The sequence below is a fragment of the Vigna radiata genome, unplaced genomic scaffold, assembly GCF_000741045.1.
Source record: "Vigna radiata var. radiata cultivar VC1973A unplaced genomic scaffold, Vradiata_ver6 scaffold_425, whole genome shotgun sequence".
NCBI lineage: Eukaryota > Viridiplantae > Streptophyta > Magnoliopsida > Fabales > Fabaceae > Vigna > Vigna radiata.
Genome location: NW_014542173.1, coordinates 31,478 through 103,419, shown reverse-complemented (window position 1 = coordinate 103,419; position 71,942 = coordinate 31,478). Strand labels below are relative to the sequence as shown.

General features: G+C 31.4%; 7 protein-coding genes and 1 pseudogene across 9 annotated transcripts; all 8 read right to left on the bottom strand.

Moving 5' to 3' along the window:
* Positions 1-17,031: 17,031 nt before the first annotated feature.
* Positions 17,032-18,659, bottom strand: LOC106779117 (annotated as a pseudogene).
* A 2,583-nt stretch (positions 18,660-21,242) lies between these two features.
* LOC106779116 (NAC domain-containing protein 40) lies at positions 21,243-28,733 on the bottom strand. Its single transcript, XM_022776443.1, has 6 exons — positions 28,114-28,733; positions 26,718-26,971; positions 26,244-26,546; positions 25,820-26,161; positions 24,330-24,497; positions 21,243-21,648 (listed from the first exon to the last, which is right to left on the bottom strand). Exons 1-6 carry the CDS (start codon positions 28,301-28,303, stop codon positions 21,481-21,483), a joined length of 1,425 nt encoding a protein of 474 aa, XP_022632164.1. The 5' UTR covers positions 28,304-28,733; the 3' UTR covers positions 21,243-21,480.
* A 7,004-nt stretch (positions 28,734-35,737) lies between these two features.
* LOC106779121 (F-box protein At2g27310) lies at positions 35,738-37,197 on the bottom strand. The gene has a single exon (XM_014667176.2). It carries the CDS (start codon positions 36,985-36,987, stop codon positions 36,001-36,003), a length of 987 nt encoding a protein of 328 aa, XP_014522662.1. The 5' UTR covers positions 36,988-37,197; the 3' UTR covers positions 35,738-36,000.
* Positions 37,198-43,989: 6,792 nt separating this feature from the next.
* On the bottom strand, positions 43,990-48,109 carry LOC106779122 (dynein regulatory complex subunit 3). Its single transcript, XM_014667177.2, has 10 exons — positions 47,919-48,109; positions 47,758-47,829; positions 47,556-47,648; positions 46,718-46,799; positions 46,529-46,585; positions 45,664-45,728; positions 45,481-45,576; positions 45,288-45,374; positions 45,105-45,185; positions 43,990-45,026 (listed from the first exon to the last, which is right to left on the bottom strand). The coding sequence occupies exons 1-10, from the start codon at positions 48,015-48,017 to the stop codon at positions 44,286-44,288; spliced, it is 1,473 nt and encodes a 490-aa protein (XP_014522663.1). The 5' UTR covers positions 48,018-48,109; the 3' UTR covers positions 43,990-44,285.
* A 3,891-nt stretch (positions 48,110-52,000) lies between these two features.
* Positions 52,001-57,156, bottom strand: LOC106779128 (mRNA-decapping enzyme-like protein). The gene is made up of 8 exons (XM_014667185.2): positions 56,814-57,156; positions 56,695-56,735; positions 56,530-56,579; positions 55,896-56,040; positions 54,710-54,766; positions 53,839-53,965; positions 52,721-53,176; positions 52,001-52,561 (listed from the first exon to the last, which is right to left on the bottom strand). Exons 1-8 carry the CDS (start codon positions 56,970-56,972, stop codon positions 52,505-52,507), a joined length of 1,092 nt encoding a protein of 363 aa, XP_014522671.1. The 5' UTR covers positions 56,973-57,156; the 3' UTR covers positions 52,001-52,504.
* A 2,452-nt stretch (positions 57,157-59,608) lies between these two features.
* On the bottom strand, positions 59,609-61,535 carry LOC106779126 (casparian strip membrane protein 3). 3 transcript variants are annotated; one of them, XM_022776440.1, is made up of 5 exons: positions 61,502-61,535; positions 60,922-60,969; positions 60,428-60,779; positions 60,101-60,224; positions 59,609-60,012 (listed from the first exon to the last, which is right to left on the bottom strand). In XM_022776440.1, exons 3-5 carry the CDS (start codon positions 60,739-60,741, stop codon positions 59,797-59,799), a joined length of 654 nt encoding a protein of 217 aa, XP_022632161.1. In that variant the 5' UTR covers positions 60,742-60,779; positions 60,922-60,969; positions 61,502-61,535; the 3' UTR covers positions 59,609-59,796. The 3 variants fall into 3 exon arrangements, with proteins under 3 accessions (XP_022632161.1, XP_022632162.1, XP_014522669.2); XM_022776441.1 differs by having other exon boundaries at positions 60,428-60,773; XM_014667183.2 differs by lacking the exons at positions 60,922-60,969; positions 61,502-61,535 and having other exon boundaries at positions 60,428-60,840.
* Positions 61,484-66,185, bottom strand: LOC106779120 (mitochondrial fission protein ELM1). The gene is made up of 10 exons (XM_014667175.2): positions 65,820-66,185; positions 65,534-65,745; positions 65,356-65,452; positions 63,619-63,768; positions 63,365-63,491; positions 62,624-62,736; positions 62,471-62,534; positions 62,281-62,374; positions 61,971-62,079; positions 61,484-61,862 (listed from the first exon to the last, which is right to left on the bottom strand). The coding sequence occupies exons 1-10, from the start codon at positions 66,006-66,008 to the stop codon at positions 61,761-61,763; spliced, it is 1,257 nt and encodes a 418-aa protein (XP_014522661.1). The 5' UTR covers positions 66,009-66,185; the 3' UTR covers positions 61,484-61,760.
* Positions 66,186-67,128: 943 nt separating this feature from the next.
* Positions 67,129-68,872, bottom strand: LOC106779115 (capsanthin/capsorubin synthase, chromoplastic-like). Its single transcript, XM_014667170.2, has one exon. The coding sequence runs from the start codon at positions 68,746-68,748 to the stop codon at positions 67,261-67,263; it is 1,488 nt and encodes a 495-aa protein (XP_014522656.1). The 5' UTR covers positions 68,749-68,872; the 3' UTR covers positions 67,129-67,260.
* Positions 68,873-71,942: the final 3,070 nt, after the last annotated feature.

Genomic DNA, 71,942 nt, shown 5'->3' with positions numbered 1-71,942 from the left:
AAACTACAGTGCTACTCTGTGAGAAGAGACAAGATTGTGATTCTCATTCACTTACGATTTTGTTTGTTATAAATAAATTGGACGAAAATAAATTAATAAAATACATATATGTAGAAAATAAAGTAGTAATTGAAATTTTTTATTAAAACACACGATGAAAAATAAAAGAATACAAATATGTAAAAATAAATAACAGATTTTAACATTTTTTTTCATTTCCCCGGTATATTACATTACAGGAAGGAAATAAATTTATAAGATTAATAAATGATTTTTTTTGTGTGTGTACAAACTTTCTTTTTAATTTATATTTTCAGTTTTTTTATTCAAATAATTACTCATATTTTTCAATTCAAAATAAAATCTTTGTCTATAATGAAATAATAGAAAAGACATTTACACAACAATATAATTATTTATGGTACTTTTTAAAAGTTATTTATTTTTATAACTACTTTTTTTCGAAAAAAAATTTATAATTTAATAAAAAAATTATATAATAAAAAAGTAAATAGATGTATTTCCATTAATATAAAGAATGAAAATAAGCAGAAGAAAAGAAATAACAATAAATTATTAATTAAATGAAGAAAAGAATATAAAGCCAAAATTAACTTTTAAGATTATTTTATTTTGAAACTAAATATAATTTTCATTACCTACATTAATTATTATTTTTTTTCTAAGATATTTTTATTATCTATTATTAGCATATGTTTTCTTATTAGTATTATATATTATTGGGTTAAATATGTTTTTGATCCCTTAACTTTTAGCGAAAATTAGAATTAGTCCCTCTTCGAAACTTTAGACTAATTTAGTCTCTTATCTTTAGAACTATATGGATTTAGTCTCTTTAACCAAATTTTGTTAAGTTTATTTGAGGTTTCAAATGCATTTCTCAATTAACATTGAAGAAAAAATGTGTCAAAGAGTGTAAGCAATTCAAATGCTATCATGAAATACGTTTGAAATGTTAAATAAACTTGGCAAAAGTTGGTTAAAAGGACTAAATACAAATATTTCTAAAGTTGAGAGACTAAATTGGACCAAAATTTCAAAGAGGGACTTATTCTGATTTTCACTGAAAATTAAGAGACTAAAAACATATTTAACCCTATATTATCTTAAGAAAGAATACACAAGTATAACGTGGATAGTCAATGTGAGAGAAGGAGTTTAATACAAACAGAAGAGAAAATGAAGCTATCTAATTTATTGAGCTTCATTCATATTCATTGATGGCAGATACAACTTTCATGCTTAACTTAGTGGAAGTTCTTCCCTCTTTTAAATTTTAAAATATTTTTTGTTTATTTCTATAATAATACCTCTCTCTTTTCTTTTTCTCTATTTATTCTCTATCAAATAAATAATAAATATGTGTTTGCATGATAGTAAAAATGAATATATAAAATTACATTTACTTTTATACTTTAGTCTAAGTATCAATAAATGAATTAGAATAAAGTTTTGAACGAGGTTAAAGACTGAAAAATGAAAGCATATATATATATATATATATATATATATATATATATATATATATATATATATATATATATATATATAATTCAATTATACTTTTAATCAACATTAATTGTTTGACTCATTATTATTATTAATTAAGTATTATCATAACTTTTATTTTAAAATCGATCTTAACTAAGATTAGTCAATTGTTAATTCCTCAGTTAACTTGTTTGACTTATTGACTAAAATAATATCTAAAATTCAATTTTTTTTTAACAGAAACAAATTAATGTTTTTTATTGTATCTGTTACACGGAGTCATCGAAGTGTTGTAAAAACTTCCCTTATAAATATCTGTTACAGTATAGGATGAAAGTACGAAATTATAACCTTAACAAAAGAAGAAAAAAAAAAGCATGGCGTAAAAGAAAATACAGTATTCAAATGTATGTTCACGCCGGTAATGATCGCAGCACTGCCTTTGTTTTTTTCAGCTGGCCAATCATCTATCTCTCATATATTTCTTGGATTAAGTGTTTTTTAGGTTTTAAAAACAAAATCAGAAAATTTTAACATATTTTAATATTTAAAATTAAAAATAATATATATATATATATATATATTAATTGAATAATATTTTTTTTACATATTAAATGATATTTTAAATTAATATTTAATTTGAAATGTATTAAATGATACAAACATTTCAAATAATAATCTACAATCCTGTAAAAAATATTATAGACAATTAAATTAAAAATATATATTTTATTATTAAAAATATATTCTTATTATTTAAAAAAAATATTTGAAACTTATAAACTATTTTGCATTATCAAAAAATTCTTAAAATAGAGTTGTTTTCCTTTAACTTTTTCGTCTCTGTATATGTTCTGTTGCGTGCCATCTGAGCAGTGGCTGTAAGGTGCTTTGGATTCAGGGCTTGCTGCTGCTTGTCCATCACCGTCACTTCAACTTAATTACGTCATTAATATCACACGACGACTTCGTACACCCATGTCAAATAAATTACTCAAATACTGTTTGTTAGTTATTGATACATACATAAATTTTAAATAATAATTAAACAACTACCTCCTCGATTTGAAGTACCACGTGCAATTCAAAACATTCACGTAAAAGATTTAAGTTTTGGAAAATAATATTTTGACACCAATTTTTGACACTATTTTGACACTGTACACGTGTCAAAACGTGGTTGGACGATTTCAAATTAAAAAAACTGAGACAAGAACATATTTAGAAGAAAAAAACCAATTTTTTTTTTAATTTGAAATCGTCCAACTACATTTTGACACGTGTGCAGTATCAAAATGGTATCAAAAAATTGGTATCAAAATATCATTTTCCTTAAGTTTTATCGTGGAGAAAGTATGCCTATTTTCTTGTGTCGGTGTACAGCGATACTTGTTCTCTTTGTGAATGTAAAATGAATTATGCATAAACGTAAAAATGAAAGAATAGTAAAGATGATAACACCGAAATTTTTACTAGAAATCATTTTGAGTTAGTGTCTGCAAGTTTTATGCAATATTGTGAAAAAGCAAGAGATAAGGAAATTTCTAACTGTTCGATATTTACTACAACAAAATGGCGTGACAAAAAAAATGAATAAGGTTGTTCTTTATATGATATGATAAATTGTTAAAAGAAAGAGTATGTTAAAGGAGTTATGGCTACAGGCTATGTAATGTGTTGTATATGTATAAAACAGGTGTCCATATTTAAATTTGGACGGAATTACATTATAAAAAGCCTGGAGTGGAAGAAATTCGAGTGTCAAACTTTTCAAAGACTTCGGTAGCATAACATAATGACATGTCCCATAACAACTTAAAATGAAGCTTGATGATAAAAGCAAGAAATATGTTTTTATTGGCTATGATAAACAAGCAAAACCCCAAGTTGCACAAACCAGATTCAAGTAAGACTCTAGTAAGCCATGATGTCAAGGTAGATGAAGATAATGAGTGGAACTGGACTAATTCAAGGAGAAGCCTTTTGAAAACATGATTTATCGTGTAAAAGACTCGACAACTGTTAACAGGAGCTCGAATGACACTACCAGATGCCCAAATATCAAATATGAGCAAGGTAAAAAAGAATATGAACCTATGCTATCCAGATCTCGGAGTCTAATTAACATTTATAACTCCACTAATGAGTACATGCAGTATGTCTATTTCAGGTGTAGAAGATGTAAATCTTGAAGAAGTCGTGCATGATGGAAAATGGAAGAAAGCTATGGATGAGGTGATAAGCTCATTTGAAAAAAGTGCAACTTGGGAGCTGACAGATTTACGCGCAGGAACTCAGCAAATTGGTGTAAAGTTTGTGTACAAAAAGAAGATCAGTGCAGAAGGAGAGGTGGAGCGCTACAAAGCCTAACTAGTGGTGAAGGGCTACAAATAGTGATGAGGTATTTGCTCGAGTAAAAAGGATGAAAACAATTCAATTATTATTTTTATTAGTAGCACAATAAGATTGGAAGATAGAACAAATGGATGTAAAGTCTACATTTCTAAATGAAGTTCTGGAAGAAGAAGTTTATGTAGAACAACCTTTAGGTTACACGAGAAGAGGCGAAGAAAAGAAGGTGCTAAGGTTGAAAAACGCGTTGTATGGTTTCAAACAAGCTCCACAAGCTTAGAATGAAAGAATTGACACTTATTTCGAGAAAAGTAGTTATAAGTAATGTTTTTGTGAACATGCTCTATATCTAAAGAAGAATAGTTATTTGTTGCCATGTATGTAGATTATTTGATTTAAACAGGAAGTAAAGTCGATATAGTTAAAGAATCCAAAAAGGTAATGATGAAGAAGTTCAAAATGATCGATCTGGACATTACGAGATACTTTTTAGGATTGGAGGTGGACCAAAGTTTGACAGGGATATTTGTGTCTCAAAGGATGTATATTAAGGATATATCAAGAAAGATAAAGATGATGAAGTGGAATCCAGTTTTCACTCCAATGGAATCTAAAACAAAACTATCAAAAAATGGAGAAGCGATCGTGTTGATGCAAGTAGAAGCTATCTGAAAATGGAGGTGTTAAAACTGAACGATCATAAGATCACGACTAGTTATGTTTTCTTTATAGGAGATACAATATTTACTTACCTCTCAAAAAAACAACCTAGATTAACATTATCTACATGTGAAGTATGTTGTGGTATTCTAAAATATTCGACATACATTAGTATAAAAATATTGTATAACGTTGGTGTTTTTCCACCTTTCACTTCGAATTCGAAGCCGATGTCATATCGGGAGACATTAAATTGACGTTGAATTTAAAAAAATTGACGGTAAATTAACGTCGAATTTTATCAATATATGACATTAATCAATTTTTTTTGTTTTTTTAATTAACTGTGATCCTTTTTTACAACTCTATGAGACCTCAAAAGCATAAAAATAACAAATTTTAGTTTTTGGTATTTTATAAAGCATGAACTATGAACGTGTAGTGTAGTATCAACAACAAACAACCATAATCAATAACAAACAAGTTCATTCAAACAATAACAACAACAAACAAGTTTAACCAAATAACAACGACAACAAATAAGTTTAAAATAAAACAACAAACAAGTTTAACAAATTAGTTCTTAAAAACGAAAACTAAATTTCAAAAGATGGGTTCGTCGGAACACAAAAATAATCGGTCAAAACAAACGAACATCATACATAAAGTAGTTAATTAACATGCATTTGTATCAAATGAATGAAAGATTACATGTGATGACCATCAAATTTTGTTCGAGAAAAGTTTGAGCAGGGTCTCGTGCGCTAAGATAAAGTGAATGAATTTTCAATTTTCTGCTCAAATTCTTATTGAATTCACTAACCTTTTGATGTCTAATGCTGGAGCATTAGACGTTTTATGTCCTTTTAGGTTGAATTGCAATTCTAAACGTTGTCTAATAATTATATTTATTTACAAAAATTTCACCAATCATTTTTAACTTGATTATTCAGTAATTGAATATTAAACGCGTGACATTATATACTGTTTTTACACTAATGATATAATTTGATTAAGAAACCTATTGAAAAAAATTAAAAGTAATGCAAAAAGAGAGGATAGTAAACCGTGTAAGTAATAGATCGATAATCAAACTAGAAAAAAAGAATCCTAATCAACTACAAGAGAAAAGAAGCATATTGACGTTAAGCGAAGGGCGAAGGGCGAGTGATATAGGGAAAAGTTGTTTAAGTGAATATAATTTGAAGCATGCAAATACAAGTGGCATAAATAGGGAAGGGAAGAAAAACAGAGACATGCAGCAGAGTGGTGGTGATGGTCTGATTCCACTGTTTTGAAAGTTGTTGTTGGTTCGAATACGACAAAGACGGCTTAGTTGACTTGAAATGGGCGGTGATTATGGCAAGGCATTTGGTCCGTGGTGGTCCCTGATGCTGTGTTGGCAGAGGTCATGTGAGCTTGGTGGGGCGGTGGTAATTGAGTGCCACAGTGGTTTGGTTGGATATCTCATTCAGGAATTGAAAAGACTCAGTAGCGTGGGTCACTAGGGTTCTTAGCTCAGACTCACAATGCCTCAGGGCATGGTTTTCCAGACCATAGCAATGAAGCTCCAAAACCTGCTGTTTCTCTTCATCTTTTTATCATCCCACAAGAGAAGCGTCACCAAAACTCAAAAACCACTGAAATGCTGTACGATACCTCTTGCGAAATTGCAAAAGACACTTCAGTAAGCACCAGAAAATTTTAGCAGTAAACACAGACCTCAGAGTTGGACGATTTCGTTTTCAAAACATGTCTATCCTCCAAAAAAGGTTTACTTTTTCTTTTGTTTCTATCACAGCATTTATATATATTACGACAAAACTAGTTTTTCGAAATGTAATTTTTTTTATGAAAGCTCCAGTTAATTTTTTAAATATCAAGCCATTTTAATGAATTAATTATCTGTTCATGTTTAGACATATTTATGTACTTTGCTTATGAATTATCAAATAAATTAAACAAAAGTGTGTAAGGTAATAACAATTGTTGAAGCTTTGAAAGAGTTTTTTTTTTTCTTTTAAATCTATTATTTTTGGTATAGTCAAAACTGAGAGTACATAAAGAGATATTAATTATATCAATGTTCGACAATTCGTATCTTATGATAATTTATGCAATATTATAAAGAAAATTCATTTTTTAATTAATAACAAACATTTCTAATTAATTATATCCATTTCAACCGACATTGAAGTACCCTTTGGTAGATTTTTCTACTAAACCCTTCTGAGAAAAAAAAAAAAAAAAAAAAAAACTTCATTTCACAGTACATTCGTACAAATCAACACAGTTGCCGTTAACAAACAAAATTGTCAAAAAACAGTCAATTTTATGCGTTTCCCAAAAAAAAGGAAAAAAACAAGCAAAGGGAAAGCACTAACAGAGGAGTAACAAGAATGGTTAGTAGAATGAAATGAAATGAGTGACATTAGACATCGTTTTCAATATAACTTCAAGTAAACACAATAACCTGGAAACCTCGATCAAGAATTTCCTTGTCACGAATGCAGCTGGAGAAACAGTTTGGTTTTGGTAAGGGATACCTTTGGCTTCCACTGTCTGCTAAGGTTTCGTAAGTCCTTGGAAAGATTTCTGGTTAGATCTTGCATATGACTGGTGCTTTGATTCTGAGATTTACTTCATGGGGGCGATGAAAAGGTGATGTGATGAACAACCTAAGAGGAACATATATGGACCATGAACTGACAACAATTAATGTATTAACATGTTTAAATATAAATATATATATATATATATATATATATAAATTAATTATAGTATAGCTTCTTTAAATCTATATGCATTTATAAATAAAAGTTTGACATCCGAAAAGATTCGTGACTATTTCAAGTTATAAATTTCAAGGACTTATATTTTAAGAAAGAAATAAAAATGGCAATTCTCTCAAATATTTAAAAGTTTAAAACCGTTTATAAATTAAAGTAATTTTAAAATTCAAACAATTTTTATTTGTTCATGATGTGTGCTATTTTCTTGCATGAAAAATACTTATTTCATTTATTGCGCATGAAATCTCAAAATCCATTTTTGATTTTACTACAAATATATCAATAGCTAAGCAGTGCAGAAAAAAGCCAAGTAGAGTATATTGCTTATCATCTTCAACTATAGGAATGATATTCATTGCAAATGTTTTTATATATAAGAAGTCACACAAACCATATCTGATCCAATGTGTTATTATTATCGGATCGTTTTATTTATATATTAAAAAATTTAATACCGAATCATAGAAAAATAAATGAAGATATGAATTGAAATTTGATGTTGTCAGTATCGAAAAGTGGCCGTGCCTGAAAATTTTTTGTGCAGCTTTTGCGAGCTTAATTATTTGGTCGGTTTTTAGATTTACTGTTCCTCATTTTGTATTTTGTAATGAAAGATAAACACGGTTTCATAGCATTTATGTGTATCAGTTTGATGGGGTCCTTGCTTTGTCTTTGATATCAGTTGTCCACATTGTATACTGCAATTCATGTCCTTTGGTGTCTTTTCGTTTCTGTATTTAATTCATGGAATGAGAGCTTTGTGTTTTCGGCAATGTTCCTCTCACAATTCTACAGGTTTTATGGAACAAGAAGAAATTAAATCATATATTATAAAAAAAAAAGAATTTTACTTTTCTAATTAATTAATTTATTTTATATAATTTTTTATTTTTTTTATATTTTATGATGGTATGAGCCGACACTAGGATGAAACAAAATGTGATATTATTATGATCATTTTTGAGATTTTGTTGAATGTATATTGTCCCTTTGATAATAATTTTTGTATGTACTAAATTGAAATTTTGATGATTGAAAATCATAAAATTAGTTTACTAACATACAATTGAAGTTTATTACATTTTTTTAGAAATTACAGGAAACATAAAAATTCATTGATTAATATATACAAGAGTCTCTATAAGGGAGAAGTATTTAAACCATCACAAATATTCACAAAGTATTCAAAATGAACTATGATTTTTATATTCTTATAAACATTGTTTCACTCGCAAGTCAATTCTTGTTTCACTGAAATTTCATCCTCTACTTACACCAATTAGATAATCATTGTAAAAGAGAAAACACAAATTAACATACAAACAAAATACAAGGATAAGTTAACTTTTACAAAGAAACTATCACAATTTAATTCAACCATACATAACAATTTCATTCTCAATTAAAATCAAAACTAAAACATATTCATAACATTCAGATTTGACCATTCAAATATATATATTGAAGTTAGACTATGACAAGTTTTGAACATGTATTTGTGGAACAATTGGTCTTCCCCAAGTTACCATACAAGGTTAATTTGTCTACAACCTATGGTCAAATAATCAAACCATAGACTAATACATCCTCGTACTCCTTACCACATAACCTCCCTTCTTTACTTGAGATAGACTAATTATTAGAGTGTCGGGATAACTTCTAAAACCAAGTCCCTATCTCAAGAAAACACACTATTGAATACCACCGTAGAGTCTCACCACGAGATCCATGGAATTATGCCAAACATTAACACTATACCAACAACCAGAATTCACTATCACTCTGATATATCATATTTGAAATAACATCATACACACCACCATATTCATCAATCATCAACATATACAATATTCACACCCATTTGATTAATATGTATAAGATATTCTAAACAAATCAACTTTTGCAATTAGATAAAACTTAAAGGAAAACCCGAAACAAATGTCTCATACTAAACGGGCGCCAAGCGAGCAAGTCACTAGCCCAGCGAATTAAAAGAAATAAAAGCCCAGACATGTTGTAGAGAAGTGGCGCTCAACGCCACTTCTTACCGCTCAGCGCCCGCCAAACAGAGAGCACAACGCTCAGCGGCCCAGAGTGTCCCCTCAATGTCCATAACAAAGAGAGCTCATTGTCTTTGCAACGCTCAATGCCCTGGAGTCTAATAGCTCTCTAACTTTGTGACACTGAGCGATACTCCATGCCCCTCAATGCCATACCAAAACCATCAACTCTGATTCATGATGTGTATCAAGCCATTTCCAAATGAACAAATTGACATCCTAATACTTGTAATTGTTTGAAAACATGTTTAAACCTTAGTTTGGATATCAATTTGTTGAAATAGTTAATTACTCAGTCCATTAGATCAAGCTCACACTCACCACAGTTCACCTACCAACTTAACATACTTACACATAAGATTTTAACGAGATAAGAGACTAACTAAGTCCTAAATGACACAAACTTCAATTCCTAACTCCAATCTAACTCTAGAACACAATAAAAATGATATGAAAGTCAATTGGTGAGTTTGATAACTTCGATATTCAATATATTTTTTAAAAAAATCAATAGAAATTACTTATCATTTTTAAAGTATTGTCATTTCATGTTAATTATAAAATTTTACATGTCTTACGTAAAATAATTAAACAAGATAATAAGATAAAATAATAATTATATTAACTATTTAATTTGAAAATTAAAAGATAAAGACTCGAAAAATATAAAAATTCTAATCACTTATTAAAACAAACAAAAAATAATAGAAATTTAGTTAAAAATATTCAAATTTATAAATAACTTAAAGCTTAATTAAATCTAATTAAATATTAAAACTTTAGCCGGTATGAAAGGAAATGCAACGATAGACTGAAATTTTAGTAACCCAACAATATTTTTATCTAGGTTTTTCTGTCATTAATTGAAATATGAATAGAGAATTAATGAACCTTAAGAATTTAACTTATTTACTTTACAAGGTGATTATTTTATCTCTACTTTATATGAAATCAGAGACAGAAAATTCATTTGTTGATAGCTTTGAAAATATAGTTGAATATTTAGAGAACACTTACAATTTCCATTTGAAATTTAAAATGATAGTAACAAATGGCTCTTAAATTTCATTTAGACATCTATACAAAACTCTGAAACTTATTTATTACGCTACCCTACAAAGAAAATTACATGGAACCATATAAAGATGAAATTATTGAAATCCTAAAGATATACGTAAGGAATTTTATGTTAATACATATAACTTTCTTCTGTAAAAGAAGGCAGAACAAACAAATCTTATATGTAAAAAGTACTATTGTATGTATTTAACCATCCCTCGTAATGCAAAACAGTGTAACTCTACGAGATTTGCATCCACTAGCTAGAACTTGGTTCATTGGTTGGTGTTTTGGCTGTTATTAAGGAAATGAATGAACACAGTACTCTTGCACCTGGGGCATTTGGGGTTGGGATCATCCTTTGAAAACAAAACATACATGAGACATCGAAGACAACCTACGAGGAGCATGGATCTTATCTCTTCATTGGTCTCGGAAGACACGCATGACTCAGGATCCGATGAATACAAACACAATGATGATGATGATGTCGGGTTGGCTAATGATGAGTTTGCAGTTGTTGGTGGGGACAAGCTCAGCTCAAATTCCACCTTACCACTCCTTCCTCTTTCATTACTCATCTGTGTTTTCTTAAGAAAGAAATTTCCAAATATAGATATGATGTTATAACAACGAAGAAGTGTAAGAGATAAAAGTTTTATACATATATATGAAACAAGTACAATTATGAAGTTCTCGATTCACTTACAATAAGATAATTAAAATAAATTGGGAGATGATGATGATGAGTCTGAAATAATGATTGAAAAGAACCACAGGACAAGCCCAGAAGAATCAGACAGCTAGGTTTACTGTGTTTGATATAACATGGCCAAAACAGACATGCACATATATATATAGCAGCAGCAAAAGGGTTATTTAGTTTTTCTTTTTCTAAGTGAAAGTGATCATTATATAGAGAATTTAAAGAGCAAGGAAGCAGCGAGGAAAAGAAGATGATGTGTTTGACCTTAAATGTCAAATTTAATTATTGTGGTTAGTGAAGGAGCCAACCATAAGATAGAAAATTACAACAAGGACTATTGCAGGAAGATGAACAGGATTTAAAGAAGATCTGATATATCATGTGAATTCAATGGAATTTGTCTGCAAAAGATACTATTCCATTGATGCGAAAGCTGCATGTTTATCCAGTTACTATTCCTCCTTATTTGTTATCATTTAACACACGAGAAAAAGGGATTTCTTACACGCGTGTTTGAGTATACATTGAAAAGTCTCCAATCCGTATTTATTCATTTCATTGAATATCGATCAGTTTGGGCACATTGAATCAGAAAAGCTGTCTGGTCCATACAATTAGGATATTTTCGTTTGGTGAAGCCAATTGGATTCATAAATTGCCAAATTTGACTATTCCATGCGTATAGTTGAACAGTTGAACAAACTATAAATTATCTTCAAATCAAATTTCAATGCTAAATGTCAATTCAATCATGATCTTCTCTCTTAGATTGTATTTTTTTTTTCTCGAAAAGACTTACATAGGAAGCAGTTTTATTCGAGTCCACTGTTATAAATCATTCAAACCTGAAAATACAAATAACTTTGTATCATTGATCCATGAGTTCATTCTAGATAATTTTTCAAGTAAATAATAGAGAGAAAAAAATAAGAAAAAATAGAAAAATTTCTTTACAAACTAGAATTATCCTCAGTGCAAGATAAGTTTAAGTTTGATTTTATTTTTCCCAATGGGAATGACAACAGTACAGGTCTAGTTTTAAGCCTAATAATTAATAAACTTTGTCAAAATTAGGGCACAAAAAGCTTTGATTTGGTTGAATAGTTACAATTCTGATATAGAAATGTTTGTCCACTGTGTCTGGTTCAACGATGGGGTATTGATGGAATAAATGCTGCTGTATTGTGCTGTGCAGGCTGCAGGTGATGCATGTGTGGGAGCTGTCAGGTTACAAACAGTTACAGTAACGTATAGGTCTCATTTGCAGTTCATATTCCCTATTGAGTTTTTAGTCTATAATGCTATTATTTATTGGTTGAACAATGATTTGACACACCTCATTTTTCAAACTATCACCTTATAATTATTATCATATCTTTCTGACTTTTAAGTCTCAAAGAAGTACTCTGTGTCCTATATATACTTACCGTTCAAATTTCTAAGTATTCTTACTTTTCAAAAAACATGTATTAACTTTGCAGATAACGTTGTGAAAAATCTATGCTTAGCATGTAGCAGTGATTGAGACAGAGGTTAACTTTTTCTTTTATCTGTTGTTTCCATATGAATCTTTTAATGATCAACTACTGCTACGTACCCAACATAAATATTGCTGTCAGTTTTCGACTACTCCATCTGTCCGAATTGTAGACCGTTTACAGATTGGTTGGTGTGGCACTTGATGCCCTCTTATTTTGGTCTTCGTCTTTCTCTTACTTTGTTAGGGTTTTCCCTTTGCTTTGCAGATTAATTACCTTGGTGTGATTAAGCGTTTCCCTAATTTTTAATCAGTAAAATGAAACCATAGTTAATTTTCGTGGGAAAACTCATACCATTAAAAACTGTTTGATAACAAAAATATAAAGAATCATTAAAAATCTCAAAGCAAATTATAGTTTGAAACTTGAAGTGGTCGTTATAATAGCTTGGAACAAGTACAACATTAAGAAAAAAAAAAAGACAAGCCAAGAAAAGTCGAAAGCATAAAGTCTTAAGAAACTATACTCAGTTGTTATAAATAATATGTCAGATGCATCTCTTTGTCAAACTAAATAGAAATCGTTGAGTTTTATTTACTTTGTCTGTTCACACTGTTCTCTGTATTTCAACTAACCTTTGTAAGATTAAAACTTGTACAAAGGTAGTTGAATGTTGACTTTCTAAAATGTAATAAAAAAATAACAATTCACATATATTTACATTTATTTGATATATATTATAAAAATAAAATACCAATACAAAAAGTAAAATTTTATACTTTTCTTAAAAGAAAAAAAAAATATTTAATAAATAAAAAAAAATTATGTATGTCAAAATATAATTTTTTTAATAAAAAACAACTTTGTTATGGTTTTTATTAAATTGGTATGCATTGCAATTTCTCACTGTTAATATGTAAATACGTTATCTTACCATTACATTACCATTTCCTTAAAACTTCCATCTATGTTATCTTAATAATACATTATCTCACTGTTCAATGCAGTCACTGTCATCATTATCATATGTTCTGTTTTGTACAATCTTTTGCTTGAGGATGCCCTATTGGGTTTGCCTGGCCCAACCTAGCCCGTTTAGAAGTAACAGTAAAACATTGGGCCAAATAGATCTGATTATTTTTGGGCCTACATTTTCTGGAATTAACCTAACCCATCATGGTACACTAATTAATTGATGTTTGTCTTTCAACAAGTAGACATAAACATAATGTTAAGAACCATAAATGAGATGAAATATTTTTTCTTTCAAAAAAATTAAACATCTACCCACTTGTATCACTCCAAATTTTCAAGAAGTAAGGTGCTTCTTATAAGCATTTCTCCTTGTGTGTTTTTAATTTTAATTTTAATATAATCAACACAAATATTAATTAGATCAATGAAATTTAGATTTAAAAGAATTTTATTCTTTATTAATATTTCCATTACTTCTATAGAACCCTAAACATTTATCTCACAAGAAAGTCAAACATTCGTCTATTAATTTGTATTTTTTGTCAATATTATGATGGAGAGTGGTAAGTCTTTCAACATATAAAACATCCATTTTTTATTCATATCATTGCAAAAAAAAAGTATTAATATCAAAGAGATAGTCATGTTTAAATAAATTGAAATACCCAATGTCAAAATAAAAATAATACTCAATAATATTAAATTTAAATGATCAAACTAAATTTTTAGATACAATTCTAAGTCAGTATTTTTATGTAATAATTTTGTAATAAAGATTAGTGATTAAAATTTCTTCCCTGATGTTTTGTTAATCATATATTTAAATGAATTTATTAACTTTCATTATTCTATTAATTGTCGATTAATGGTTGTTATTATTATTAATTACTTATTGATTATTTTAACAATTGTGTTTATCGATGAGTTACTAAATTATTAATTGCTTTTCCGTTCTGTGGATTGACCTGAAAAGTATCATACAGAACAACATCCATTACAAAGTTAGCAAAAAGCATAAAAATTTCTTCAGTGAATTAAGAATTAATACATAAGTCATAATTAATGGGAAAGCAAATAAACTTAAAAGTTAGCTAGTTTGACGACTTAGAAATTTATGATACATTTATTTCATATAAAGTGATTACAAATGTCTATAGCTATTAACTGTACATAGCTTTCTCCACAATTTCAGGCACATGTAAGTAATAAATAAGAATTATTTTGTCATAAGAACATTTCTATTTTGTCGACATTTAAGAATATCTAAAACTTCACACGTGGGTTTAAAAGGAGAGACATGGAATCCATTCTTTCCAATTATATTATTATACCAAACTTTCAGACTCAGCACACGAACTCGTAACGGAAAATAAATTAAATGAGCAAAGTACAATAACTTTTGATGCTCCATGACGTCAGTTTCAAGATAACTTTCGCAATTCGAAATCAATTCTTTTTCCATACACGCAATACGAGAACATTTAAATTAATTAAACATCTTCAATGCAAAATATCAGACAGTAAAGCATATTTAATTTATGATAAAGAGACTTATTAAAATGATGAGAATAAAAAAAAATCATTTTATAAAAGTTATACATGCTAATAAAAAGATACTAGAAGTATTAATCTTATAAAACTTTTCGAGAAAATCTTAGAAATAATATAATCCTAGTATGACTTATATAAAGTAAAACAAGATTTTATAATATAATGCTTACTTTGGAGATGGTCTTGACATTCATAAAAATTGGTGGAAAATATTTTTCCTTCTAATTTCTGTTTCTGTTTCTTGTTTGTAGTATATATATAGTTACAGTTTTTCCTCCTGCAGGCAACAAAGATATATATAGTTTTGTTTTTCTTCTGTAAAATATAACTTCTCTTTTTCCCTTATCTGATTTCTCTCTTTTTCTATGACAACCGAAAATTATACCAATTTTTCATATAAAATTTTCAAACTTTTTCTTCGATTATTTCAATGAGAATTGAGCCATGGTTCTTGTTTCTCCTCCACAAAACGATCAGAATTATCATATTTAGGTTTGAACTATCAAATTTACACTTAAATTCAGTAATAAGTTGAAATTCATCGATGAAACCTTACAAAAAACTTTGATGATTGGCCATCTTCATGAGTAATTAATAATTGTGTTTTCTTTATATTTTTTGTAAATAATATTATTTAATTAATATTAGAAATAATAAGAAAACAATACGAACGTGGATATAATAAATATATTCATTATCTAATATAATGGAGATGAAATAAAAACTTCATACTCATTAAATATAAAGCTTATAATATATATATATAAAGATTACTCCATAAATGATGATAAGATATAGCTAAACACCATCCACCCATTTGTGCCACCCTCCTTTTTAAAACTGAAAATTGATGCATTAGTAAACTTAGTATTGTTAATAGTCGAATAATTAATGCATTAATGATATATATATATATATATATATATATATATATATATTACATCTTGTGAAAAGAAAATTGTTAATTTTGCTTATCATTGAATCTAAAATCATGTGAGGTTACTCTATAATAAAACTGTAATTTAATGAAATCATATATGCGGGTTTTTTATAAGAATGGACAAATTTGAGTCCCATATTATGGAAATAGGCAAATTTTTCATAAATTACATAAATGGGGAAGTCGTGGGAGAGCACGACTTCTAAAGAAGAAGTCGTGCAAGGGGGGCACGATTTCACACTGTTCACATGAATAGTAGTGAAGTCGTGCACCCCAAAAACGACTTCTGGAAGCTGTAATCGATTACAAGCTAGTGATAATCGATTACCAGAGTGTTGGAGTCTTGAATGACATTTTATTTGTTTTGTAGACATTTTTTTTTATGTTTTTTGAGTTACACAAAGAAGAAATTGTCCTTATAATTTATTGAATGAAAAAACTAAATAAAAACGTAGAGCAAAATTGATATGAAATATTAATTGTAATTTATTAATTATTGATTGGAATACTAAAGGGTAAGATTAATAAACAACTATTGACGAAATGAACAATATGATGACCTTCGTTGCGGCAGTAAGAGCATTTTTTTGGTCTAATTTGAAGTGGATTGATCCATCTCATTACGAATCCTATTTGTAGATGGTCTTCTGGATGCCTTGCGTCGCAGTTGAGGATATGGTATGAAGTTTAGACATGTATACGCAGACCAATAATCTTCATTTTGGATTGGGTGAAATTGTACTTCGTATGCCTTGTAAATGTTATTAAGATTGTACACTGGATCAATTACTTGGGTTAGTGGTATATGGGAATTTGCACAAACGACAATCACATGATGACACGGGAGACGAGTAGCTTGAAAGTGACCACAATTGCACCACCATTCGTTTAGTCTGACCTTATAGGAAATTGGATGTGGGCNATATTGGTGAGGTGTTGAAATTTCTTAAACATCAAATTCTGAATTTTCACGGTTGAAGCGATGAACATGACAAAATGCTGATTGTTGTTGATTTTTCCTAATATTGTCGACGATTTCTTCAAGAAATTGGTGGCCTACTTGTAGCATGTAGTTTGCTTTTAGTCCTCTTTCAAGAAACCATGATTGTGTCCTCTCAAATGTTGTTCTGATGAGTGCACAAATCGGTAATGAACGTGCTCCCTTTAAAATAGAGTTCATGCACTCAGCAAGATTAGTGGTCATATGTTCATATCTTCTCCCTCCATCAAAAGCTTGAGACCATTTTTTTAATGGAATTTTATCTATCCAAGAAACTTGTTGTGGGTATTGGTGTTTTAGTGCAGTAAGCTTTGTCGTGACAGTAGGTTGCTTGACCTCGTATGCTGTTAGGATGTAATAATTACAATAATTTGTATAGTTATGTTAACAAAATATAAACAGTAAAATGGTAGTAAAAAAGAATGTAGTAATACCAAAATTGATGAATTGTTTTTTTAGGTCCTGATTTTTGAATTTGTTGTTGAAGTTGGAGGCTAGATGACGTATGCAATAAACAAAGTTCAAACCATCTTCTTCCCAACCAACTTCTTATGATCTTAAGGCGGATATGATACCCTTTCCTTTGTCAGTGACGATGTAAATATTTTGTTGAGGGCAAACATGTTCTCGAAGTAGTTGAAAGAACCATATAATGGCCTCCTTTGTCTCACCTTCTACAATGGCAAATGCCATTGGAAAAAGATTTTTATTGCCATCCTGACCCATGGTGGTGAGCAAAGTTCCATGATATTTGCTCGTTAGAAATGTTCCATCGACTTGGAGAATGGGTTTACAATATTTGAATCCTTTTATGCAAGGACCGAAAGACCAAAAAACTTTTTCCATAATGTAGTAATTATTGTCAGTTTGTCCATCAATCTCCACTGGAGAACCGATGCATTGTAAAATTGTCGCAGGGTTTGCATCCTTCACCGCATGCAAACACCTCGGCAGATGGTTATAAGACTCTTCCCAATCACCAAACTCCATAACAAGAGTCTTTCGTTTTGTGATCCAAGCTTTTCTGTATGACACGGAATATCTGAATCGAGCTTTAATATCTGCAATCAAACTCTTGATGGGAATGGAGGGTTTGTGTGGATAGAATTTGATACAATTGCGACAATGTGGGTACTATCAAGATTTGTATGATCTTGAGATAGTATGTTTGAGAAACACATATGTTGCCCCTCGATATTTTTGATTTCCCAATATTTACGGTCTTTGCTATAGCCTGCCCTCAAGCGCCATTCACAGCCGTTGTGGTATTTCAGACATCGAATAACATAAATGTTAGGCTTGGATTCAACAACGTTGTATTTATAACCGTTGGTGATGTGATATTGTTTGATTGTAGCAACAGTTTCCTCCTTTGTTTGGAATTGCATACGCTCATGCAGTTCTGGAATGACATGCTGAGATGACTGTGTCATTTGATCAGTGTCATTGTGTTCATCGCAAAGTAAGTTATCCAATTCATCTTCTGTGCTGAAATCATCAACATTATCCAATATCAAAGGTTCTTCATCAATGATTTGTGATGATGAAGATGCTCCGAAGTTGGAGGATGCCATTAGGAAATAGTGTGTAAGGAGAAATACAGCAATTGATATGGCTTGAGTGTTGAATGTTGCTCTGAAGATGAAATGCCATATATAATGAAATACAATTTGTGAAGTTCAATTTCTACAGGGAAGGTGTTACTGTTGCCACCATCAGCTAAGTATAGCTTTGCATGCATGGTGTTGGCACCATCAGCTAAGTATAGCTTTGCATGCATGGTTGCAGGCATGCTTATTAAATTTGGCAGTTACCTTTCATTTCTAGATACAGTTTCATTTGACGAAGTTTGACTTGGAAAAATAAATTATTTATGTTTTAAAAGTTGTATAATTTTTTTGTTAATTTGTGTTCTCATAAAGTAATTTTTTATCAATTTTTTTAATTAAAATCATATTTTTAACAAATTAAAATGAATAAAAGAAAATAAAAAATGGAAAAGTGAAGTTGTAAGGGGGTGCACGACAGTCGTGCACCCCCTACAACTTCACTTTTTCATTTTTTATTTTCTTTAATTCATTTTTATTTACTAAAAAATTGTTTTTTAATGAAGAAAAATCATAAAAAATTGAAATATATTGAAAATAAAATGTATTTGTGTTATACAATTTTTTTTTTATTTCATATTAATTTTTTCTTAAAGAAATTATTTTTTTTCAATTTTTTTATTATAAAAACCTAATATTAACAAAATAAAAATAAAAAATAAAAAAAATAAAAATATATTTGGAAAAATAAATTATTTATGTTTTAGAAGTTGTATAATTTTTTTTTTAATTTTGTCTTCATAAATTAATTTTTTATCAATTTTTTTAATTAAAATCATATTTTTAACAAATTAAAATGAATTAAAGAAAATAAAAAATGAAAAAGTGATATTGTAGGGGGTGCACGACTTTAATAGTTTAAGTTGTTCACCTTTATACAACTTCACTTTTCCATTTTTTATTTTCTTTAATTCATTTTAATTTACTAAAAAATTGTTTTTTAATAAAGAAAAATCATAAAAAATTGAAATATATTGAAAATATAATTATAAATATTTTACTTCAACTAAATAAATTAATTGCAACGAATAGTGTATTGTAAAATTTTAAATATAAATCATTTACAAATTAAATAATAAATTAAAGTAATATATGCAGGTGAAAGTAGGTACTACCTAATAAATATTTAGACTTCCTATTCATTCAGCATGCTTTCATATTCATTCACCATGCTTTCATATTCATTCACCATGCTTTCATATTCATTTTGTCCATTTGTGCCTTCATATGTGCATATTTATCATTCTACCAACTTTATTGATTCCAACTTTATTGATTCTTTCTCAATAACGTTCATTCATTCACGTGAAAAAAGTGGTGTTGTCCATCAATCCTTCACCCATAAATTGATGGAGGAGGGAAAACATAAACAAAAGTATTGTAAGCATTGGTCATGACTTCTTTTTTAGAAGTCGTGCTCCTCCTGCACGACTTTTTCTTTAGAAGTCGTGTTTCTCCATAACTTTTTCATTTACGTAATTTATGATAAATTTACCTATTTCCATAATATGAGACTCAAATTTTCCCATTTTAATAAGAAGTCGTGCTCCCTGCACGATTTTTTCTTTAGAAGTCGTACTTCCCCACGACTTTTTCATTTATGACAAATTTATATGGGACTCAAATTTGCCCATTCTAATACAAAAACCCATAGATGCAGAGATTGAAAAAGTAAATAGACGGTTATATGATAGAAATTGTATTAAATTACTGACACAAGATATGGTCAATAGTTTATCAAATTACAGAAAATACAGAGTACATAAACTGAAATAGAACAGTTAAGACAGTTTGCATCTTCCAAGTAATCGAGAGCTTGACCTCTGCCTTTCCAGATTTTCTCTCCAGTCTCATCTGCCTTTTTTTCCTCCCTTTCTCTATTTTTCTCCTGTTCTGATAACTACCTAAAAGCAGTTATGCTTCACCCTATAAAATATGGAAAACTATCAAACTGCAAACTATTACAATAACTGTTCTTTTACCATAGACCCTACTGACTATTTTTGGCTTCTCCTCTTATAATGCTTGCCTATAAGAGATCTAACACTAATCTTCATTACATTGCTTTAATTACTAATTTACAGCGAGAATAGTAAAAACTAAACAATTCTAAGTATAGAAAAGTGGTCTCCAACATATCAAATCTTGTACATTAAGTGAACTATTGAAACTGGATCTCTTCTGAGTTTAAATATTATAGATCAAATAAAACTGCACTCAAATTTTTTAAATAAATATTATGAGTTTAAATCTTACTTATTAAAAAAAATATATTGAAAAAAAAATGTCTCATTTAAAACAGTCATTTAATTTATCAGTAAGAAGCAGGAACTGGTTTTCAACAAAAAGTACTTCAAATCTAAAATATCATAAAAAAAAATGACAAACCAACAATTTTGTTTTCATTTTTTGGATGGGTTAAATGGGTCAAATAAGGCGGTCTGTTTGACTTAACCGGTATTTCCACCCATACTTTGTTAATAAGATGTGGATTTTTCGTGTACTGCTAACCTGATATGTGCAAAAGGGACTGTAGAAGAAGAAATCAAGAGAGGAAATGAAAATTTTAAACTACAGAAATGATCAAACCAGTATAAGATGATCATATTTCTATACCATTCAACAACTTTTAGAACAATATTCGAACACTGCACTTTTCATTTATAGTTAAAAATGGTTATTCAAACGAGGACCAAATCTTGTACAACGTTCCCTCCAAATGAATTAGGGAACAACTTCACAGGTTGAGCATAACGAAGAACATCATTGCCGCAGTTGCTGCGTTTGCTTAATCCTCTAAAATTTGCTGTCGCTCAAGCTCCAGAATTCGCTCAGCTAGAGGGCTTACAGTGCCATTTATAGTTCCATTGCGTCCTCTACACTGTTGCAGTTGTTCCTGGAGATGCCGCACTAACTCATTCAATCTTTGAATATTCTTCTCTTGAACTAAAATAATCTGCGACCAAGAACACCCAATTCAAGAAAAACATCAGTAAATATCCGATTAAAATAGTACAAGACAATTCTGTCGAAATTTTTGGGAGCTAGGGCACATAATTCATGTTATAAATGGAGATGATATTGGTTCAGAGCTAGACTTGGGGAATGTGGAAGATGAAGAGGATAACAGAAACGAGAAAATGGGAACGCAATTAGTTGAAACAGGGAGAGATCATAACTGAATGGGACAAGTGACATTCAGGATACAAAAAGACTGGAGATAGGATGGGGAAGTAGAATATTTTAGTGCAAGGGTGAGACGGGTGGAGTGCCTCGCTGAGTGACAAGACAATAGCTTAAAATTGTTCTTTCCTGGTTTCTAGTTGATTTTCACCTGTGTAAGGAGTTTGGCTCCGTTTATGAAAATAAATAATGCTCATCACGTCTTAATCTCTAGAGTTTGATATCAGAGCTCTCCTAGTCCTAGGAGCTGAATGGTATCTATAAGGATGAGTGGTCAAGTTTGAAGCTTTGAAACGAAGGATGACATATACAGGGTAAGTGGCAGGAAGCTCTTTCAAAGTCAATGGGAAAGATGATGAAGATGCTGTGTGCGAGTCTGGCTCATTTCAGAAGAGAGATCAGAAGGACTGGAGAAAAAGGGCTTGAGGTACCTTATTTCATCAGTAAGATCGATATTGGTATACTGGACTGAGGGATACTGAGATTAATCAAATTTCAATTGATGACAAGGTGGTGGCGGGTGCAATTTATTTCAAGAGATCACTATTGGTCAATTACATTATTATTAATAAGCTTAAAGCAAACAAAATCTATGAAGAGCACAGGAGCAGTTCAAGCTCACCGCTCTGCTTCAACAAGCTGACTAAGAGGTGCTTACTGATGTCCACGCTGTCTGGATGAAAAACACCTATGTGAATCTGAAACGTAGTTCAGGAGACCTGGGGACACTGATGAAGCTGGATCAACTGGGCAAGATTAAAGTCAGGGGTATTGGGGGAGGTTTCTACAGTGCGAAAAACAGATTTTCCAGTCCATGTGTCAGAATAAGTGTTGAAATTTATTCTTTCCTAGTTTGTATTTTATTTTCTATGCTGTGAGGAGCTTAGCTCCGTTTTTCTCAGTAGATAATACCCATCACTTCTTAACCTCAATTATAGAGAAATTATAACATGATAAATGGGGTAAACATCGAGGACGGTATGTGAATATAATACTAGATATGAACAATGAAGATAAGCCACAATAAAACTATCTCATTTTGTGTCTTACAGTTTCAAATTTACTATATAATAATCTTTCACATAACAATTGATCAACATATTGGAATAATCAATGGAAGGGTTGCAACATTATAACAAATGGATGCTCCATTAGCCAATAACAACTAATAAATCTTTTAAACATGCACCCGGGAGTTTTGAAAAAGAGACATTAAAAAATATGCCCATACATGTATCACCGTACCACTGTTCCCCCAGTGAGTTTTTAATTGGCATATTATTTCCATTGTAATTGTGTCTTTAAGACAGAATGGTAACTTTGGAAGTTGGGAACGTCCCAAAAACCACAGAAAGGGCGTAAAACTTTCTGTGTCACAAAGATGACTTGCACTATTTTGAAAAAATTATACGGAACAGAACCTAAGCACTCCAGATGAATCCAAACCAAACACATGCTGGAAGTTACCAAAACTTCCTTAGCCATGTGCAGAAGATGACAGAAGCCACACCAAAGCACATCAGGAATCAGGGGTGGTTAGCAAGGAAAAACCGGTGACTCGTGGCTGTAGATTCAAGATTGAAAAAGAGCTAACAAAGGAAAGCAACTAAAACTAGCTTGAGAGATTTTGATTGAACCAACAAGAGTTAAATCACTAAATGAGTGGAAGTGAGAGAGTGCCCTTGGAAAGTATTCCACTATCCCTATCTTCCTTCCCGCCAATTCCTTTCTGCATCTTCTTCATACATATAGTCTGTTCTTAGCTTCCAAATCTCTACAACTGGAAAGCACTCCTTCATTAATATTATTAATAATAAAAGTGCAGATAAGAATTTTCCATATTTGTGCTATTTTAATTACAGGTTCCTTACTGCTAAGCTCAGACCACTCATCTTGATTTCATGAAATTATTAAATTCTGGATACATTTAGTCTCAACTGATTTTGCAGGCTGTTATTTTATTCTTCTTTCTTAAGGGGACAGAGGGATGGGGTGTATGGCCACAAGACTACATAAAAAAAACTCTTGAAAAGTGAACACCAAACTCCCCTTCATCCCTCCAAAATATTTGATAATAAAGAATCGGTGAACCAAAAACGGAACACGGTTGAGTACTTGGAACCTAACCAAAACGCCAAATTCATGTATAGCATAATGACACGAATAGATCTAACAAAACACAACTAAGTACATAAACACTCATCCAAACAAATATATTACCGTAGCAACAGTAACCATCTGTGTTGCAATCTCAACACCTCACAGTGGGAAAATTTTCCTCACTGGATTATTATAACTGAAATGTACCGCATGCAACGTGCAGCGCAAAAAGAGCACAAATAGAAAACTGTAGACAGATGAGTAAAATAAGCAAACCACACTAAGCAGATGCTACATCAAACAACACAAGCTACTAGTTATATCAACATGGAGATGTAATTTAAAGCATAAGACCTTCTCCTTTACGGTTTCTTCAGCCTTGGAAATTTGATGCTGCTTCTGAGATACGGTGGGGTTGGAGTCAACATCGGCCACAAGCTGCTGCTTCCACTCGAACTGCGAGGTGATTATAAGTATAATCAGCAAGAAGACAAGCAACATGGGCCTCGACATGGTTCCTGATTACAGACCTAGCACCTGGTCAACATTCAAAGTCAATTAACCACAAAACATACTGAATTAGTTGAAATCGTACTTCCGAAAAGTAGCATTGAAATTAGGGTTATCGAAATAGTGGAATCGCATAGAAATCATGATCAGCAAAGAAGAGGAAGAAGAAGAAAGAGAAGACTTACAGATGGATGTGAGGGAAGAAACCCTAAATTCATTATCGGTTGGTAACGGTTGGGAGTGCGATGTTAGGGGAAATGGAAAAAGCAATTTGTCGAGTGAATTGGGAACAGAGGGAGTGACGCAGTAAACAAATCAATTTGGAAGTTAAGAGATTCTTTACCGGCAACGGCAAGAGGATACCAAAAACTGCACTGCACCTCGATCTTTCTCTCTCTTTCAATTTTCCACTTTTCTTCTATCTCTCAACCATTTACGGAAGTAAATTCCAATATCAAAGCCATGATTCGCTGCGGTTGGGAACACCCAATGCTACCTTCTAACTAATTATTTATTTTTATTATGGACTTTAAATATCGAGACGATTTACAGTCTTAAAAGTCCACCAAATACGACCAATTAAACCCAACACACAAATAAAAATAAATAAAATATAAAACTTAAAAGTATTGATTAAATACTTTAGTTGGTTTTTTTTAGAATAAGTAATTGATTAAATATATTTATGTTAGGACTTTTAAGTTTGATGTGTAATAAGTTTCCAATAAAAAAAGGTTAAATATAAAAGAAATAATAATAATAGTTGAATCAAATATGATTAAATAAAGTAAAATAAATTAAAGTAATTAAAAGTTTTCAAATTAATCGATGGTCCACCTTTAAAACATAAATTAAAACAATTGAAATAATAATATTAGTTGAAAAAAAAGATTAAATGAAGTCAAATACAGGAAAGTAATATAAAATTTCCAAATTAATTGATGGTCTGGTAAAAATATCGAGGTTTTCTTATTGCATTTATAAAATATAAAACTTTAGATGACCTTGATTTTGCTTTGACAACATGAAATGTCAACACACAAATTCTGAATTTAATTCATCAAATTATCTGTTTCTGTTCCCTTCATCATTATTTGTATATTTTATAGATTTTATTGTTCTAAAAAAAATCTCATCCGAGAAATTGCTTGCTATATATTTTATATATTGAAAAAAAAAAAAGAATCCTTTATCTTTCCCAAATTCCAATCCTCATCCACTACAAACCCCATCTTTCGTTTGTACACGAAATCTAAAAGACTAGGCTAATGCAACAATGCAACAATGCAACAATGCAACATGCTATTAAGAACGAAGCAGTTTAATCATAGGTTACAAGCGCTTAACACTTCAGTTGTCTGACTCCACCCAACAAACACCAAAAATATCAGAGTGAAAACCAAGAAAACAAGTGCCACCAAACTGTTGCTTATTCCGGCGAAGAAGGTACTCTTTGACGACTGCATTATTGTGCTTCGGAAACCAACCACTGCAGGAGAAGAACGCTTTGAATTCCCAACCCTTAATCTTATTCTCCGTTTTGCTGTGCCTTGCGCAGGATGCATTTGTGCAGGATCATGTGCTCCTGTGTGACCCTCTGCTGAGATTGATGATTCGTCTAGTTTTATGATATCATCCTTCAATATCTCTGCATAACAATCCTCTTCATACACCTCCTGCAATATAACAACTCAAACAAATGGATAAATTTCTCCATGAATGTAAAACCAATTAACTTTTCTATTAGTATGTATGTACCTTTGCTTGATCTGAAGATTCTGTCAGTGTAGCTTCATTAACTGGTCGATGATTGGATTCCGACACAGAATCTATCTGCTCATTGGAAGGAGAACCGTAACTGCTACTGCTCCTCTTGGAGCTACATCCCACCTCTTTGTCCTGCTCACAAACATCCCTTTGATCTATACCACCACCTTCTGATATGGCACAACCACTTTCGTGTGAATTCACGTGATGCCTTTGACTTGAAGAAGCTCTATTCGAATGATCACTCAAACGGAACTCTGTGTTCCTCTTCAGCCGACAAATAACCAAAGAATCCTGTAAATACATAGTACAACAAACATACAATACAACTAAGAATCCACCGATCTGAGTCATGTGACTTATGCTGTCTTCGCAGCTAGTTTTCTATAAATTTCAATCTTTTAAGGAATGTGTTAAAGAATATGTTACTAACATTTCTCTTGGAATATTGTAACTACAATTCACCTGAGACTTGTCATTGATGCAGTACTCGTGCATAATCCATTCAGTCCTCTCCCCTTTAGGTGCACGTCCCAAGTGAAACACCAAAGTCCTCTTTGTTCCTATAACGTTGGAACCTGACTTTACATTACGCTCTTTGCCGGTGGCCTTCCAATATCCACATTCAGTTGCCCTTTTACTTTGTGAACCATTTGGGTACTTTCTTCCACGAGGAGAGAAGAAGAACCATTCGTTATCTGATTGAATGAACGATTTGGCTGGTTTCAAACCAGTACTACTATCAGTAAGTCAAATCCATTGGTGGCAGATTTAAACTTGCTTAACAGTTTTAAATTTTTACGTGCTGTTTTTTCAAATTACTTAGGACATGAATATCGGTTGTAAACAGACAAACTCAATCTACATATCTTGGTTTCTTTCTGGTTGTTCTGTTTTCACTTTAGCATGAAAGTAGTCAATTACGGAGGAGACATGTTTTTTTCATTGTTCAACCAAACACACCACACTATGCATCAAACACTATAGGGTCACTATCAAAACCAAATCAAATTCTACAATGAGGCAAAAGTGCAGAAAATTATCAGTTGGTAGAATAACTAGGGCTTTACGACAGAAAATCGTTGTTGTTTTAACTATTTAAACATAAAAAAAAAAAAAAAAAGGCTTTGCTTTTTAGATAGGGATTTTTAACAACTGCAAGCAAATTAGTTCATGTAAATATGTGTGGGTTTTACATAGGGGTTCAACACAATGATCAGCACTTCAATTCAAATTCACGCAATGCAGAAATTAGGTGGAATGCCCCTGTTCACCTTGAGCCTTGCACGAGAAAGATGTTCTCCACAAAATAAATATTTGCAGTAGTATGTAAAGTTGACAAATTTCGATTTAGTTGCCACCGTCCCACTTACACACAACAGAAACTACAAGTTCCAACCCACCCCACATGGATCATTTTGATTTTCTATTTTTCAACATCAACTGTGACTAGTCAACAATTGAAAACCTCAGCTTTCAGTTATACCAGAACTAATTTACTCGCACTGAAATCACCAACCTTATAACTCAGTTTTTGAAAACCAGACATGTTTAAAATCTAAAATAGTATCAAATCATCTACCAACTAAACCTAACAGGGTTGTCTTGTCTTGGACCCCATACGTCCATAACTATCACCAATACGTGTATGAAATTATTCAAATTTTCCAACTTCCGACTTTTTACATATCATATGGATATAGACATTAGTTAAGACTAAAATTACTAAGCAAGTTCTCCTTCTAAGAAGAAGAAGTATTGAAAAAACTAGACAATAATCTAAGACACACGAAATCAGAGACCCAAACATTTGACAAAAAGCTTGGATTCAGAAATGGATACAGAGAGAAAGAGTATTAACCTGGTAAATCCCAAGGCTCGAATTTACAGAGCTCAACCTCAGAAATGACTTGAACACTCTCTTCATGGCCATCCAACTTCTTCCTAAGGTAGTAAGAAATCAACTCCTCATCGGTGGGGCAGAATCTGAAGCCAGGAAACATGGAAGAAGCAGCGATCGACATCTGGGCTTCCCTGGAAACCCCTTCCATGATCCGGTGCTCTGTTTTAGGAGAAGCAGTCGGCGAGAAAAGAATAAAGAAAAGGAAGCTAGGGTTTAAGGTGAAGGTTGTGCATGGTTATAAAGGAACAGGGTTGGTGGTGGAGGAGGAGTTATTCCTTGGGGGGAGGAGTGGCTCTGTTGGGGAGGTTGAATGCTTTGCTTGGTTGTGTGTGGCACGCAAACTGCCACGGGTTCTGGCGTGGTGGTAGAGCTTTTGAGAGAGTCGGCCAAGAATGTGTGAAATGGAGAGGTGAGGTAACCAAGGTTCGCTTCCATTTCCTTCTTGTCACGTGGCCTCAAATCATCTCCTTCTTTCTCTCTTCAAACTCTCCCACCGTTTCTTGCAATCAACACACACACACTCACACTCACTTCTTGTTGCTTCTAGCACTCCTCTTTCAGACACTTCTTTTCATATTTTATTCTTTCTTCTCTCGTTCCTTTTCTTTACCATTCATGTCTATTCAAACCTTGCCATTCCAAAACTTACTTTTCGTGCCAAAAAGTTAACCTGAAACAAAGGTTTACTCTTTGCTTGCGTACCAGGTTTAAAATCAACAATTTTTTAACTTGGTAAATATGTCTCTCTCTGTCCCAGTGTCTGTCTTAAGAAAATACTGAATACACGTAACGTAACTCGTGAAACCGAAACTTATCAGTTTCTGAACTCATGCAGTGAATGACCGTACAATAGATAAATCCTAACCTAAATATGTTTCGTACAGTTTTATGTTGTAGAAAAGGGACATTTTTTTTTAAAAGATTACAAAAATATTTGGGGGTGATAACAACAACATGGAGTGTGAATAGCTAGCCCAAACTAAGTAAAGCTCTGTTTTCTACTTGGACGCGTGATGTAGGTCCAGAAGGGGTTCTTCTAGCACCCACATTTTTCTTTCTGTAGCTCCAAATATTTTCTAAATACCATAAATGACTTCATTTGACTTTTACAACCTAAAAACATAATTACCCTCTCTCTTTCCTTATTTATTCCTACAACAATCATCATCTCTCACATTTACCCCAGTCTCATACTTTCACTCCTTACTCTCTCTCTCTATACCTATGGAAAAAATATTAATATTTGTGTATTAATTGATATTTGTATATATATTTTATTTATGTATAAAGAATATTTTAATATCTATTTATAAAGAGGTTGAGTGTAGTATTATATTTTCTGTGCTTACGAGTATAAGTTATCTGCAAAAAAAAAATAAAATTAAAAATTTGTTTTATATTTTATTTAGTTAAATTTAATTAAAATTAAATTAAATTTATATTTTATCATTTTAAATTTAATTAAATTAAATTTTTATTTATTTTTAATTTAATTTGTATTATATTTTATACATTTTACATATTTTTATGTTATTTATTTAAATTTTATTTTAAAATTTTATACATGTTTTAAAATATCAGCAAGTGTCTTTTAAATAGGTATCTACACAGGTAGCAGAAAAAAAATTTTGTCGTAGGTCGAGTAATGGGTAGGCACTATTTGTGTCCGACTCAACTAGTTGTCATCTCTACTTATAACTTTCAAATTTCTACACTCTACAAGCACAACCTTTCCTTTTTTTATCTTCCCGGGCACCCTCTTCTTTGTGTAGCACTCCCCAAGGTAAGTTTCATTTTTTTTTTTACTTTTGTATTACTTATTAATTTGGGAATAAATTAAAAGTGAACGAAACTTCAAATCTTAAGATTTAAATAATAAATTTTGGGGTGAGATGAATTTAAAAATTCGTAGTAGGCGAGATTTGTTGAGGAATGTAAAAAATTTTGAAATTTGGTTTTGAAAAGCACTAAATTTTGAATATTGGTTTAAGAGTGTACCAAATTTTGAAATTCGATTTAGCAACAAACTGGATTTTGGAATCCAACTTCGATGAGATCTTTTGTGAAAAAGCATCGGATTTCGAGGATAATTAATAGATTTCAAAAGAAATCAAAATTTGAATTCGATCCAGGAAAACATTAGATTTTGAAAACCAGTTTAAGAGTATCAAATTTCAAAATCCAGTTTTGGATTGTACTGCATTTTGAAATCTATTTAAGGATTTTCTCAGATTTTAAAATTTGGTTAAGGAGTTTCTGAGACTTCAAATTTGATTTATAAGTATCCTGAATTTCAAAATTTGGTTATGTTATATATATATATATATATATATATATATATATATATATATATATATATATATATATATATATATATTGGTTATGTTTTTAATGTTTGTTTGTTACATAAAGAACACAATGTGCCTCTACATACAACTTTACATATGGTGAAGCTAGAAGGAGATTCACGATATTTACTAGTAGAAGAGGTTGTCATGGTAAAGGTAAAGAAGTTGAACAATTAGCTTGTCTTGATATTAATGACCAAAATGCAGATATTTTTGAGGAGGATCTTATTGAGCAACACAAGGATGTTGTTCAACAAGAACATAAAATAGGTGGATTTCCTAAAGTGCTCAAACACTTTTTTGCTAGCAAGCTATGCCGATCACATAGCATTTGCATATTATGGGAATGTCATATTAGTAAAGTAGATGAATATTTTATTTTATTTTTTTGCTTTTGATGCTTGATGACTTGTTAAACATTTATATGTAATTGTTTTGTTTAGGATCGATGAGAGATAAAGTTGGTTTCTCATGAAAAAAAAAATCAAACAAATTTGGAGTATGTTATATGGTTGTTCAGAATTTTGTGTTGAATTCTAGTCTAATGTTCTATATGGTATTTACCACAATGAAAAGAAGATAAATCTCCTGAAACCACTAAATTAACTCATCATGTGTAATAAATTGGGAACTTATTAGTATAATCTCTCTACACATTTCATTGATAAAAAGAGAAATCTAAGATGAAGCTCTCTTTACTTGTGATTTCATAAAATTCAAAGGATATTTTTTCATCTTAAATACTAACACTATAACCACCTACAACATACGTGAGCATAAATATCTCACTTGTTCAATAATAATAACTAAAATAGAGATCAACAACAAATGTATAAAACAAAGCACATCAAATAAGTAAAATAAAAAATAGAAAAATAGAAAAAAAATAGATTTTGAAATTTGGGAGAATACTTACCAAATTTTGAATTCGGAAGATGACAAAACCAAAATTCAAAATTCAGAAGGTATCTAAATCGAAATCTAGTACACTCTTAAATTGATTTTTAAATTTAGTAAAATGGACTTCAAAATCCAACACATTTCTAAATCTAATTTTAAAATTTATATTTATGTTCAAAATTCAAGACATCCATAAACCAAATTTTGAAATCTAGTACTTTTTAAACAAGATTTTAAAATCTAATACACTCCTAATTTAGTTTATTTAAATTTTGAAATCCATTATGTTTGAAATCCAAGGCACTCCTAAATTGAATTTCCAAATTTGAGACACTCATACACTAACTTTTAAAATCCATCGTTTACTCTAAAACAAATTTTTCATTCCACAAACTATATTTCAAAAATAAATGATTAATGATTCTCACAGGAAAAAAATAATGTAAATATAAAGAAAGTAAATGTATACCTAATATCTGTTGGAAAAGAAAAAGAAAGGTCGTTGAAGAAGAATATCTAAGAAGACAAAAACATAGTTCAATGTCTTGTGAGAATAATTTTGTACTAGTGGAAGAAGTAAATATAACAACATCAACAATAAATATGGATGGATAAATAATTATATATATATATATATATAATATAGGATAGACGAAGAAAAGCCATCTAAAGAAACGTTGAAAGAAGAGAAAAGAAGGGTTAAATATGATTTTAGTCCCTATATTTTGGAGCGATTTTGGTTTTAGTATATTTTCAAACTATGGTACAATTTAGTCCTTCAACTTTAGAAAACTTTGGTTTTAGTCTTTTTTATCAATTTTTTTTAACTTTATTTGTTGTTTCAAACACGTTTCATTATATTATTTGGATTGTTTACACTGTTTGAAACATTTTTGCTTTAATGTTAACTAAGAATCGTGTTTGAAACAACAAATAAAATTAAAAAAATTGGTAAAAAAGACTAAAACCAGAATTTTCTAAAGTTGAAGAACTAAATTATATCATAACTAAAACCAAAATCACCTCAAAATATAGAAATTAAAAACATATTTAACTTAAAAAAACAAGAGAAAAAAAGAAGAAAAGGTTGAAATCTGATTTAGAATAGAAAAAGTAAATACTTGTAAGAGAAAGGAGACACGTAATGCAAAAAGCAGAAGAGAAAAAAGAGACACGTAATAAAGTAAGAGAAAATAATGTGATGATTCATTTGATGCTGTACGTACAGTTGTATGTCAGAACTGCGTACGGAATGTTTTGACGAAGCCCAAGCACGGGACCACAAGGTATTGTGTCCTCTCTTCTTCTTCTTTTCTATTTCAAGTAATATTTTATTTCTAAAGATGTTTTAAAAACATTTACTCTACAAAAATAATAATACCTTGGTGTGATGAAGAATAATTTGTCATGATGAAACGTCTCTTTAGGAAAATAGATATGAAATTATGTTTATTTTTGTTGATAAAAATTCGCCAAAAGGGAAAGTTGTTTTTCTTCATGTGTTTGCTGCATTTTTGTAGCATTCCTTTTTCTATTTTATTATTTCATTTGTTTTGTTTAGAAAGTTGTACTTATTGAATGTGAAAATATTTTAACATTATAGCATACTAAAGAGTTTCTTTTACATATTGTTTGGGCTTAAAAAAGTGTGAAAGTGTGTGTATTGTTTTCGTTTGGATATCAATTCATTGTCAAAAAATAATGTTAAAAAGGAGAAGAGTGAGAGGTGCATTTCATTCCAATTGTTGTGGTGAAAAAGAAAAAAAAAAGAAAAAAAACAAACAGAAAGACGAGTGGTATGAGGAGCTTTAAAAGTTCCCTCATCCTTACCTTATTCTATGTAATTACATATTTCTTGATTGGTTGCATGGGTGAGATTTAATCAGATTTTTATTTTTTTTTAATTTAAAGAATGAATTATGTGTGTAATAATTACATATTTATTTTGATTTGACTTTAATCAATTGATATGTGATTTTTTTTCTTTTGTAAAAATAGAAAAGTCAATAAAAAAACTGTATAACTATTTATTAAATCATTTTTTTATATGTTTGTATAAAAATTTACAAAACACAATAAAAAGATATCATAAAACTAATATACAAAATAAAATTTGATAAAAAATTACATAAGTGATATATATATTATTCCAATGATATTATTTTAGAGGACTCTATTCTCCATTTCTAAAAAAGTTTTAATTGTGTAAAAAATTGTCTTAATTAGATATTTTTTAAAAAAATACTAATTATGTTAATTACATATCACGTGTCAATATGTTTTTTTTTTTATCAATAATACTATGAATAAAATATTTTAATTCTATTAAAAAATCCAAATATCTTTCTCATGTGACAATTATTTTTTCATTAGAAACTCCTTGTTCTAGAAATTGTTATTTTTAAATCACAATTGATACAATAACTTGATAAAATGTTAAACATACTTTGAGTTTCTAACTTTTAGACTTTCTTCCTATTTCTCTCGGGATTGTGTTTGAGTTAATAAGATCATAGGATTCCGAACACAATTGAGATTATGATATAATTGCCCTTATATTATATCTTTCCTTAAGAGATCTTTTTATAGTCATACGTAAAGAATTCTTCTTTTTTGTGATAATATTCGATTTTATTTTTCCCTTTTGTTGTTAACCTCGTATTCTTCTTTGGCATCTATTTCTCAAAATCTGGAAAAAGAAATAGTGAACTCTTCTTCTTTGTCGTTGACCCACTTTTATTCATTCTTCCATCATTCTAATCATGTATACTTTTCCATTTATTTTTACCTTATGTGTTATATGATTGTTTGATCAGTCACAGACCGAATGATCAACTGGTAACTTGATGTTCAAATAAATCATTATTAGTACTAAATAGACTACCACCAATCGGGTTGTCATAGAATCTGACCGATCTTCCATCTGTCAGAACAATTAGCTCTAATGCTGAAGGTAAAGCATGATTATCACCAATTGAATCGTAATTAGATTACTTTTAATCAAAAATGCACTCTACAATTTATAAATATAGGTTTGAAGTAAGGGGACATATGATTACATATTTATTACATCATTAATATTTGAACGGTCAATTTAAACTAACTTTAACGCGAGAGTACTCTATGCATGTGTTCTGTGATCCGCTTGGACAAATGATTAAAAAAAACTAAGAACAAAAGATAATTTTTATACTCTTTGAACTACTTCATGGATGTTGGACGTTGACCTCAATCCTACACTCCAAATATCTTATTAGGATGAGAATTGTTCATAAGATAATTCATTTTATAAATAATTTGAAATGTGATATGAAAAAATATATTTTTTTGCATGGAGAATTTTAAAAGAAATTGAAATTCTAGGAATTTATAAGAGTAACTTAGAAATTCTTCATACTTTTTCCACTTTTAAATATATATCTATTCTTTTGTTCGTATTCTCTCTTCGACTTCATCTCAATTAAGATATCATTGGCTCGATTTTGATTGAAACATTGTCAACTTGGCTAAAGTCAAGACATTCGTTTTTTCACCTAATGTTTAACAAATGTTTTTTTAGTTTAAAGTCAACCGTGATTATTTTTAGACTGTCATTGTTAAAGTATATTTTTGTTTATATATGCTAGTGTTGTTTCTATTTTTTTTTTTGACCAATATCGAATATGATTTCTTTTGATGTCATGTTGTTTCTGAACAATGTCGTTACAACATAATTGACAAACTTATTTTTCAATGAAACTATTTATTAATGTAAGTAAAAAAATAGTTAACATTGATATCAATTAATTTCTAGTTGATATTCTTGATACTATTTCTTGGTTAATTCCAAGATTGAAATAGTATCTGTGTGTATTGTGATAATTAAAATGTTTTATAAAAAAAGAAAATTTAAAAATTAAACCATTTTAATAAAAAATAATTAAAAAATTTTAAAATAGTAATTCACATATTCCGACTGTCTAATGACATAGTCTATATTGGTGTTGTGATCCACCACAAAAACGTTTTCCCATATTTTCAATTATGTTCAAAGTTCACGTCCCATAGACAATTTACTCATCACCAACTTGTAGAGAGCCTAAAAGTCAGAGCTTGAACCATAAATATCGTGATCAGCATAGTTACTCGCACATCGATCAGTTCAGGACTTGTCAACCAGCCCAATCCTAGTTCATGAGAAATTTTCCTCAAAAGTCAAAGAGTGACGCGTAACACGACAATAACACAATTATGACCACACTTACATGTGTTTTATCTGAATCATGAAATCATCGTTCAGGAATATACATAGCTTATTCTATTGTTACTAATCTATAAACATGAGCCATGATACATGGAAGGTAAAAATATGTATAAATTTATTTATAAAACGAATTAGGTGACATGGTATTGGTCAAAAGAAAAAATGAATTAACTAACTGGAATAAAATACACACTTTGTTATGTCGTATATGCTGTATATCTTCTCCCTTTAACGTTTCTATTCACCTGTCTCTTTTTTCTTTTCCTTTTCCGTCCAAGCTTCCGTAAGTACAACCGACCAAACCCAAACAACAACCTCAAGAACTGTTTTTTTTTTTTTTTTGTTTTTTTGGGGTCAAAAACCAAAGACCATGAACCAAAAGAGGGAAACGAAAATGGTGAAAGAGACCAACATGGCAACCGTGTCCATTGCACTGTCTCTCCGTAGTTTTCTCTCTCTGATCTCTCTCTTCAAGCGGCAGAATTTATCGAACCTTGCTTTGGCTTCTTCGGGATCGGGTTTTCGTCGCTCGCCGTTCTCCACGGCATCTTGTAAAATCACGAAGCTGTCCCTGCCGGTCACGTGTCTCCCTTCCGTGTCCTCCATCGTCAGACTCGCCTCCCTCACGTGCATAGCGCCCCCGGCCTTCCCGCAGCACGTGACCCTGATAACCCACTGGACCGTCTCCATGGTCACCGCGAAAATAACCTCCAGATCCCCCGTCAGCCAGTGCCGCCGCGCCGCCACCGGCCGCCGGCTGGAGAGGTTCGCCGCACGCTTCCGCGTCGGGTCGATGACGATCCAGCTCAGCCCCAGATTCTCCTCCAGGTGTGCCAGCCACGAAGATTCCTCATCGCACTTCGCGAATATCAAGGGAGTGGGGACCACCTCGTTGGGGTCGAGGAGGTCCACCCAGAGCGGGGAGGAGAGGAACCAACCCTTGTGGGTTTCGGTCGTGATGACACGCGAAAAGACGGGTCTGCCCTTGTAGTAGAGGTCCACGGCGGATACAAACTCCGGCGACAACCGCGGTGGGATGGGGTTGGGAGGAGGGGAGTATTGGATGGAGGGAAAGGAGTCGGAAAAGACAGAGCGGTGGGCGGCGGGGAAGGTATCGATGAGGGCAGATGCGTGGGGTTGGTTGAGAGAGGGCCAGGTGGCGGCGCAGATGGTCCGCCAGAGGTTGTGATCGGAGCAGAGACGGCGGAGGTGGAGAGTGGAGGAGGATGCGGAGGCGAGGGTGGGGCCGTCGAGGCGATTAAGGATGTGGGATCGAATGATGTCGGGGTGGAGAGTGGTGATGTCAGAAGAAGAAGAAGAAGTGGCGTCCATGGGTGGCATGAGAAGAGAAAGTAAGAATAGTGAGAAAATGGAAATTTGAAAGTGTTGTATACTTACTTGGTTGGGGTTGCAGTGAGAAGGATAAGGATTATAGATTTGTTGGTTTTGTTATATAGTTTGAATAAAGCGTGTTTGCAAAATGTGCATGTGAAGGATTAGGATTGGGATAGGTCATATATACACTTTATTTTAGAAAAAGAACAAGTTGAGATGAGAGTAGGGTCAAGTCAGTCGTATTTCGCTTCTAGATTTCTTATTTTTTATATTTACATACTCTTCAAACTCCAACTCTCTAATAACATCTACTTTATACATTTTATTAACCACTTTTTCTCTATTTATATTTTAATCAAGTTGCGTGTATTCTTTGTGCAGAGTAATTATCTTTGACTTAACTGAATTATCATACCCAAAATTTAAATATCAGATCACTGGACTATTAAATTTATAAAATTATTTGCTTTATTAAGTTTATTTTATTAAAACTTGGAATTGTTCGAGTTAATTTTACGCTTCCCGTTGACGTCAGTGAGCATAATCTGTAACGAATAACTTTTTAGCAGATTAGGTTTGCACACTTGACAGAAATGAGATGGAACAAAAATATCTTGTTGATGATACAAATGTTTGTTTGTTCCTGCAACACATGCATCATGGTCCATCCAACAATCTGCTCCATCATTTCCAGAAAATCAAATAAAAAATAAAACAAACAAACCTTATCCAATCTCACTTTCGGTCATACAATTTTTTTTTATTAATAAATTGTTCCTATCACTATATTTATTAGTATTTCGTTTGAGCTAATAATAACATATTTAAAAAAAAAAGACATTTCGTAATTATGTTCATCAGAAACAACGACAGTGGTGTTATTTGTCAATTTTTTTAACTAGAAAAGTAAACATCTTAACAAATTTATGATTACTATTTTGTAGTGGTTGAGAAGTTATTAGGGTAACTGAATTACTAATTGGCAGCATAATATCACGACCGTAAAATTGGTCGATATTAGTAACTGATTTGATTTCAGCGATACGAAAATAGTAACTGATTTAGCTGTTAAATAAATGAATGAGCAACTGAATTGGTGTCGTGTATATTTGTATTATCTGTGTGTAGTAAGTATCTTAGTCAATTATGTGACCATTAATATTCATTGAGTTTACTTGAAGACTCACTCGGTGTATAGTGCTACAATTGACGAAGTTAATCTCTATTAATTATGCTACAAGATAGGAGTTTTAAATCTTCTTAATTATCATATTAATTCCGCTAATTTTAAATTTACATTATGGGTTTAAATTATAATTATATTGCTTTAGATATAAGTAACTTATATTTAATTTATGAAACCGCATTTTTCCTATTGTTATAATATGTATACAAACATCATAACACAAATTTCTTGGAGATTTAGTTGCTATATTTACAAAAAGAGCACTTAATATTTTATTGTCTCGCTCGTTATACTTCAAATAAAACTTAATAGTTACTCTATCAATATATTTTTCAATAGTAGAAAATTTGAAAATTTTTATGTATTATTTCAAAAAAATTGTATATAGGTAAATTGAATATATATATATATATATATATATATATATATATATATATATATATGTGTGTGTGTGTGTAAATTTTTATAATTTGATTTCTCAACAAGTGTATTATGACATATAAACATGAAAAAAAAATTCAAAATTTTACACAGCATAAATGTTCTTCAAGTTCACCTTATTTTTGAAAATCAATAATATTAAATTAAAAATGACATAATTGAATTATGGTATGCATGTCTAAACTCAAAGTAGATACTTAGATTGGAAACACTCAATTCTTCTCTTTTGTGTTATACTAAATCTATCCTTTTTTTTATACTAATTACATAGTTATCCAATTCACAATTAAATCGCTACCATAATTGTCTCCATGTTTTATGACATTAGTATAGAAGATGGAATTGATATGTAAATGACCATGTGAAACCATCCTAGCTAAGATCCAAGACGACAACAATGGCTATTACTTTGTCCCATTGTCTCATCCTATAGTCGACAAATTAGGCGAATTTTTTTTGCCATACAAGCGATAATGTGTACTTCCATCTCATCTCCAGGACAAATATAAACCACTAGCCCCTTAGGCTCTGTCGAGTTGCTCATGTACTCAGTCACTAGAACGTCAAGTTTACTTCTATATTTGAACACTAGATCGTCGAGTTGTTGTTCTACTCAGGCATTAGAACGCTGAGTTACTCTTATACTAGAACATCGAGTTATTGTTGTACTTTGGCACTTTAACACCGGGTGTTCTTGTACTCGTTGAATTCTTCCTTTACTGGGTTTTGGAACATCGAGTTGTTCTTACTCTTGTATTCAAGTGTTAGAAAACTGAATTGCTCTTGTACTTGGTCACTCGAATGCTAAGCTCATGTACTTGGTGACTGGAATGCCAAGCTTTTATTTGTACTTGGGCATTGTAATGTTGAATTAGTCTTGTACTAGGGCACGAAAACATAGAGTTTCTCTTATACTCGAGCACTATAATGCACAATTGTTGTACTCGAGCACTATAACACCGAGTTGCTCTTACTCTTGTACTCGGGTGCTAGAATGCCAAATTGCTTCGCTTTGGTTGGGAGTTTGAAAAAGGAAATATGCTAGGAATTGTGATTTCATTGGTCATTTGTTCTGATATGTGATTTTGAACTCTAAAAGCTCTACCATCCAGGCCATGTGTCCTGCTAATTGTGGTTTTTGTAAGATTTTCTTGATAGGATAATTTGTTCAAACACAAATGTTGAAACTATGGAAGTGATGTCGTAGCTTTCGAGTTAAGAAGACTTGTGTCAGGACCAACTTCTCTATGGTTTGATATTGGATATTACTTTCTATAACGGGGATCGAGCTGATTGTCGAGCACGATACAACTAGGTATAATGCCAAAGGTTGGTTTGGTTGAGGAAGAATGAGAATGAGAGAGCGACAACTTCCCCTTTTAGTTGTTGAAACATAGTATCATACTTTTCGCCCCAAAGGTAGGTCTAAGCTCCTTTCAATAGCTTGAAGAACGATGTGTTAGGCATGACAAAAAATGTGAGAGTGAGACTAATATGTTGTTCAAACTCTGGACTTCCTTAAAATTGGTCAAGCTTCTCATGTTGAGCTTGACCACACATTTGTTTGGGTTAACCTCTATTCCTTGTCAAGTTATTATGAAACCCAATAATTTGTTGTCACCTACACCAAAAAAACCTTTTTCTAGATTTAATCTCATATCATGTTAGTGTATTTTGCTGAAGACAACCTGTAAGTGTGTAGGATGATCAGTCATACAATGAGAATCAAATATTCTTATTGAAATCTAGAGCGTAGACCTTTAAATAAGTGACATGATATATGAAGATTAAAAAATCTCAATGTTTTAAAAGGTTTGAAAGCATAGAAAATTCATTTATAAAAAAACTATTCGATATTCAATTTAACAAATAGTGTATATTTGTTAATAAAAAATATGTTATAACTTATTTATTATACCAAATATCTAAAAAATAATATGATAAATTATTAAGATTTGATCGATATATTATTAATATATAAATATTCATATCAATAAATATATTTAAAAATATCTTTTCAACAGATTAGTTAAACTGCTTTAATTTTTAAAATTAAAAAGTAAGCGGAGGGCCAAAATAATCTTCTCTGATAGATATGATCTTTTAAAAATGGATTTAGTACTGTACTGTATTTATACCTGGACCACCAATTTGGACGTAATGGAAGAAAGTGAAAGCAATATGATTTTATAGGATATTTTAATGGTGGAAAGAATCAAACTTCACTTCGTACACGCTCTGTCACTAAAATGTTTAAAAGAAAAGAAGCACACAAATAAAATATATGGTACCTCAAAAAATTAAAATCTTGCACACAAAAAGTTAATATATTGAATTTAATATCAGTGTCCTAGTTTCATCTTAGATACTACTTAATCATGTTCATGAAAATGATAAACTGCATCACTAAAAGCAGTTTCATTTAAAAAAATTAAGCCTTTATTTACTTGAAGAAGTGATTTGAAAAAGAGTGAATTGTCGAATTTAAGGAGATTTGAAAGTAAATTTTTTGTTATTATAAATAAATGACAGTGAATTTGGAAATAAAGTTTGGAAGGTAGGATTTAATTGATGTAATAGATAAAAAAATTGTTTAATTAATAAAATTAAAGATTACTAAAATGCTCTTAGTTATTAAAGTAATATTAAATGATAATTGTTAATGGTATATTTAATTGTAAAAATGTGTATAAGAAGAAAAAAAAATTAATTATTAAAATGTAAAAAAAATGATATTACTATTAACATTATTTTGTAGTGAACAGATAACAAGTGTGTTAAAAAATAAGTTTAAAGTGAGGTTTGCAAAAATCAACTAGTAAGGTGAGATTTGCATCTCACTTATATATTATAATTTGACATTATCTCTAATCGATATGGGACTTCCAACCATTAATAATATAATTAGGATATTTGTTAACATGTAATTGTCTGGATTAACAAACAACTAAGGTATGTTCGGTTTCGATGAGTGGTGATTATTGCACCCAACATATTTAATCGTATTGTACTAAGTATAATTAGTGAACAGTTATATAAGAAAAGTCATTAGTAGTTGTAGAAAGAAAATATTTGTTTTTGTGAGAAAAATGAATAGGAAGAGTTGAAGAAGCAAGAATAACATGATAAACAGTTAAACGTGTGGTTGCAGAGTTGCAGAGGGTGTGAATGAATATGAATGAATGTTAGCATACACAGGCTGAGGCCGGAGGTTAAGGTTTGTTTGGACGAATGAAAAGTCAAAAACGTAAGATAAGTAAATTTTTGTGGGTCGGCCAAACTAATTTCATTAGTAGTAATTAATGAAGGATCACCATTTTCAAAATCTAATTAACCAATACTAAGCCGTCCCTCACAACATTACATTTACATGTTTCCAACAGCTAAGAAAGTTGATTAATCTGGATCACAAATCAAATCAATCAGAAATCTCCCTTAATCAAATCTAATCAGCTTTTGCTAATTTGCTTAATTTGCTTTTGCTTAATCAGCTAATATGATTAATTTTTGTGAATTACAACACTGTTGATGCAACTGGGTGTTGTGTGACTAGAAAAGGTTGGAAGGAATTAGCACAAAAATAGGAAGAACTAGGAATGCAAATTGGTGATGTTGGTTAATTTGTAGTTGACACCATTTTTTCCTGGTTTGATTCTGTTCAAACTCCTTCGTCAACTGTTTGCAATTTGCATACCATTTTTCCTTTTGTGCTGAAAAATTTGCTGTTACCAACACTGTCAACTCAAATTTGAATTTGTTAGCAGCATGTGCATACAAGTCTTCCCACTAATCAATGAATGATTTTGAAATTTTGTGGTATTTTATGGACTAAATTCTGTTTTTTCTTTTCTTTTAAATATTAAATTTACCAATTGCCGGCTCAAACTGGTCCAGCTTTTTATACACGGATAATCATTTGACCAACTGAGTCATTCTTTGAATTAATTGAAAAAGTGTTCATTTAGTGTTGAAATATAACTTTTTGGTTGGGAGATGGTTTAATATAAATCATTATACTTACGTTTTTATTTCATACACTTAATTTAAGATAGATTGATAAATTATTATTATTTTTTTAAATTAATTAAACGATCATGGTAATGGTAACATCAAATCCAAAAAAATGGGTACATTAAATAACGTGAAAATAACACACATACAAGAATCTATTGAATATTTTTTTTATCAAGCGTAACTTAGCTTCTCCACAATTTGGGTGCTGCAAACTAAAAGCAGAAAAAATGAATAAGAAAGTGCAAATCAAAAGCCACATATTAATCATGTTTTACAATTATGATTAATTTTAAATGATTCAAACACTAATTCAGATCCGAGAAGCAAGGGAAAGAATACAAAAAAGCTATCATTTTCCGCTGCATGTATTAGACTTTTTCTTTGAAGAAAATTGATTTAGCATCTATTCCAATGAAACCTGTCCAAAACAACACAATTTTCGACGATTTAGATAAACTCAGACAAATAAACTCTTTTTACTGTATATACAGTCAGAGAGATTTGGATTATATCACAGTGGGAAAAACCCAAGCATCGTCAAGATCTGGTTATTTATTTCTTAAAACTACAAATAAGATACATATTTATTGACAAAATAAAGGTTAAATAGTAATTTTAGTTATGATTCAAAACTAATCTTGTATATTTTTCATCTTGGTTTAATTAACTCTAAACATTTAGATTACTATTAATAAATAATTTGATGAATTCAAATATAATATTCCCAAATTGAATAGCCCCAGAAGAAGAGGAGAGGCCTAAAATGATGAGAGTTTTCGGTTGGTTTACAAGAGTGATTATTGAAAAAAAAAAATAAAAATAATTTTTTTTAAAAAAAATAATTTATTCAAGAATTTATATTCAAGACTCATAGGATTATGTGTTAAACTTAGGAAAGAGTCTCATAGGGGTGAGAGATGTGTCACCATAATATTTAAATGTTAATGTAGACTTCTTAAGAGTTTCAAAGAAAAATGAAAATAAAAAACCTCACGTACCGAAAAGAAAATTATTCAAGAACATATTAATCAACATCTAATATTTAAAGGACCAATTTGAGTATTTATTAATTAAGAAACAAAACGCCAAAAATATCTTTCAATTTAAATGGTTATCAAAATATTATTTAATATGCGATTATGTGTTGATGAATTGAATGAAAGTTTATAAACAAATTTTAGTTACAATACATATGAGAATAGAATAATGTTTATAATAAGTTGGACAGTCAATTTCTTAAATAGTGTTTCCCACTGCCTAATTTATAAAAATTAATTAATATTTACTTCTAAATAAATTATAATCAAATCAATATAAATGGAATGCTAATAATTTCTTTTATTAGAAAACCAATCATTGATTTGATAGGGGACCAAGTCACAAGCCCACCATGGACAGGCCCGCTTATATCGGGCTATAGGGACAGGCTAAATTGGGCTGGCTGAAACGCTGTGCCAGTTTTCTCTGCAAGATAAAATAGCAATTTCTCATTGGAATAAAAAGTAATGGCAGATAAAGAAAACTTCTTTAACTGGTAGCAATTCAGATTAACAACAAAATCACCAACTAAAAGCATAACAATGAGAAATCTGACAGCAGAGTCAGTCTGAAAAATAATCCTGAACTTCTTGAAGACAAGTTTTCATGCATCAACATGTTATCATCACTCATCACCCCATGTTGATGGCCCTCCATTTCCAATATCTGCTACTGGAAATGAAAGAGACTCCATATTCTGCATTTTAGCATTCTTAGGTTTGGCAAATGAGGTTACCGCGCTTCCTGCAACTTTCACATCCTTAGACACTTTCTCCTGTGCCTTCATTTCATCACCATGATTCTCATTTTCTGCATGATTGATTTTAAAAAGCTCTGCAAATGAAGCTTCTGCATTGTCAATAATGTCGAGTTCACTTTCTTCCTCATTCTTACGTTTCTTCTTCACCTTCTTTCCAACCTTGGAAACATTCTCCTCAGGAGCAAAACCCTTGTTGTCCAAGACCTTCTCATCCTTTTTTACCTTTTTCTTGGTTGATTTATTCTCCATGTCAGGATCAACAGTAACTATAAGACTGTCTTTCTTTCTATCTGCCTTATCCTTTTTACCAGCTTTATTTCCCTCATCAATCACCCTCTCTTCCTTCTTCGATACATCAGTTTTCTTCCTTTTCTTACCTTCTTTTCTCTCCGAGTCAAGATCATCTGGGCCTTCGAGGTGATCATACTTTTTTTTATCTTTTGTATGAAATCTTGCACTCTTTTCTGTGCTGTCTTTCAAATTTTGACCTGTCTGATCTACTGAAAAATCAGGAGTTCCATCAACTACCCCACTTTGCTTATTCTCAGTATCTTTATCGACTGGTCTAGCATTGAATATCTGTAGTCTTGGCAGTGCCTTCTTAATCTGTATCATTACACACAATATGAATGAAATTGAATAATCATGTGCGAATTCACAGAACAAGAAGCACAATGGGATCACCTTTCTGGTAATTTTATCAACAGTAGCAACAGGATTTCCTTGTAGATTAAGATTTCTCAAATTTGTGAGCAGTTTGACCACCTATAAATGTAACATGATGAATGAACATGGTAAAGGGAGTTTGTTCTAGGCAATTGTAAAATATACCAGAAAACGTGAAAACTCTAGATATGAATATCAAACCTTTACTTCGGACCACCTCGTGATCACATTATTCCCCACATCTAAGTTCCGGAGCTTTGAATTGAACTTTAATTCATCAGGAAGAGACTGAAGTCCAATTTAAACAATATTAAAAAAAATCTTAAATAAATATGAATTCTGCATCATGTATTGATACAAGATATTGATCCAAAATCACGTATTAAAAGCACACCTTGATCTCATTGTGAGCAAGGCGGAGTTCACTCAACTCAACACAAGACTTGAGTGAGGTGTCAATACCCTGAAGCTGGCAATGAGAGAGGGAAAGCTGGAACCAAGAGAGATATCATTGGCAATAGGAATACAATGGTGAAATAAGAATCAAAGGAGTTCAACATATTGGGGCACCTCTTACCTTCGTGATAGATTTCACCTTCAGCAGAGCATCACCAATTTTATGGATAGGATTTTTTGATAGAACTGCAGAAGTAGATATTGGAAGATTATTCAAGGTTTTTGGTACATATATGTATACCTTTTGTACATATTCAAGTTCCAACCATTGTGAGTTGGTGAGATATTATTTGGCCAAAAATAATTATGCATTTCAAACATACACAAACATAGATTAAAAGAAGCATAATGGTATTGGTTTCTATGTATACATATCAAGAAAGATTGAAAGGTCAAAGATTAACTTTTAATACGTAATATGCTCCTTATATAAAATTGTCAATGACCTTTTACACCTTGAAAATGTGCTGCTAAACCTCCTAAAAATTACACCGACTGTCCTGAGGTTTTCTCAAATTACACTGACATCCCTCTTTCTTTAAAATTATACACAAACCTCCTTTTTGTTTCAAAAATATTACATTGCCACCTCTTTCTACATACACACGTGCACATACATGTAGAAATGGATGTAAGAGTAATTTAAGAAAATCTTAGGAGGTATCATTGTAATTTAGTCAAAAATATATCTAACGTATCAGGACCTATCAAGAAAGTAATTTCAAATTTTCAATTTATTTCATCCAAATTGGTATCGGTTCTTTATTACTCGTCTCCATGTAAACTTTGCTTCAAGAATAAAGAAGATAATAACTAAGAAACTAAATAAAACAAAAAAATTAATACAGCCTATTGTGCATTTGTGAAAGAACCATAACATCATCCAAGACATATCAGTCGATAAAATTATAAACAACAACCAAATCTTATCCCACTATCATATATAGGTGCTAAAAGCATCAGACTGAAGGTATAATTAGTCATACCAAGAGTGTTCAATTCTTTCAACTGATCCAATTTGCAAATGGAGGAAATGTTATTTTCTGCCAAAGCCAAAAAGAAAAGTAAGAGTGCAGAAAAGGGAAATATACATAAATAGAAATAACCACTGCTAATATTTTTCACATTGTACAAAAATAGATGTGGTTAGCAGGTGATTATGTAAAAATTCTCACCATTCAAAATCAGAGCTCGGAGACTAACAACTGAAGCAACCTGATCAATAGATTTAAGCTTATTTTTGCCTGCATTTAGCACCTGGTTCACATATTCATATAAAAGTGACTCCTAAATCCCCGTGTAACTCAATGAGTTTAATCAGAAGAACTAAGATTAGGTATGCCATTTGACAAGATTCAAGAAATAAGTTCATTAATCTGAACAGTTGCATGCTCAAACAAAGCAAGCGCATCATGGAAAAGAGAGAAGAATTAGTGTTTGGTGTCGTGTCACTATTTGATGATAGTAAACAAATTCTAAGAACAATAAACTTAATTAAATTAAACAAATGTACATTCCCTGTGAAATGAAATAATCAGAGCAAATTTGATCTCAAATACTAGAAATTTGAACTCTTGGAAACAACTCTACAGTTTTAGCAAGGATGAACAAATTAAATACCGTACTTATAATTCCAGCATAACAAGTATCAAGGCGGGAATCATGATACTTGGGAGTTGAGGTTGCAATCATATCATTTTCAAGATAAGATGAATCTCCAGTCTCCTCTTCATGACCATATTCAAACAAAATTGTTTTTCCAAAGCAAGTTCGAACAACCTAATCCTAGGGAGGGCAAATATAAATAGCACGGAATAGAAACATTTCGCTGAAAAATATTTGAATTGTTAAAAGGAAAAGTAATGTATCACAATTCTAACAACCAAGACACCAGTAAGTTCAAGTTGCCACTAAATTCACTAGTCACTAAACCACTTAAAAAACAAAGCACACATGCATAAGATTGACAGTTAAAACTAAAATGTAACAAAAACAAAACCCAAAGCTGCTTACAGTGAGCTTAGTGAGTCCTTGAATCCCTTCCAAGCTTTCTAATTTGTTTTCTACAACCGATAGCCACTTCAAATTAGCACATGATCTCAATCCCTGGAGTAGCATGCACAACAAATCACTTTAAAGTGCCAATAATTTAAACCAAAAACTACAAAATGTCTTTCTTTTTTCTTCAATAAAGAAGAGGCAAGAAATAAAGTACCTCAAGTGAAGTGAGGTTATTGAGCTTCAGGTCAAGCTTTTCCAATTTTATGAAGTTGGCCAAGCAGGTTATCTGGGTAAATTCCAAAGTAAAAAAAGTCAATAACTTTGGTCGTTATAACCACAAAAACGCACATAAAACAAAAGGGCATAGAATTTAACATCGGAAAGAGCTTTGTAAGTGAGATGCAGAGTGGTGACGGAAGATGGGTCGGAGGCATTGTTGTCCTTCAACACTTGTTCGACGTTCAGGCGAGTCATTGCCTCTTCTCTTTCACAGCAGAAACACGGTCATTCAACAAAGTTGCCACTAAATAGCAAAGAGTAATCGAACTTCTAAACCTATATTCACTCGCATTATAAAACCCTATATTTTTTTTTGGTAATAACAACAAAATTCAGTGAACATAATTTTAATAAACTTTTGTGTTTAATATTTGTTCGTCTCTAAATATAAGACACTATATTGAATTTATTTATTCCCTTTTACAAGATTATTTACAAACTATTTCTTACGTTAATTATTTCTCTTCCAAAAACTTTAATAATTTTATTCACAAATAATAATAAAAGTTATGAATGGTCTTTTTCAAAGTTAAAAAATTAGAAAGTTAAATTTTATAAATAAAATATCATCACTATTAATTACTTTTGTAACTTTTTATTTTAATAGTATAAAACTATCAAAATGAAACCTTACATAGATACTAAAATTACATAGATACTAAAAGAACAACTAGATAAAACAAACTTCTTTCAAGAAGATATTTACTTTTGTAGATCTATCTAACAACTCATCTACTTCTCCCTCACCTCTAATTGGAACAACTGAAAAGGTGAATCTCTAAACTCACATCATTGGGTGATCATTGAAAAGGAGAAACAATATTCAAAGACAGACAACAGAAAAACAAAGATAAACTAGTGTACAAATAAAGTCTCAAATAATAATTTAGTTTAACAATTAACAACATTCAAGAACAAACAATTCATACAACCACAAGATCACTATACTCACTTATCCGGACATAATGGTGATATAGACTAATGGTAGTATTTATACTCTGAAGAGTTATAAACAAGGGTAACTCGACCTATTCACCATGAGGTAAATCTTCTACTCCTAAAACCCAGAGGGCTTGGGTGAAGACCTCCTGCCATTCTCTCCGCCATCCCGTCCAACTCTACATGAGTTAAACGGTTGGTAGAATATCAGGATACCTAGGTACCGCAGTCTCTTTATCAAGCATTCTTTTACAACTTGCTAGAAAATAGAATCTCTCCTTGAGATTATTCTCTTAACAAATTTTTCTCATTCTCATAACACACCACTTTTATTCTCATATAAAACCTATATTTATATATACATTGCATACAACACAAGAATCCATTTGAAATCCATATACATATAATCTTTCACTTTTACAATAGTTCACACAACACTTTGATATCTTCATCATACATGTGTTCCAAGCTTAAGGAATCATGCAACATTTATGAAAGAAAGGAAAATAACCCAGACCAGTACCCTAGAATACCCAAAACAACAAAAAAAAAAAAAACCCCGCTGACTATGCTCAATGCCACAAAATGGCGCTCAACGCCAGCGGGACAGAGATGCTGGTGCCCAGGATAATGCTTAGCATCTTGTTACCCAAGAGCTGGCGCTCAGCACCATGGCAGATCCACTCCCTCTTTTTCTTTGACCTTGGACATTTTCCCCCCAACTTCTATTACTCCCTAGGACCCTATAAATACTAAGAAACCTAAAAAATCTCACCTCTAGCTCAAATTGACCATTCTAAACCAAAACAACATCTCTAAGCTACCCAAACTCATTTCCAGTTCTTCTAACAACCGTTTCACTGCAAAATATGCATAAACCAGTTTTGATTGACTTAATAATGGACTCTAGATTCACCAATTCCACCCAGAATCACTACCGTATAAATTCACTACCTAAAACCCCTCTTTTTTACTAAAAATCATGCACATGCACCCTTACAACCCTCTAATGCATAATACAACAGAATATTACTAGTTTAAAGTCTCAACAAGTCCCAAATGACCTCAAAATAATTCCCATACTTCTACTTTTTTCAAATCACCATTCCCTCAAAAACTCAACTATCAAAACTCTCAATTTGAGCTAAAAACACCTAAAACTCACCTTAAGAGACCCTTAATAGTCCCAAATTTTGTTCTCAATTGACAGCATACACAAGTCACAATAGGTCTCTTAACAATCTCCCTACTGTCCAAAGCAGTCCACCCTCTTGTTTCCAATTTTCACTACTAAAAACCTCCATTTTACATTAAAAACCCTTTTAAACTTCAACAAAACAACACCTATATGCTCTATATAGTTTTCAATCAAAAGACACTTCTCACAAGTCCCAATCGAGTACAAAACAATGCTAGACTAGTTATATCCTCATTCCAAAGTCTATTTCTAAATTCCACTCCCCAAAACCTTGCTTTTTAAGCTAAGACTCAAGAAGTTCACTCTTCCTTACTACAAATACTTTAAAAATCAGTTTAAAACTACAATGCAACTTCAAATACACAAACATTACAATAGCAACATTTCAACATATCATACCACACATTCAACTATCACACAAACATGGATCACCATTTAATCACATACATGAATGAAATAATTATTAAAATTTCATCCTAAAATATCTAATATTACATAGAGTTACTAAATTTAACTACAAACAAAAATCTTAAGACAAAGTCTAGCTTCCCTTACCTCACAATAAACTGTCTTACTTGTAGAACGTTTCGCCGATTGCTTGAAACACAAGGAATCTACAGACGAACCTACAAAACACCATATTGGAAGCGGACAGAGTCCTTAGAACTCTAGATTAACCAAAAATGACTAGGAGAAGCATAATCGCACATGCATTGACCATTCTTTCTTCTAAAAACATATTAGGAATGAGAGGAAAAAGAATCGAAACTTACTTGCTCTATGAAAAAAATTGATCGGCTAGAATCGTAGGCCTTGACGTTGTGATAGTATAGACACGTCTTGATCGTCAAACAGATGACTTAGGAGCCAGAACACTTAGAGAGAAGATAAAGAACTCTAAAAAAGTGATTTCTAGAGAGATAGTACGTTTTAAAATAATGAAACTCATTTATAACAAAATTATTTATAACTAAATCATTCAATATTAAAATAACCGAGTCTCATTATTTTTAAACTATCATCACTTCTAAAATACTTTCTGAAGTTTTACATTTTTACATACATTAGTTATTTAGATATTATTTTGAACAATATTATACATTCAGATAACTTTAAGGCTATTGGTTAAATTAACTAATTTCTTAATCTTTACATATATTTACTTATATATTATTGGTTAAATACTTGAGTATTTTTTTTCTAAATTAAATACCTTTTTATTTGATTTTTTTAACTTAACTATTTTTTTTAATTCTAAATTTGGTGAGTTAAGAAAAGTAAGGTATGACGGTAGGTTTAGATAAAGTGAAAATGAGGATAAAAGTGGATTGTGGGCAGGTGAAGTAATTATAGGAAAGAAAAAGGAAATTATCCTTGTAGAAAAAGTAGTTCAAGACAAAGATTGAAAGTGCGGGAAGAAACTTGAGTGTTGGTAGAAACCCCTAAGTAAATCAGAAATTGATATCTTATCACAAAAATTACACACCTTAATTCAAAGGAGTACATGTACAGCCCGGAAGTAGTGTTTTGCAGGGCAATTGAGTTCGTTTTTATTAATAATCATTTTTTAGAAAACAAGAATTGGCGTATGGGTTTGCATTCGAGCTACAAATTTTGGACCTCCAGTTGTCTCATCAGTAGCATTTTATCAAATCAAAAATTTCATTGACTTTCTGATAGCCCTTGAAGCTATGTGCGAGCTATGTTTCTGTGAATTCTAACGAATCGAATGTGCCTCTTCTTCACCACGGCTTTTTCCAGCAATGTTTGGGATCTTCATTGACAATGAAGATTTAAAACTCGTATTTTAAGGAAACATGGATTACTCAAGTTAATAAAAAAATATAAACGTGGCCCTGCCTACAAAATCGAATTTCAAATGTTGTATTAAAAAAATGCTTAAGTTTGGATTTAATTGTCTATCTAAACCAAGTGACGCGGGTCTACTACCGTCTGGTTGGTTACCGCCAAATATTACAATACGGTGAGGAGAAAGGAGCTGATTTGTCATCAGAAGAATGGTTGTGAGCTAGTCTCGTCATCCATCAAAAAAATTGGGCTGATTATATATACTTGCATTATGCAGCAGTCCATTTTCTTTGAAACACTGACCAATGGTGCTTGCTATACAAAGTATTCTCAATATAACAATTTATAAAATACACAATAAACAAGGCTCAATAACAACCTATGCACCCCCCCTACACAATTTGGTGATTTGTTTCAATCTATCAACATAATTTGTGAAATCAGTTCCGAATTGCTAACCATTCATCTGGACCCCACCATTTCCTGTCACGTCACGCCACTACAATTGACATGCCAGTTAAATTGCAACGCCTTCTCTAAAAAACTGTGACATAGGAAACTATCTAGACCAAAATGGTAACCACAAAGCACAACCAATTTTACAAATTGAAAATGACTGAAACATTTCAAAGTTCAGGACATAATATAGCCTGGCCTAAAAATTATAGCAAATGTAATTCAGCCCAAAAAAAGAACAATTCATCCAATGAGATGCTAATTTAAAACCTCTTGAAAGTCATGATTGATGAGCATTCAGCAGCGCTCTATAGACCATATCAATGAATTGATTGTCCTACCACAGCCAAAAACAACAAAAAGTTAGTATAATAATACTTTGCCTTGGTAGGAGATAGAATGACTTGATCATACAAAATTATCCACTTCCTTACAGCCATTTAAGACACTAACCCCTACACAGAATATCACACAAGCACCAAGCAAGTAGACTAACCTGAACAAGCACCAGAAGAGCATCTCGAACCTTTTCTCTAGAAATAACTTGACTGTAGTTTGGAGAGGGAGCAGGAGCAAGTGATGGTGGTGGATTTGGTGGTGGAAATGGCTGTAGCAGTGGAGCACCATATGGACGTTGTACATTAACAGCAGGATGAAGTGGAGGGGCAGTAGGTGTGGATGAAGATGCCGGGGGTATCATCATTGCTGAAGAAGGGGGAGGGGCGAAAAAAGAAGGCTTCACAAGTTTTGTGGTTCGATTACTGCTGATGGATTCAGAAACATCATGATGGGGAATTGGAGGAGTAGATGCTGAAAGCGGGGGTATCTGTAAGGTTGGCACAGTGGGTGTAGCAGCATGAGTTTGCACTGAAGATGAAGATATTGTAGCAGAGGACGGATAAGGCTGGCCAGTAACTGGAACATTTGAAGTATTCCCGATAGCCATGGCTGCCTGCAATAATAATGTGTCAGGAAAAACCATTCTCATCATCAAAACTCATTTACAAATATTGAACTTATCGTATCAATCACTCTTTGCAATATCAATTTGAATAAGTAAATAATCATAAGTGAAACAGTTCAGCAAGGAATAGGCTGAAAATTTGGAAGCTAAATGACGATCTAATTGTCTATAATAGTGTAGCAAAGAAAAGTTGAGAATCGCTCAGGATTTCAGTTAGTTTGCAGGGGCTACTCTTCCCTTTTGTCAATTGAGCAGCTTTTCAAAAGATAAATGTAAAACTAGCTTGTAACACCTGAGATACTAAAATTGAACCATATAGTGAAAGAAGAATTCAAAACTATAGATGGAATAAGCCAAAGTTGTATAATTTTATGTCAATGCAATCCCTTTGTTCTCCAACAGAAATTAGCAGAAAAAAGACTGGTAGGATATAGCTGAAACTGTTACATATAAATATAATAAATGATTAAAAAAGAAGCACACGAATACCAGTAACCAAAGGACAAAATCATGCTAAGCACACATGCAATTATCCACCTCCACTGAACTGAAAGTCACATTTATTTGTCAAGAAAACTTAGAAATAAATGGATTGAGAGATAGAATAACATGTATTAGAAACAAATAACATTGCTAACAGTGGCACATACACTGAAGAAATTTACAAAGGATGGATCATCAGGAACATCAACCACATTGGAAGTAGTTGATGATGGTGGCTCAAGAGGACCATCCATAACTGCCATAGTTGGCACTGCTTCTAGCTCCTCAAACTCACTGCAACAAGTAAAAGCATAACCTCATTTACTCAGATTCAAAGTATATTGCGTGCAAAAATATATGGGTAATGAGTAATGTCTACAGAGTGCAGGATAAAACTGTCAACAAGATAGTAATCACATATTGGTCACACAATAAAAATTCCTTTTTCCAGAGAGAAAATGACTACAGTACAATAAAGGTAAAAAATTTCTCCAAAGCAAAAAAATAGAAACGAATGAAACTGAGAAAGCAACAATGCTGCCCAGGATGTCTACATCAAAGGCAGGATCAATGCAAATGCCCTTGAAACAGGCATGGGTAGTACACCAGACTACAGGCAAAAACATAATCCTGTGCAATAGCAATGTATACAATTATATGATAATGTGACTACGTGTAAGTTGCACACTCATTATTTATCAACATGGAAACTACATGTATGGTCATCGTAATCCATTCATTATTATGTCGTACTCAGTGAATTTATGTCGCATGATCTTTCTTGTCCCTATCTCATGTGTTTCATCTTCCATGGGCTACAACCACCTTTCTCTCCAAATTCCGACATGCAACAAAATGCTCGAGAGGTAAAATATATCCATCAAGCTCACTTCAAATCCATGGAATTTGAAAGGAACGTGGATATGATTAAATTTTCAAAAAATATAAATGAACTAGAATTAAAAAAAAAAAAAAAATCATGGGGGAGCAGGCAGATGCTGGCAGAATCACTTAAACCAGTTGGGAGCACATTATTACCTCTTTGTAGAAGAAACCTTTGACTTTGGTGGAACCTTGGCATATGCATTAAGGATCCTGAAAATTATGCAAATGTATATGAATCATAGAGAGACATGACTTTTACTAATTCCAACCAATCTAGGTCTCTATGCTAAACATGAGCAACTAAAACCACTGGATGGAGCTGCTAGTTAAATCTTTGTTTTCTCGTTTTTGCATATGTCCAATAATTTGAATTTTTTATTGCAGTTTTTATGATGAAAACCATCTACCTAATAGAGTACCAGTATTATTGTTTAATCAAAGTTTTACTACTTTTAGCAAGTGACATCATATTTCAAAAGTCTAAGTACATAGGAAAATGTCAAAAGACTACATATAGTCAAGTACAACTGAAATTCATGGTAATTTGCAAAAGAAATGACAAGCTAAAGACAGAACTAAAGCTAATTATTGCACACAGCTTATATGTTATCTGCAATATCATTAACTAGTTTCAGGATTCTTTCAAAAGGATGCAAGAAAAATTGAACTTTGACTGTCATACAAAACATCACATTTTGGTTAGGAACCCCTGCGTTGAATTAATGATCCATTAGGAACTGGCATGGGGAGAGTTGACCAATTACATACCTAATACCCACAAATATGAGAAATATCTAACGATACTACGTACCTTAGAATATTTTAGAGTATCCTAGATGATCTTGTAGGCTTTGTTATTCTTTTAAATTTTATGATTAGTTTCCTCAATTAACTAGGATTTTGGCATATCATATCATGTATATATGATTAAAATCTCCTACAACTCTTTGCATTAATTGGAATAAGTTTTACATAAAATGGACTCCATTGTGTAGTTTAGACAGGTATATCAGTGTCATAAGTTTCAGCCTAGTGTGTTCTTTTTTTTCTCCTCTTTACCAAGTGTTCTCCCAAATCAACCTAAACTTTACATTCCATCAAATTTAGAAGCAATACAGAAGTATGAGGAATTTGCTCAATCTATTGGAAAAAAAAAATTCTCTTTTCCTCTTTCAAAAACTCTCATAAAGATTAAGCTTTTCTATCTCAAAATGAAGCAATCCAAACATGTAAAATACTCCCTTGATTGATCAGAATCACTAAAGATGACAAAATTTGACAATTTAACATCACGGGAGAAATAGAAATTTCATAATTAAATACATACTAAGAGCAATACCTGCTAAAAAGATTAGCAACCTCTTCACATTCACGGGAATTATAGAACCAGATACCATTCACTTCTTGAGCAGCGTTTCTATAGAGTAGATATGGCACCTGAACTTCATACTCGAAATCCCCCAAGAGATTCTCCACTAAATTCTCTGCTTGTGCCATCATGGAAAAGGGCGAAATGCAAGTTACATGCAATGATATTAGGCAGTTCTCTACCACAAAGTCTAGTATCAACAGTCAACACAGTATCTATACCATATTTTCCCATCCTTAAAAACAGGTGAGAAGATATTTACAGTTTACACAATTACTAATTCGCAATACTCACAAGATTGAGTGCAAGTTGATGTGCGCAATGTCTATCGATAGCTAATACCACAGCCCCAGTTATAATTTTAAGTTTAAAACCACACCCACATACAGGAACCATGTTATTATATTGCCTTGATGAAATACAGAGGAAAAAAATAAGTAGCACTTTTTTCAAAACCAAACCAAAAAACGGTACAATCAACTGTCATAGATTCATATTATGAACGAAGATCAATTGCACAATACGCCAGCTTCCAAAAACACCATTTGCTTTCCCGGTTTTTTAAACAAAATGACAACAAACAAAGGCAGATTGAGTCACTAACCAGTATTGCGACGGTTCATCACAATAAACTGAAATCGAGGTTGTGTGTTCCTGAAATTAAACAAAACCATAAACACAAGATAAAACTCGAATCCAGACACCTGGATCGTCGAAGCGATGAATCGCGAGATATCAAGAATATTGAAAGGAGGAAAAGTAAACAAACCTCTTGACAACGAAGAGAGATCCTTCAACGTCCTTGCGACTCTGGAAAGCAATCAGAGCGATGAGAACGGAATGAAAAAGTAAAAATGAAGGGAAAAGATATAGAGAGAGCGAACGAACCCATTGGCTGAGGTCGATGTTGAACTCGTAGAAGGTGACATGGGCTGCGGTGATGAGAATTTCTTCAACGAAGGGGTCGATTCGCTGGAGAACAGTAAGATTGAGAAGCTTGGTGCTGTGCTGGTCTAGATTCGGCATCAGCTTCCCATTCTGAGACATTTTCGGTTGTTGTGTCTGTACCAAACCCTAGAAATTTGGGGTTAGAGTCTCTGCGTCTCTGAAACCGTGAGAGAGAGCACAACACAACACAACGCAGGAGAAGAAGGTTGAGGTTGAGTCGATCAGACTCAGCTTCTTCCCAAAGAAAATCCTTGCTAAATGACAAAATAAACCTTCTAACTAATCCATATACGCATCAATTTTAGTTTCTTATATAAATTTCAGAAGAGATAACAAAAAAAAAAAATCTTCTCATATAATTATTTCAGTTTTTTTTTTAAATCATCCGTTAATATATAAAATTAAAATATATAATAATTCAGTTTAAACGGTTTAAATATTATAATGGAATTCGCGAGAAATAAATAATTTTGAACTTATTTATATTATAATATATCAGCGAAAATCTGTTTAATTTTTTTATGATGATAAAAAACAATAAAATTATTAATATTTTTATTACTATAACATATATATATTTTTTTATTAATTTTATTGTGGATAATTTTTAATTATTTTATAAATATTTTTATAATTAAAAATAGTTAAATTTAAAAAATATCAAATTAAGAAAGTGATTAAATTTAAAGAAATAAAATAATTATTTTAATTTAAAGAGCATTTTATTTACGATTTAAATTTGGAAGAACGTAGAAAAGACAAACCTCCTTTTTATAAAAGTATATATTTATACTATAGTAGAAAGATGTGATTAAAACAAAATATCAAAAATTCAATTTTCAAAAGAAATAAAAATATGTGGTAAAAATATAAAAAAGCTCTGTGAGTTTCTTAAAACGCTTATTAATTATGACTTTTTATAATAAAATTAATATTTTTCTCTATTTTACTAGAGAAATTACTCTTTCAGAATATAATTTTCTTTTTTTTTCTTAAACTATACATATATTTCTTATTTTTTTTAAATTAATATTTTAGTTTAATAATAGTTTACTAAGTCTTTATATTTTTATTTAATACTAAGAGTATGGATTGGTTTTTCTTATTCTGTTTATTAACATTCTTTTTGGGTGTGTAGAGGTAACTAACTAAATTAGATGTTTATTTAATGATTGATTATTACTTTGGGATTTATGTCAGATCTCAGACTACAAAATTTATAGAAATAAACTAAAAAATAAATTTCAAGCCATACCAAGAAATTTATATTAAATAAACTAAAAAATAGCTTATATGATTAATTCTTCTAAACTTTTTCTAAATTTAATTATTCACCGTTTAAATTCATGAGACTATTTAAGTCTATCAAAATCATATTATCGTAATATAATTAAGTCTCAATAATATGATATGGTAGTTATTAGTTTTAAGTATGTTACTATTTATTACATTATTATTATTATTATTATTATTATTATTATTATTATTTTCATAAACATAATTTTAATAGGAATATAAATTTACAGCTAAATTTATAAATATAATTAGTATTTTTTTTTAAATAATCATTTTATAAGCATTCACTTTCATCATATTCTAAAATATTAAAATAATCATATTCTAAACTATTAAAATAAAAGTGTCTTGGGATAATTGAGTTATTATAATTCTTATAAAGTTACATTATGATTCTTATATTAAGTATTTCGTTTGTTATATTTATTTATTCTTATTAAGTGTTAAATTTAGTTAACTTGAGTAAAATAATTGTAACCTTTAATTCAATTTCAAATCATAGGATATATTCCTAAAGAAAATTGAAATTTAAAAATGCTATAATATTAATCAATTTCAATTTCAACCTATTTTCAAGTTTTTAGTTTAATACCATATGTCAAATTAATAGACGCAAAAAGTTTCATTCAAGAAATTGATATTATTAAAATGTATTCTTCTTTAAAATATGTAACCTTCAACAAAGTTACTTTGTTTCTATTGTTATTATTATTATATATGTATATATAGTAAAAATATTAAAATTTATAATCACCGTATAAATATATCAATTATTCGTATGTTTTTTAAGCTTTAGTTCTTAAGAATGTAATAAACTCAGCATGTGATTATTTAATATAAGAAAAAAAAATGACAAGTTAAATTTATGACGATCTTAAAAGAATAAATATAAGATAAAATATCATTGATTATTAATCAGTTTTAAACTTTTAATAAGTTTTGTGTGATGAAATGAATATATTTTTTTATTAACAATGAAATAACCTCTTATTAAAATTTATTATTCTTTAAAGTATGTAAGTTTCAATAAAGTTACGTTTTTATTATTGTTGTTATTATATGTATGTCTGTACAGAAAATATTAAAATTTATAATTATCTCTACAAATATATTAATTATTCATACGTTATCTAAGTCTTATAAAGAAAGAAAAAACTGATAAGTTAAATTTATTATGATCTTAAAAGAATAAATATAAGAAAAAAATATCATTCGTTTTTAAAGTTTAAAAATTATGAAAAATATTATTTTACATGCTTAATTTTTTTACACACTACTCTTCTTTATTTTTTATTTTTTTTAATATAAAAATTTATATTTTTATAACTATTTTATTCTTATATTTTTTGTCAAATAGATATAAAAATGTGTTAAACGTTATTATATTTCTTGTTAAATAGATGTAAAAGTGTCTTGAGGTAACATTATTCTAAAAGGAGAACTTTTTAACCTTGGTCTCAGATTTGCAACGTATTGTTAGAAAGACAAACATGAACATGATTTTTCACTTTAATGTAACACAGACATGCATCACTTACACCTCAAACTCTTGCAACTTTACAATAATATTATACAAACACAGTAGAAGCTTCTATGAAGCATCACCATTACCATCCAAATTCTCTTTTCAACCTCTTTTAAGAGCCACAGAGGAGAGCACGATCAAGAAAATTAAGAAAACCGCAGCAACGAAAGAAGCCACCACAGCTTCACTAGTGACCTCACAGAAGTCAGTGTACTGCTGACAAATGGCGATCCAATTGGCATCTTGGCTCCCATTGTGCGCTAAGTACACAACAGCTGCAGCAGCTGAAGCAGCTGCCATGACCAAAGCCATTGTAAACTGCAACAGTTTTAAGTATTATTGAGTGAGTGAGATGATTGTTAGAACAAAACATGTTGGTCAGTGCATTATCTCAATTCAGACTTACTATGTCTATGATCACTAGTAGAAGCCTTGCCCCTACTACAAAAGGCCGAACAATGCAGACAATTGAAAATGGCAATGAGAGGATGAGGAATACAGCTGCTGCTCCGTTTGCAAATACAAAAAACCTGCATGCCACCAAAATAAAAGGATGGTATTTGCATCTAATTAGTGTAGCTATTTGTGATCTCCTTTTGGTGTGTATATCTGTGTGCCAAAAGAGGTATACATATAGTGACATAGCATTTGCACTAGCACTAATGAAGAGAAAATGTTTTGTGTTGTGACATGTAAAATTGGACCCAATCTTTGTTATGGAAGAAAAACTTACTGAAACATTGGAAAATCATCCCATTGAACATGAAACTGAAAGAACTGGGTGAAGAATGGAAGTATCTGTTCATTTTTCCCCATGACGACAGCAGCACCTATAGCAGAACTAATGGCTCCGAGCCTAAGGATGAAATCTAGGATTGCGGCACCCTTTCTCCATCCCCCCCTTGGGGATGGGGTAGCTTTTGTGGAAACTACAGTTACAGAAGGGGGAGCAGCCTCAGCAATGGTTTTCCCTTTGCCATTGCTCCTGGTCCTCCTAGATTCTGGGCTCGTAGGTGCAGAAGCTGCATCCTCTTTCTTTGAGTCCATCACAATGGATATGGAAGGTACTCTTCTGAAAGCTGTTACTTGTGTATACATATATATATAGAAGATGCACAAAAGAAAGTTGAGACATTCAATTAACGGAGTTGGTCAGTGAAGATGCTCTATGTTGCTTTGTCAAGTCTAATTTTGTAAGGTGTAATGAAGGAGTTGTTCGGAACTTACTTGCTCCACATCGTACCAAAAGCTTTTTTCCTTGATTCTGTAACGTTCCTATACGAATGTGACAAAACCGTCAACCAAACTAACGAATGCCAAGACCAATAAATAAATACACTCAAGTTTTATTTATTTATTCATTTGTATATCGTATATCTCAAATTTGTGCAGGTGATGACAAGTAGTGCAATACAAACGAAACACCATACCGCAAGGAATGATTCAAGCAAAAAATAATATCATAAACCAAGCACGTATTAAGTGGTGTGGTTTGACTCGCAATTTGAGTCTTGGTTTTTGGTCATAGATAAAACTATTCAGTCGTTATACTTCCCATCTAGACCTAATAGCTAATATAGTTCATTCTTAAAACTATCATAAATTTATGACATTTGCGTGTGAAAGACTGCATAAGTTTTAGCATTATATTTATTCAAAAGAAAAATCTCAGCTATTGGTAATGTCAGTTCATTAAATTGTACCATATATTATCAATTAACCCACGTCTCGAAACTAAAACGATCAGATAACAAATGGAAGAATAAAGGTACAATCTGTTAACAGCATAAACAAAATTTTTATTCACCTCATTTATTAAAATGTGTCAATCGCCATAAAAGTGTCAAAGTTTTCTCCCAGTTTACAAGCTGCGATCATACAACCTTATATTACATTACAACATCCTTAAAAATTGCTGTGGTGGAAAGAATGACGAACACCAAAATTGGTATTTTCTATTCGTGATATCAGAGAACCATGATATTTTGGAAATTATCTTCCAAACAACAAATGGTTACCGTCTTTACGAAAAAAAATCGAGTACTATGTGAACTAAGAATTGTGTTCTATATCTTCAGTTTCCATCCTCGGGCAGCAAGCGCTTCATGAACCCGTTTAGCTGCATCCGCTGTGTCTTCAAGAGGTGGATAACTCCAATTTTCTGATATCTGAATTTAAGAGAATGTATACCGATTAAAACATGGATACTTAACAATACAATATGTAAAACTCATTTTAATCTATGCACTTCATGAATAAGTAGAACTCCAACTTACATCCTCGGACCCTGTAAAAGGCCTAACAACTCCTCGTTCTCTCAATGATTTATGGAATTCTGTGAATTTCCATTTGCAACGCTCAGCTCCCATAATATACACAGGCTTCCTGTGGGAGAAACAAAACTGATTTATTAAAAACAAATAGCAGAAACGAAAATACATGTATCAATCTGGAACAATAACATCAAATTCTTTTTGGGATAGACTACAAAAAGACAACAGTGAACTCTAAAAAATAAATTCAGTAAACTCATTTAGAGGTCAAAGTGGGGAAAATCTATCAAAGAGATACTTTTGCCAGACATACCCAGTACTGCAAGCTTCACTTATCATGCTAACTGAATCTGCAGTGACAACAAATGCATCTGCCCAAGCCAGATGCCCCATATGCGGGTTTGGTTCTGAAATTTGTGTTAGTGACAAGGATTAATCACATTTTATCTCAAGTTTTTTTAAAAGAATCTGAGTTAGCAATCTAAACCTCAATAAATATTTACCTTGCCCATCCCAAACATAAACTTTTGGATTATTCCCAAGTTCTTTCACTATAATATTGGACACCTGTTTAAAAGACAAAAAAAGGAAACAAAACGTGTCAGAGACGAAAACATTTGCTCAACGATATCTGCATAAGAAACTTCATGGTATACCTTTTGTGGAGTTCTTTCTGAAAAGGATATTCTTACACTCCCACAAGTACCAAGAACACTGAGCAGAGATGTTACTAACTGCTTTGCAAGATCGACACCATATGCACAATTTTCTGTATATATAGCCAAAATTAGGTATGTAACCCATTGAAATTCTAAACAACTTCAAACTTTTATTCAACTTCCCCCACACATGATCACTAACATTTCTAATTATTAAATTCATGAGAAAGCTTATTGTTAAAAGAAAATAACGTGTACAGAAATTCTGACCCAGAGCCGGTACTCTACATAAAGTTTAGTCATTTTTAAACAATTACTACAGTACAGTAAAATATATATTTCAATGTGATCCACTGTTTCCAAAGCCCCTATATGGTTTCTAGTGATGTACTCTGTCTTCCCTCTGCAGAATCCCCTGATTTCCTAGGATTTTTTATAAGAACTTTGGATGAAACACACAGCAAAAACTAGACGTTGTTAGTTGGAGAGCCAAAGGCCTTATAAACCCTTCATAGAATCCCACATTTCTAATGGGAGATTAAAGTCCCTCACCTTGCAATTGGATTCTAAAAATTTTCCATTTTTCCTCGAGGTATACTTGTAGTCCTTTTTCACTAATATTAAAATTATAACGCAGCCCAGCATTTCACAAACAATGACAAACATATTGGTATTTAACCATAGGAAAACTGCAAAGAATAACCGCGCATGACTAGGACAAGTATAATAGGGAATTACTTGTTGGTCCTCCAATGTTGACCACGAGTAATGGCCTTGGAACATGAGCAAACATATCTTGCCATGTAATGGCAGCACTGCGAAGTGAAGCAAAATCTATTCGATGTAAGGCTCCCAATGTCAGAACCTAATGTAAATTATCACATGTACAATCCTCAGCAATGGACAGTAGCTAATGTCAGAGTAAAACCGCATTTTCTCTAGTGTAGTAAAATCTAATAGCAGTCACAACATATGCTGCACATTACACATACCACATGACTATCTGGGGGCTCACGTGGAGTTATCCAGCTTCTAAGAAACCTAGGAACCTGGTTCTGTCCTTCTGGAGTCAGAGGATAATAATCATGATGAGGTGTAATCACCATGTCAAACCTGTTCAAATGAGACCTTGGATGTTGTATCTGTCCAAAAGGAAAAAGAAATACTTGAGGTTACAAATCAAACAATACTTAATCGAAGCAATAAGCACCACCAGATGCATAGAAGTGCAACGAATGACTACGCCGCTAACAATGAAAATTGATACTATTAATACATGGATAATCGAGTATTCTTAGGAAGAAGCACATATTACTTATTTTCATTGGATAAAAAAGAATAAAAAACATCTGGCTCAGCTTAGTATCTTAAAAGTATTTGCCCAAAAAGATTGGAAAGACACTATAAAACAAATAGTAACATGCGAAGAAAATAAAGAAAAAAATAATGTCTGTCTGTCTCGGAAGGATACATACAGAAGATGGTTGAGAGGTTTAGGACGCCGAAGGATACATACTGAAGATGGTTGAGAGGTTTAGGATGCATGAATTTAAACATGTGGAAACACTTTTAGATACCACACAACACAAGGCTCTTGGTTACCCAAGCTCCTAATACTGAGAAAGAAAGGAGGAAGATAAAGACTACTCCATATGTTAATAGAGAGAGTAAGGAGCATAATGTTTGGGATGGTTTGTAGCAGACCAGATCTGGCGCATGCTATTAGTGTGGTTAGCAGGTTCACAGCAGATGATGGACATGCTCATTGGGAGGCTTTGAAGTAGGTCTTGAGATATTTGAATGGAACAATTTCGTCTGGTATAGTGTATAAACAATCTAAGCATAGCACAGATGCTATAAAGGGGTTTGTAGACCTTGATTACTCAAGGAATGTTAATACTAGTAAATCACTTTTTGGATATGTTTTTACATTATTTGGAACTGCAGTATGCTAGAAATCCAGTTTCCAATCAATGGTGGCTTTAACTAGCTACTACTCAGACACAGTATATTGCACCTACAAAGGGGTGAAGGAGACATAGTGGTTGAAGGGGATGATTGGAGAGCAGGGAGTTGTGTAGAACTATGTGACTATTCATTGTGATAGTCAAAGTACCATACATCTAGTTGATAATCATATCTACCACAAAAGGATGGAATACATATACATTAGACTACACTTCATGGGAGATGTTATTGAGTTTGGGAAGGTCAAAATCAAGAAGATAGTCTTGGAGATGAATCCACATATGTGTTTACGAAGTCCTTGCCAACGTTGAAGTTCAACCGTACTAAGAACAAAGGAAAATGATGCTGAGAGCTCTTCCATGATTGAAGTCAAGGTGGAGAATTATGATAGTTGGATCTAAATGACATTCAATCGACAATTTGAAGAGCTTAGTCAAACGGTTAGACCATCTGATAAAAAAGAGTAGAAGGCCATGTTCTAGAAAGCATCTAGTAGTGATGTCCAGGCCATCTAGGGCATGCATTTATAAGACTTTGTTATCTAAACCGTTTTTTTCTGGTATTCCCTTAACTTAGATTCTATATACAGATACAGTTGTGGACTTAGAAAGTACATGGAAAATGTGATAGACTCTGCATAAAACCTTCCCGTTTTAATAAAATTGTTTTTTTTTTTTTTTTTTCAATCTTGTTATTCTTGATAACCCAACGTAACACATCAAAGAACAAAATCATTCAGAGCATAAAACGCGAGAGCAGACCTGAACAACAAAAACAAGGTCAGGAGCTAAACGTTTTATGGAACTCGCAACAGAAATCGTGTCTCGTCCAGATGCAACCACCAATAACGGTCCCTCCCTGTAAAAGCAATAAAATATCAATCAAATATTACTTCCAATACATCAAATTACAGTTACAAGAAGTGGAATAGAAATTCACTTTTCGTAAGTTTCGCGAACCAAATTGACTATATGTTTCGCATCAGCTTCAAGAATAGAAGACAACCCATTAGGGTGCGAAGTGATGGGAAGGTACTGAGATTTGGAGGAAAAGGCGCGGAACAAGGAAAACAGGTAATGGAATTTTTGATGGAGAGAGAGGGGAAGCCATTGGAGCCAATCGTCGATTCCACCTTTCGGCCTCGTAACGCGCTGCAACAAAAAGATGAATCAGTGGAGAAAGAAATAGTTAGTTGGAAGATTGTAACGGAAAATAAATAGCGTACGTATAGGAGATGGTTGTGGGAGAATCCGAGAGCGCGGAGCAAACCGATGCTGTTATTCTCGGAGGAAGGGAAGCCGTTGCTGATGACGACGGCGCGGCGGACAATAGTATGGACGCCGGATTCGAAGATGTCCGGAGTGCCACGCGCCGCCGTGGGACTTGGCGGCTCCGGAAGCCGTATTGGCTTCATTCTGATGGCTTGGAAGTTGGAAGGAAAGAATTGAGTTGAATGAATCAATGATACATCGCGAGATGAAAAAAAGACTAAGGAAGTTTCATTTTCCTGGAAACAAATCTCTCTTCTCACTTCTCAGTTTTCACTTTTCTCATTTCTCTTTTCACTTTCACCCAGTTCTTCTGAGGTGACTGTTATTTTAGTTCCTCAAACATCCAAAAATATGATTTACCTAACTGCAACTTTGCTATTTCTTCAGCGGTTTAAACCCTTTATTGTTTTTCTGTTATTCAGTTTAATGTCTGCTGTAAAAAATGTTAACTTTTATTTCCTATCATATAAAAAATCATCAAATCAACCTTCTTTACTTAATAAACAATAAATCACAAGTTTTTATACCTAAATATCTAATATTTTGTGATTTGTTAATGAAAGGTGTTATGAACAACAAATCATTTAATGAAAAATTTGTGATTTATTAACAGATATGACTGATTTGATACATTTTTCATATCATAGACACTAAAGGTTGACATTTTAAAAAACGGAGACTAAACTAAACGTCAGAAATTAACTTAAGAACCAAAAAAGGATTTAAACCTTATTCAGTTAAGCTTAATAACAATTGTTTTAAATTTTATATCTCTAATTAATCGATATTATAGATGTATATACTAAAATTACATTCTAAATATTCTTTTAAGTTTTAATGGGTTAATTAATATATCTATTTGAATAAATTAAAATAATAATTATTTTCACGTACTAAATGATACATTATAATTAATAATTAGAATTTAATTTATAAATTTTAATAATTTAAATTATTATATTTGCATCTTTTAAATGATATAATACCTAAAAATTAATTTTTTATTTTAATTCTTTTTTTTTTTTAAAAAAAAAACAAGTTTATCATCAGTTCTGCTTCTAATCTGTCAGTCAATTTGTTAAATCGTCAAAACAAATTGACTCGTTAAAAATTTCAACTCAGCCCATCAATTTTTCAATTTTCAATTTTTCAACTCGCCAGAAGATTTCTTTTTTATTCTGGTATACTTTCTGATTTAGTATACCTATCCACAGGGTATGTAAAGTCGCTCATATCTCAGATTTGGAAAAAAGAACACAAGGAGTGAATGCTTATTTCATTCAATTGAACTGATTAAGTTTTCTTAGCAGAGTCAAGAAATCTGGTGCATACACTTATGAATGATATGAAAGTTCTGCTACAATGAAAAATAAAAACTTATTACACATGCATGGATCACCCTATGTATTCCAAAGCAATATTTCCCATCATCTTAGCCAATGGCACAGGACACTTTGTGGCAATATCAAACTTAGAAGGGTTTGAGGCATGTCCAAAGAGTGATATGCTTAACCAAAGAAGCTCCTTTAAACTCAACTTAGAAGAGAGGAAGCCTTGCCAGTAGTAAGGTTTCAAGTCAAAAAAGGCATTGAAGAAACTCCTGCTTCCATTCAAGTCAAGCTTCAACAAAGTCTCCATTCCAAAAGAGTAAAATTCCCTCACCATTCTCTTCTCAATTGGCCACATGCTATTCCAAACTCTACCATAAAGCTGTTTCCCCCTTATCATTCTGCTGGAACCAAGACACTCAGCTATAGCAAAAGCCACAACAGGTGCCACACCCATTGTTCTAGCCACCATATACCCTGTGGAAGGGTGGACTACCCCAGAAGTGCCACCAATAGCCATCACATTTTGAGGGATCCTTGGGAGAGGTCCTCCCATTGGGATCAAACACTTTTCATCCTCCAACACCCTCTTCACTCTAATGCCTAAGTGCCTTAATCTTGCAACCATCCTCCTCTTCACTTCCATGTAAGACAACACTGGACGGCTAACCAGTGAAGTCTCTTCAAGAAATATCAAATTGGAACTAAATGGCATTGCATAGAGGAAAGTAGGAACCCTGGAATTACTCACTCTCAAAGAAGGCTCATTCCCTAAATGAGAATCCCTCCAATCCATCAAGACCATCTTATCCAAATCAAAAGGGTGTTCTTCCACTTCAGCCAAAACACCATGAGCAATCTGATAACCTTGGTTTCTCACCTTGTCATATTCTATAAAACGACTACCAAATCCACTGGCATCAACAACTAAACTCCCCTTCAATTCTACCCCATCATCACACAAAACACAAGACTCAAACTCTTGGTGCTCAACCTGCCACGCCTTTGCCTTGTGAAATCTAACCCCATTTGAGACACACCCTTCGACCAATCTCTCTTTCAGCTTCCTCCTACCAACCCTCCCATAACAACGATCCAAATACTTAGTCTTGGAATCATCAACATAAACGCAAGCCATAGGCCATGTTTTGTCCAAACAATCCTCCAGACCAAGACTCTCAAACTCATCAACCCACACACCATAGTTATTAGGCCACACAGAAAGAGGGTCAGGATCAACACAACAAACCTTAACTCCGTAGAGGGACACTTGCTCCGCGAGCCTTATACCTGCTGGGCCAGCACCAATGATTATCACATCAAAACGAGCGCGATCAGAAGGGTGGCACCATGGAAGATCAAAATCTAAGGCTTCAGGTTGGTACTCGGGCCTCAAACCAAGGAAGTTTCCATACTTGCTTGTGCTGTGGACCCTCTTGCCTCTGATCAAATTTCTCGATGCTGTGTAATGGATTTTGGTAAGAGGAAATGGGTGGAGGAGCCGGTGAGGCTTGAGCGGAAAAGGTTGGGAAGATAACATGAAACGAGTTCCCATGTTTTGTGGCAGTGATTCTGGTTTGTGTGATGAAAATTGTGCAGAAAGGAGGATGAGGTAGGTGTTGTTGTCTATGGTGAAGGGAGTTCAGCCATTGAGAGATGCATGCAGACAAACAGGAATCAAAAACTGACACACCAACACGATGCTCCCCACTAGGCAACATTTATTTCTCATTTATTCAATAAATTATATTAATTACTAGCTCGTTTAGTGTAAAGAAAATATTTAATTCATGCGTTATAAAATAAATTAATTAGAGATATCTAAATAAATTCAAATCCGTAAGCCAATGTCGCTTGTCACGAGTTCGAATTGATTTTATTTGAGTTGGCTTAAATGTTTTTTTTTCTTTGGTGAAAAACATTTTTATAATATCATATCGCATGCGTCATAAAATAATAATGGGAAGAAAGTTAAAATCTAATTTCTAAGATAATTGCATTTACATTAAATACATTATCATGTAACAATAATTAAATCATAAATAATAATTAATATTAATATAAAACAGTTCATATTTAATTAATATATAACTTAAGATAAAACAAACGTTTTTAAAAGTGGTAAATAAAATATAAAAATATTTAATACATGTTAAAGACTTAACTTCTTCACTTTCAAATAAGCATATAATTATTAACTTTCACATTTCACAATCTAAAATTCATAAATTATTTGTCATAAAATATTGTTAAAATAAAAAGAAATGCAATACATGGAATTACTTCAAATTCACGATAAAAATTATATTTCACAAAGTATAGTCAAATCATTCTTGAAGAAAATTCCAAATAAATACATAAAAATAAATTATTAAACATTATGTAATTTCTATATATAAAAATTAAATTAATTAATTTCTCAATATAATGATTTCACATTTAAAACCAATAATTGATCCAAGAAACTATAACAAAAGATATTTTTATGTTGCACTTAATTATGCACCCCTTTGTCGAAAATTTAAATTACTAGTTTAAACATTTTATCAATATTTTTCTAAAATGAATAAGGATTAAATTTTAATTCTCACAAAATATACAAGACAAATAAACAAATATAGTTCCATGTTATTTTATTAACCACAACTAACGTTAACTTTTTTTTTTTATCAAGTTTTATTCTCAAACTTTGTTAATTTATTTATATAATTTTACATAATTATCTCATTTGGACTTATTGTAAATGGACTACTAACATATTAATGGTTTTATATTCTTTTAATGGTGATTTTAAAAAAATAATAATGTACCTTATTAAAGGTGAATATCACTAATTAATAATGATTCTTATTTTTACTGGAGTTGTCACATATTTCGTCTCAATTAGTTTCATCTATCACAATTAAAACTTAGTTTCACATTGACTTATCCTTTATTAACCATATTACTTAACCTTAACTTCTTAAAATATGTTTATAACTTAATTTCATATATCATCATAATGATGAAGAGACAAGAAAAAAAGAGTGACAACAAAAATATGCAAAAAGTCATATAAAAAGAGGTAAAAAAAAATCCAAATATATTATTGAGCTTGATTTGCCACCAACCAAAAACAAGTGTGACTGCTATTTCAAAACAAACTAGAAAAAAATATTTATTTTAGAAAATTAAAACAAATTTAATTAAAAAAATATATAAAAATATTAATAATTTACTTTAGATATTGATCTAATTTTTTGTAGTACTAGAGAAAGTAAATCCACAAATATAAACTAAAAATAATAACAAACATATATTTTACTTTTAAGATCCATAATTTTATTTTTTTTTAAAAATACAGAATAAAACTTTGAACTTAAATTTGTAATATACTTTTCTTTTTCCTTTAAAAAAGGTTGGTCGGTAAGATCTACTATTAGATAAAGTGAAGATTAATAAAACGAGTAATAGATGGTCAACTTTTTTAGAAATTAAAGCTCACACATTTTTATCGCCTTTAATCAATTCCTCAAAGTTAAACCTTTTATTCCTAATTTTAAACCTCCGCGTTTATAAGGTAAAGTGAGTCACTTATTCATACTGGCTTCGTTTTTTTGTCTTTTAGGAGTTCTACACATAGACCTCACTTCAAATGTTTTGACAAACACAAAAATTGCATATAATTTTGAAAGAATAATATGTTAATATAGATTTTTTTTATAATATTTTATCACAACATACATTTTATTTTTTTATTAGATTAAAATATATCAACACAATAACAAATAAATAATGAATCAATAAGAAAATGATACATGTTTTATGTTAAAATGTTGTTAAAAAATCTATGTCAAAATATATCTGGTCATAATTTTATTTTTTGAAAAAGACATCGATCATCATTTAAATATATGATATTTTGACATATATAATTTTTTTATATTTATTTAATATTATATTTCTTCATTTTTTTCCTTTTTAGAAGTATACAATCTTATTTTTTATGATATTTTATCCTTATAATATATGTTAAATAAATATAAATATGTATTACCCTAATATTACCCTTTAAATATTTATAATCTTCTCAAAACAATGCACTTAGATTTAACATCAATATTAATACAGCACATTCCTTTCAACTTTTTATGATTTTCAATAGGACAGATTTTCATAGAGACCAAGATCATCTAAATCACATTTCCTAAAGTTTAATTTGTGATCCAAACATAAAAGAAGATAGAAGTTTGAAACTTGAAGTGTTTGTGTTACTCTTTTCATTAAAAACACAAGAGATTGTTTATGAACAATTTTCATTTATGTTGATTGCAAAACCAATTGCAAGTGCACGAGTCGCAGTGTAGTAAGTGATAAATATCGTTCTCTCCCAAGTGACTTGTGCAGTACATGACAATTCTTCTTTTTACAACTCAATTAGACATTAAAATACACAAAACAACATAAAAAACTCTATTTGGTATTTTATTAAACAGTTGGTGTGCCAGAAATTTATATTTAAAAGAAACTTGTTGGAATTGGGTTTTATGAATCATATGAATATAAAACTTTGTTCAATATTTCATTCAAACATTCACATCAAGACATTCTAGTCTTAATCTTTAGCAACTAGTTTTAAATTAATATATCAAACTACTAATTCCTTAGGTAATTTAACATACAATTTGTATTAGTCCAATGATAAAAATGACCAAGTTATTGGGTTTATCCCTAGATCACAAATCACTTAGTTGCTCTGTCTATGTCCAT

Excerpts from the sequence above, each read along its gene's own strand:
- LOC106779116 (XM_022776443.1), bottom strand. The coding sequence starts at position 28,303 with ATGGAAGGGGTTTCCAGGGAAGCCCAGATGTCGATCGCTGCTTCTTCC. Across the intron at positions 26,547-26,717 it reads GCATCAATGACAAGTCTCAG|GATTCTTTGGTTATTTGTCG; the intron begins GTGAATTGTAGT and ends ATGTATTTACAG. Across the intron at positions 21,649-24,329 it reads AAGAAACCGTAAAGGAGAAG|ATTATTTTAGTTCAAGAGAA; the intron begins GTCTTATGCTTT and ends TCTTGGTCGCAG.
- LOC106779121 (XM_014667176.2), bottom strand. The coding sequence starts at position 36,987 with ATGCCACCCATGGACGCCACTTCTTCTTCTTCTTCTGACATCACCACT.
- LOC106779122 (XM_014667177.2), bottom strand. The coding sequence starts at position 48,017 with ATGACTCGCCTGAACGTCGAACAAGTGTTGAAGGACAACAATGCCTCC. Across the intron at positions 46,800-47,555 it reads AAGGACTCACTAAGCTCACT|GTGCTAAATGCAGGCAAAAA; the intron begins GTAAGCAGCTTT and ends TATGTGAACCAG. Across the intron at positions 45,375-45,480 it reads TTGCTCACAATGAGATCAAG|TCTCTTCCTGATGAATTAAA; the intron begins GTGTGCTTTTAA and ends ATTGGACTTCAG.
- LOC106779128 (XM_014667185.2), bottom strand. The coding sequence starts at position 56,972 with ATGTCTCAGAATGGGAAGCTGATGCCGAATCTAGACCAGCACAGCACC. Across the intron at positions 56,736-56,813 it reads ACATCGACCTCAGCCAATGG|AGTCGCAAGGACGTTGAAGG; the intron begins GTTCGTTCGCTC and ends ATTGCTTTCCAG. Across the intron at positions 53,966-54,709 it reads AAGGTTTCTTCTACAAAGAG|TGAGTTTGAGGAGCTAGAAG; the intron begins GTAATAATGTGC and ends TACTTGTTGCAG.
- LOC106779126 (XM_014667183.2), bottom strand. The coding sequence starts at position 60,792 with ATGTATACACAAGTAACAGCTTTCAGAAGAGTACCTTCCATATCCATT. Across the intron at positions 60,225-60,427 it reads GATGATTTTCCAATGTTTCA|GTTTTTTGTATTTGCAAACG; the intron begins GTAAGTTTTTCT and ends GGTGGCATGCAG. Across the intron at positions 60,013-60,100 it reads TACTAGTGATCATAGACATA|TTTACAATGGCTTTGGTCAT; the intron begins GTAAGTCTGAAT and ends AAACTGTTGCAG.
- LOC106779120 (XM_014667175.2), bottom strand. The coding sequence starts at position 66,008 with ATGAAGCCAATACGGCTTCCGGAGCCGCCAAGTCCCACGGCGGCGCGT. Across the intron at positions 65,746-65,819 it reads CCCACAACCATCTCCTATAC|CGCGTTACGAGGCCGAAAGG; the intron begins GTACGCTATTTA and ends TTTTTGTTGCAG. Across the intron at positions 62,375-62,470 it reads TTATGTTTGGGATGGGCAAG|AACCAAACCCGCATATGGGG; the intron begins GTAAATATTTAT and ends CACAAATTTCAG.
- LOC106779115 (XM_014667170.2), bottom strand. The coding sequence starts at position 68,748 with ATGGGAACTCGTTTCATGTTATCTTCCCAACCTTTTCCGCTCAAGCCT.